Source organism: Rhincodon typus, chromosome 2 (assembly GCF_021869965.1).
Source record: "Rhincodon typus isolate 14 chromosome 2, sRhiTyp1.1, whole genome shotgun sequence".
NCBI lineage: Eukaryota > Metazoa > Chordata > Chondrichthyes > Orectolobiformes > Rhincodontidae > Rhincodon > Rhincodon typus.
In genome coordinates, this window is record NC_063333.1 from 90,216,297 (window position 1) to 90,288,385 (window position 72,089).

Sequence of the window (72,089 nt, forward strand, 5' to 3'; positions counted from 1 at the left end):
TGAGATGTTTGCTATCTGTATTTACAGAAATATAAATAAATATTAGGACAATAAGATATGACCCTCTGGTTATAGATAATTGCCAAATGGGTCATGTTTATAATCACGAAAGTTTTAAATTGTTTAGACAGAACCCATTTGGTACCTTTTTTTAATATTTTAAAATATACATTATACAATTTATGAATATCTTTCTTTTTGGTGGAATTACAACACCAGTATGTTTATCTCCTGTACACTGGAGGCTTACTTGCTCATCTTAAGGCCTCGTATTTGGAAACCAAAACCAGATTTACTGGAGCCACTCTGTTGACTCTTTTGATTATTGCCTGTAACAGCTGAAAATCAGCCAGGTTCTGAAATGATACACAAGTCAATCTCTGAAAGCTATTGTATGCCTGGAGCTATTTGGACTTTCTCTTAAAACAAAACCAGAAGAAATCAAGCAGAAAATGAAGTCAAATCTCAAGCATAGAGCAGAAATAGCTAGAATCTCTGGCTGCAGGAAACTCGTTTTAATTATTTTTAATATCTGAGCTTTAATGAAGAAATGGTGTATGGAACACAAGTGCTCTCATTTACAAACAGAAACTTCCTTTTGGAACCCACTTTCTATTTAATCACAATAGTTTTCAAGATTTTGTTTGCTTCGTAGATTTTTGCTGCTAACTTTGAGTATTTTGGTCAAATGTTGCAACAAACTATTTAGCAACATAATATTGGATTCTTTGAGCCCTAAGTTTAATTTTTTTCATCATTGAAGTAATCAACATTTCATTTCAGCATTGAACTCCAAATAAAAATCATCTAAGAAAGACCTGATTAGAACCATTGTCCTAACCAGACTTGTTTAAAGGAGGACCCTGGTACTAAATGAAAATGTTTATGGCCGAGTGTTACATTTCCTTTGAAAGTGCTTTTAATTGCAAAAAGGGATATAAAATTACATGTCTGGAAGCAAATGTTATCATCTTTCTTAATTTAGAGGTTTCCAATTGCCTTCAACTACATCTATCTAACTTGTATTTTGAAAATTCTTTCCAACTTTATCCATATTCCTTCTTCAACTAAAAACCAAAAAAAAATTTTTTCTCTCTCCCTATCTCCCAAATACTTTCTGTTACAGCAGAAGGAATGGCATATAAACTTAACATGGGTAACGATAATTGCATAAAAGGTGATTGGAACATTGTAACTGGGAACTGACTTAGAGAAACAGGGTTAAAAATCAGACTTCATTCACTGACATTAATTTTTGAGGGCCAAGCTATTTTAATCCTTGAGTGTCAAATAGATTTCAAAGAAATAATTGATCAACCGACAGCAGCTGCAGATCAGCTAACACTCCAGTAAGTTCCAGGTGGGGAGTTTCAGAATTTTTGTGTATAGTGAGGAGAACCTGGAAAATAACCCAGACTTTTTTTTTATGGAGTTACAGGAGTGTTCCAGAAAGATAAATTTAATGCCTGCTTTAAGACTCCTTGTTTTATTATGTACCAGTTTTACTGAGTACGGTAGCAGTAATAGATGATTCCCTCAATTGCAGACGATAGGAACAATACATTTTCCCAGACAAATTTAACTGCGTGGCTGTCGTGTTCTCTTTGGGTCAAATAGGTTAAAATCAAATCTGTGATTCTACCCCTGTACCATTTTGTTTCTCCACCTCTTTGCTTCTGGCAAGTGAATATCTCTATGCCACAAATTCTTCAGATTAGCTATATGTTTTGTGCTGTGTAATGACTTTTATTTCTCCCCTCCACTTTGCTGCCTCTTGGACAAATTTTCCTGTGATTTGCTAATTAACATTTGAAACTGCACTTTGTTCAAATAGTGATTTTTATATTCCCTCACCTTGTTTGCCCTCCCCAAGTGCATTACCTGACATTTCCTTGGACAGACTTCCATTTGCTGCTTCCTTGTTCACCTGACCTGCACTTTGATCTCTCTGCAGTCTGCAACTTTCTTCATTATCAACCATAATCAATTTTTGTATCATCTGCATGCTATACGACTGTCTGGTACATTTAACTTCAACTTATTGATACATACCATGAAAAGCAATTGGGTTAGTACTGAGCCCCAGTGAAACCACTATAAAGAAATTTATCATTTATTTCTGCCCATGCTTTCAGCAATGTGAGGTGCATTTCATACAGGTCTAGTGATTTATGTATTGTCAAAGATGCTAAAATCTCTTACACTCACTCTCACTATAATTATTCCACCTAATATTTCACACTGTCCTCCTCTGACAATGTATCAACACGTTTAATGTAGACTGATTCAAATTTTGATTAAGAATCATGTTCACAACTTCTATGTTACACACAAGTTCTCTTTCCAGTCTTTGACAAACCTTACTGTTTAGGAACATAGGAGTAGACATGTAGCCTGTTGAGCCTGCTGTGCCGTTTAATATGATCCTGGTTGATTGTACACTTCAATGCCTTTTAACCACACTGTCCCCATAACTCTTTACACCATTGATAATTTATATACCTCTACTTTAAATATACACAAAAACTAAGCTTCCTTAGCCTTGTGGTGTAAAGAATTTCAAAGATCCACCACCTGAGTAAAAACAGTTCACCTTATCTCTGTCCTTCATGACATTTCTATTATTTTTAAATTGTGCCGTCTTCCTAACCAGGGAAACATCTTACTTGCATCTACTCTGTCCATCTCTTAAGTATTTTGTAGATTTGAGTGAGGTTACCTTTTATTTTCTTAAACTCTAGAAAACACACTCAGATTGTCTAGTCTTTCCATGGGACAGTCCTGCCATCCAGGGGAAAAATCTGGTGAACCTTTGTTGTGCAGTCTATGGTAATTAATATCTTTTCTGAGATAAGGAGACCAAACTTGCACACAGTATTCCAGGTGTGATCTAATCAAACTCCTACACAATTGAAGCAAGACTTCACCACTTCTGTTTTAAAATCCTGTTGTGATGAAGTATTCCATTAGTCTTTCTGATAGTTCACCGCATCAGCATGTTAGCTTTCAATGAATTATTAACAAGGACTCCCAAGACCCTTTGTATTTATTTCAAATGTTTCACCATTTAAGAAATACTTTACATGTCTATTCTTCCTACTAAAGTGGGTAACACGCCATTTTTCCACATTATATTCCATCTACCATATTTTCATCCACTCACTAAGCTTATCAACATCCTCCTGAAAATGTTTTGCGCCTTCCTGACAGCATTCCTGCTAATGCTTTGCAAATCGGTAATATTGTGTTTGATCCTTGCCTCCAAATGATTGTTACAGATTGTGAGCTGCTGTGGCCCAAGTACTGATCTTTGCAGTATCCCACTAGCCAGCCTGCCAATGTGAGAATGACACATTTCATTTCTTCTGATTTCTGTCTGGTAGCCAATCTGTAATCTAATGAAACTTTGCCTATCAAAAGCACTGTGAAAATCCAAACCTTTCTACTCCCCATTATCAGTTTTGTTGATGAACTCTTCAAAACAAATTTGTCAAACATGATTTTCCATTCAAAAATCCATGCTGACTATGCCAATCAGGTAATTTTTATCCAAGTGCCTATATATAATCTCCTTTGATAGATTTTTAGATTTTTATCTTTTCCTCTACTACTGATATAAGGTTGATGGGACTGTAGTTCCCTATGGGTTTTTTTCCCCCTTGCTGCTTGAGTAGTGAGGTGATATTTGCAAGCTCCCAATGTGTGAGAATCATTCCAGAATCTCTGGAGTTTTGAATGATGATTACCAATGCATATACTATCTCTGTGGCCACTTCCTTCAACACTCTGGGATGTTGATTATCAAGTCCTGAGGCTCAATCAACCTTCAACCATATTAATTTCTCTAGTACAACCTTGATCACAAATACTAATTTCCTTCAGCTCCCCATTATAAATTATCCCGGCTCTGCTTTTAATGAGCCTCCCTTTATCTGAGCCGATTGTTTCCATTTTATGTACCTGCAGAAGCTTTCACAATCCACTTTTTGGTTTTCCTAAATTGCATTCATATTGTGTTCTTCCTCATCAGTTTTTTTTGTCCTCCTTTATTGTAAAAACTTGCCAATCTTCAGACACATTCCTGTTTCCGCCTACTTAGGTCTTTCTAAATCTTGTACCGTTCGTAACTTCCTTTGTCACACGGTTGACTTGTCTTGTTGAGTTTTTACACCTTGTTGGAATGAATAGTTGCTGTAAACCACATAATAATAGTTCTTTTAAAGACTGTCCAATGACATACGATGGTCATGCATCTTAATATATCTCCCAATCCGGCCCTCAGTCAATTTGTGCCATATGCTTTCGTAATTTCCCGTATTCAAATTTACTGTTTTTGTTCTAGATTAACCTGCATCACTTTCAAATATAAAATGCTATCATATTATGATCATATCTCTAAAGGTTCTTTTACAAGATTATTGTTTTTCCTTAGACGATATTAGATACAAAATAAAAACCAAAACAAAAATTCTGTAAATCAAGAACAAAAGCAGAAGTTGCTGGAAAAGCTCAGCAGGTCTGGTAGCATTTGTGAAGAGAAAATTGGTTTATATGCTGGTGAAGCAATAGTTCACCTGCACATCCCAGAATCTAGTCTACTGTATTCGCTGCTTACAATGTGGTCTCCTCTACATTGGGGTAACAAAGCACAGATTGGGTGACCACTTGCAGAACATCTACATTCTGCTTGCAAAAAAGACCCTGAGCTACCTGTTGTCTGCCACTTTAACACACCCCCCTGCTCCCTGGCCAACATCTGCGTCTCTGGTTTGTTGCAATGTTCCAGCAAAGATCCTCGCAAACTGGAAGAACACCACCTGATTTTCTGCTTGGGGACCCTGCAGCCCTCCAGACTCAATATCAAGTTCAATAATTTTAGGGCCTAAACTCTCCCAATGTCCTAGCCTCAACCCCACACACCTGGCTTTGTTATCACACAGCCTGCCATTACACACTACCTATTGTTTGTCATTAATAGTCCCCATTAACAACTATTCACCCTCCTAGCCAGATTGTTATCAACTCCTTTGTCTATCCAACTGCTCTTCTCTCTCTTTGGGCTGTATCCTATCGTTTACTCCCTATGCCATCCCCCTCTCTATTTTCTGCATATAAACCGACGTTTTCCCAGCTACCATCATTTCTGAGGAAGGGCCGTCGGACTTGAAACGTTAACTCTGTTTTTTCCTTCACAGATGCTACCAGACCTGCTGAGCTTTGCCAGCAACTTCTGCTTTTGTTCTTGATACAAAATAACCCTTCTTATTATGCTGCTGTAGAAGACATGGTGTAGAAACTTATCCTTAACAGCTTTAGTGTTCAATTGGTTTATCCAATGTATATTCACATTGATGTCACCTATGACTACTGTGCCGCACATGCTATGAATGTATTTCGACTCTTGGTTTATATAATAACCCACGCTGCCGTTATTATTTAGTGGCCTATAAACAACTCCAACCATTTCACAAGTTTCAAAATCTCCCCTCCCCCCACCGCATCCCAAAACCAGTCCAACTCGTCCCTGCCTCCCTAACCTGTTCTTCCTCCCACCTATCCCCTCCTCCCACCTCAAGCCGCACCTCCATCTCCTACCGACCAACCTCATCCCGCCCCCTTGACCTGTCCGTCCTCCCTGGACTGACCTATCCCCTTCCTAACTCCCTACCTGCACTCACCTTTCCTGGCCCCATCCCCGCCTCTTCGACCTGTTTGTTTCCTCTCCACCTATCCTCTCCTCTATCCCTCTTCTATCCGCCTCCCACTCTCTCCCTATTTATTTCAAAACCCCCTTCCCCTCCCCCTTTTCTGATGAAGGGTCTAGGCCCGAAACGTCAGCCTCTCTGCTCCTATGATGCTGCTTGGCCTGCTGTGTTCATCCAGCCCTGCACCTTGTTGTCTCCAACCAATGTCTGCTGCCCCTTGCACTGTCTTGTTTCCATGTAAACAGATTCCACACACTTCTTCTGATGTGAGATTGTCCCTTAAAATAAGATAAGATCAGTACATTATCACCAGAATTTCACTCCCTCTTTCTTTCTTGTCTGTCCTTCCTAAATGTCGAATATCTTTTGATTATTCAGTTCCCAGTCCTGGTTACCATGCAGCCAAGTTTCTGAAATGGCAATTATATAACCATTCACATCTATTTGTGCCTTTAGAACATCTAGCTGCCAATGCTGTGTGCATTCAGGTGGGGTGCTTAACTCTGTCTTTTTGCTATCATTCTCAATTTGAAGCATGTTCAATGCTCAGCTTTATTTCTCCTGTCTTCTAGTTTGCCTTGCAGTTTTTCTACTTCCTGCTACTTGCTTAACTCCCTTCTCTAATTTGGGTTACTCCTCCGGTTCTATCTCCTTTGTTCTTCTCATGCTTTTTATATGTTTCTTTTAATATACCTTTGCATTTTCCTTGATTTTAAACTTCTCCAGATTTTTCATGCTGCCTCTTTTTACATTCCTTGTTATCTTTTTAATATAATTTGCATTTTGTACAGTTCTACAGGTTTTTTGAAACAGTTCTTAGCATTTGACATAAGCTTCCTTTTTGTCGTACCCTGTATGTTTCTTGACATACTCTGTTTCTCTAGATTTAAGTTCAGCATCTTTTTGCTGTGATAATATTTATTCTGAACACTCTACCTCCTTGAATACCTCTCACTGCACTGTCTCTGACTTACCTTCAAGTGTCCACATTTACTAAATCCCATCGTTCTAGTGAGACTTTTTATATTTGTCCTTTTCCATAAATGCACCAAATCTAACAGAATTATGATCACTCCCCCCAAAGTACTCTTCCACTGATAAACCTTCCAGTGGTCCAGTTTCATTCCATAAAACAGCCCAGATAGCCACATTTTCCAGGATGTAGCAAATTAAATGAAAAATGTTCTCAATGCATTTTAAGCATTATAATTACTAACTTTTGCATTGATTCCAACTGTTAATGTTGGGCCAGTTAAAATCACCATTACTGTACAACTGTTTTTATATATTCGGTCTGTTTTCTGTTTGAGTCCATCATACACTTCTAGCAATGTGATTGCAGTTTTTTCCTTCAATTCATTTGATCTGGCTAGTATATTATGCCGCAAAGCTGCTGATTTGTTTCTCAACCAACATCATTACCCTATTTCCTATCTTTTTCTTCCATCCCTCTTTCTTGTCAGAAAATCCTGTAACCAGACATGACTTCATGGACAGAAATGTACATTGTTTCATTGATAGGTGGACACTAGTACATAGGTTTCATATATTTAGACTCCTGTTTTGAGATGTTTTTCATTACGTACTGCCAAATCTGGAAGTGTGGAAAATTGGAAGTATTAACTGTAATGGGTAATGGATATTAAATGAGATGCAATTTTGTACTGTGGATTTTACACTTGGAGCCGTCAAAGATGAGAGAAGCTATTTGTCCTACTGCTTACTCTGATCTGTCCAGCTGCTGAATTAAATTTTCAATGGTCTTGCTTTGCCTGGAACATTATTCCAACAATTTGTCACCTTTAAGTAACTGCCTTCAGAGCCTGTGTTTATACTACTTCTGTCTATCTCAGCTCCTAGCTAGAGTGATGACAATGTGGAACTCATTGTTCATAAGGGTGATGGAAGTGGACACATTTAATGACTTCAAAAGAAAATTGGATGGACCCAAGGTGGATATAAAGTTGGAAGTGTTTTGCGGATAGACCCAGGATATGGAATGAACTATGAAGAGCCAGTTCAATGGACTGAATGGAACTTTATGCCACTTTGAAATCTAGACATAGATTCAATATCTACTTTCTAGGGCTGAATCTTGCTGTTTTTCTTCTGGCTAAGTGCCAGTTATGTCTAGTATTTTGAAAAGTTTTTCAAAGCAAGGCCTGATTGGATTGCTTGGCAAATCATGTAAATCCACAGTACAAATTTGCATACCATGAGATCCTGTGGACATCCAGGTAGCTTCAGAGTGAGTGAGAGCTATGACAACAAGAAAATAGATCAGAGATGTAGCCTGGTTCAGTTCATGAACTGGATGCATATCTATAAGCATTGATGTCAATGTCTATGGCCGTTGTGTGTGACTGATGCTCATGTTGTGTGCCCTGAAATTGGTGCCCAACGTTAGAGGACCTGGTACAGTTCTGAATTCCTTAGAGAATTTCCATTATCTGGTTGTCCATGTGTTTGTTAACATAGGATGTTGAATATTCATGAAGTGAGTTGTGTTGATTAGGCACTTAACAAGTATAATCCCTTTCAATGGCAACTTCCTGCTACATAGCGAGGAGCTTGCCTGGCAACCCAGCAAATAAAGATGCAGTGAGTTGCTCCAAATATTGGGATAGGTCTCGATGGACTTCTCATGCTTCTCTTCTATCAGATTTGACCATACCCACATAATTCGGGCTTCTCCAGGATTCTGCCCAGGTCTTGGTTTCAACTGCCTCCCATCCCACTTAACAGTCTGTGTGCTATCTCTGTGTTTACTTTTCTCCCAACTGAATCTGCACTGAGTTGGTAGGGTATTCTGAATCTCCTTGCTGTAAAGATATTGGGTCTCAAATCTCCCTCTCTCTCAATGTGATGTTAGGTGTCCTTTCATGTAGCCTTGACAAAAGGGCAGAATTTAATGTTCTCACACCACCCCACTCTGCTCACCTCAAGGGGAGTCATTTAGGTGGGTATGGGTTAGAGATGCTGCTCACCTCCCTCCATGACATATTCCCCCCTCCCCCAATTGAGTTCCATGTAAGCAGGGTGTATGGCAATCCTCCCATTAGAGGGCCAGTTATGTGGTTACTTAACAGCCTTCTCTCTACTGCTAGCTGTCTCAAATGGCAGGCAGCTGCTTCAGACTACCAGAGTGCTCAGTGCTTAGTCAGGAAACTTTTTAAACAGCTGCCCCCCTCCCCCACCTTTGCCCTTCTGACACTCCCAATAACTGACACACACATGATGTCAATGCTGCCCACAATCACCTCTATGGTTCCACTGACAATTGCTCCTGTGGGCCCCCATGTAGTACCAACAACTACCAATGCTCCTGGTGGCACAACAGGGATTGTAGAGTCCATGGCATCTGGCTGACAGAATTTGGGGGTTAGATTCCCACCATCTGGACCTTTTTATTGAGGTAAGTGATCTGCACGATCCAAGTAAGTGATAACATGCTGTCAGGCCATTGGGAGAGAAGCCATCAGTCCTCCAAATTGTGAAATTCTGCCCAAGGTCATAGATCTGAATTATTAGTACTGTTTCTCACTCCACAACTGCTGCCACACCAGAATATTTCCAGCATTATCTGCTTTTATTTCCAGTATCCAGCATCCCAACATGCTGCTTCTGTAGAAAAATGCACTTTTCTTGGAGGGGTTACAACAGAAATTTACTAGCACTTCTGAAGAAGTTATTTTTGGACTCAACATTAACTCTGTTTCTCTTTCCACAGATTCTGTCAGACTTGCTAAGTTGCTTCAGTATTCTGTTTGTTTTAAAAGTTTGCTGGGTTGATTTCTAGAATTAGTATTACCAATGAGGAGAAATCAGGTAAAATGTGCTTACATTCATTCCCTCCAATTAAGAAGAATGAGAATGAAGGAACAGGTAGACCAATTAAGGTTAAAGTGTGGCATACTTTTGGAATATCCAACAGTAAAGAAGAGAATGTTGAGAAAATATTGGCAGAAGTGGAGATAATGGGTGGAGTGAAAATCAGTAGGCTGGATGTACTGAAAATCCTGACGTACTAGCATGAATTGGTCACCTAGTCGTAGTGCATGGCTCCCACATTGTTAGGGGAGGTAGGGACGTAGGTAGCAGAAGGCTTGTCAGAAGTCTCTAAATTTCCCTACATATGGAGGGTTGCCAAAGGTTTGGAAGATGGTAAATGTAATAACCCTGTTCAAAAAAAGTGAGGACAATCCTAGTAACTACAGACTAGTCAGTTTAATATCAGTAGTGGAAAAAAATAAGTAGGGTTAAGATTCAACAGGCACTTGAGTTTTGAATTAATTAAGATTGTTAAAAGTTCATTATATTTGATTTGCTTTTTTAATGAAATAACCAAAAGTCAATGAATAGATGGTTTATTTTGTCTGTATGTATAAAACATTGACAAAATATCATAAAATGCTGGTTAACTGAATAATGTTTCATGGAATAAGAGGGCCACTTAGTTTAGATGAAAAAAATATTGTTTAAGGTTACAGAATAGGCAGAGAAGTGGTAAATGGGATTTGATGTGGAGTGTTTGTGATGTGTTTTGGTAGAATGGATGGCATGAAGAATGTTTGTTTTTATTTTGTATTTTTAAATTGTGAACTGAAATGAGAAAAGAACTGTTTTAAAACCAGGAATTGCAAGGATTGTTGCATGGGTTTAAAGCAAATAACCTGATATTCATTGTGAACATTTTTGCACAGCTGTAAGCTACAGCCATGGTTGCAGAGGAACTGGACCCGAAGGATTGTGTACAAATAGAACTTTTGGATGGAACAAGTACTAGTCTGGTGGTCTAGTGACCAGTTACCAATGACAGGCAGCTGAACGGCTTGGGGTTGTGAATAAGGTACAAAGAAGCTATTCAGACCTCCAGGAACACACACTGTTCTCTGCAATAAAAGTCACTTTAAGCCTAACAAAAACTAGTGTCTTTCATTCAGTAATTGCTGCAAGTTGTGACTTTTAATCAATATATCAGAGATCTTTTTTCAGGGAACCAGCCACCCTGTATCTGTTGCAAACTAGTGGAAGTATCCAGAAAAAGGAAGAGTGAGAAGTAGCATTCCGATCCACACAGGAGCCATCTGAATAGATCCGGTGAATAACAGCCACTGAACTGCTTTCCTGGTTTTCCCTCTGTCCATGATGCCCACGTGTTTTTTTTTCTTCCCTTGTCCATGTCCACTTGTGTGTAAAGGAGAGTTTATAACTGGATCAGAGTTTTAATTAGTAGTTATATGATGATGGTTCATAACTTTATGTAGATAGTCAATTAACTTATAATAAATGGTAGTTTTTGTTAGGTACAGAAACGTTGTCCGAGCTTTCTGTCAACCTAGGTCTGGAAGACAGGTAAATTTGGGAATTTTATGACTTTTTAAACTCTTTAAATCTTTGAATCATTTTTGTGATGACTCCAGGAATAGTAGGGCTTGATTTCCTGCATGCCACCCCAGTGAGGCACGGTAAGAGAGAGCAGCAATAACAAAAAGTGCAAAGGCAGAGAGTTGTGAGAATTTGTGTTTGTGGATCTTTGAAAATTGCAAGACATACTGTAAGAGTACTTAGAAAAGTATGTGGGATTTTGGACTCAGAATAGAAGTATTGAGTACAAAAGCAGTAAATTTCTGTTGAAGCTTTTGAAGCTCTGATAAGGCCACAGCTTGTGCATTGAGTTCACTTGTGGACCTACACTTTACCAGAATGGTTCTAGAGATAAGGAATTTTTGACGAACAAGGTTAGGTTGTAGAATCTAGGTCTGTTCTCCTATGTGCAAATTAGATTGAAGGGAATTATGATAGAATTTCACAAGATTTTGACAAGTTCAGGTAGATAGAGAAAAGAGCAGCTCCCATTAAATGTGATGGCACATGGGCCAGGGCATCACAGATTTAAGGTTTTGGACAAAAGGTGCAGAGGTGGTAATGGCCCAGAACTCATTGCCAGCAAGGTTGGGAGTAGCAGAAATTGATTTCAGAAGGAAATTGGATGGGCCTTTCGAGGAAATAACTTGCAACACCATTGGGCTGGAGCAGAGGAATAGATTGTTCAACAGAGATGGTATGGGTAGAATGGTCTCCTGTGTCATTATGACTGTGACTCTTGCCTAAATTAAATGTATAAAATTCTTAGAACAATTGACAAGATTGGTTATACACCTGCCATAGTCTCAGAATAAGGCTTGGCCACTTATTATCAGGATGAGGATAAATCCCTTCACTCAGGGTTGTGAATGTTGGAAATTCTCTGTACCAAAGGGTTGTTGCTGTCCAGTCAATGAGTACCTTTACCTTTAAAGCCTGAGATCGACAGACTCTTTTTAACACTAAGAGCATTGAGCTATACAGAGATAGGGTGGGGAAGTAGATATTCAGCTGTGATGTTATTCAATGAAATAGCAGGCTTGATGGTCAATACAGAGATAGTAAGAACTGGAGATGGAGGAACACATCAGACCAGGCAGCATTAGAGGAGTAGGAAAGTTGACATTTTGCATCAGGACCCTTCTTCAGAAATGGTCAATACAACCTACTTGTGCTATTGATTCCAGGGTTCTTTTGATTTCTAGACCTCATTCTACATCATGAATGATGATGTTCTTGGATGAAACCTGCTACAAATAAATAAATTGTTCGTTCCATGTCTGCAATTGTCTGATCTAAAGACCCGGTGAAATCAATAACAATTGGATTTGGATAGTGATTTTCTGTTTTGAACTTTCTTTAGTAATTAAAAGAGGTGTATTTAAGTCTCCCCTTAGTCTCCTATTTTGTGGTACCAATACCTTGTTAAATATGCCTTAAAGATTGTGTTTCCTTACAAATTCTACACAGTTTACAAAACAAGAAAATGAAAACAAAGAGGACTGTTAAAATTGATATATGGTTAATGGTAATATACATGTCTTGTTATTTGTATATTGTGGTATACTGCTACAATATGTTGCAAACCCAGGGATAACGTATACCCTTTGCTAAGAGAGATGGCCTTCTGAAAGTTCACGAGTCAATTTATATGAATAATGGCAATAATAAGAAAGAGACATCTATGGATACCTGGAAAATGATTAGCGGGGGGAAATCTGTAGATGAAGGCAGAGTGTTGTTACTTAAAGGCCACTTGAATTTACAGGTAGTTGTTCTAATTCCTGAACAAAGTTTTGATTTTATGAAAGACCTATGAACTGTAGAAAGAGTGTTCTGATGAGATATAGCAATTATTGATAATGCAACTTGGCTGACACCAGCAATATCCCTGCAATGCAAGTAGCTGTGGAATGAAGTCGAGTATGCACTACATGGTGTATGTTTGAGAATGACTGACTCTCAAACAATCCAAAAATTAGCTAAGTTTTTTTTTCAAGTTATCTTCCCTTGTATGTTGCATCTCTTTTTAAAAAAAACTTCCAATGTTCTCTCACACTTTTTCTATTTTATTTCAACAAAACAAATTGAATATGATATATAGATGCAAGTAAAAACATTGATACTACCTCCTACAGCACAATTGTCCAAACTATACATGGATGAATGGCCACAGATGGATATTCATGGGCTAACACATAAATGGGAAGAGCCTGTGGAAATGGGGAATTGTAAAATTGGAGTGCTTGAATATGTAATGATTCCATTTTGAGCAGTTGTGTTTGAGTAAAAGCAAATTCAAGCAATTCAAGCAATGGATTCAATAATTTGAATATTTTTATCTCATACATTTGTTCAAGCTTTATGTGAAAGTGCAGAGGTCCAGTCAGCTGAAATTTAAGTAGAGAACATCCATATAGTTCACTTCCCTCTTAGTCGCACTCACTGGTCCAGCGAAACACATTTTGGGCAAATTATATCATTTTGAGGAAATTGGCGCTGAATGAGTGACAGCACAAGGATGTGGGAATTGAAGAGAAATCTACTGGTTTCAGAATGGAGACCCAGAAACAATCACCTTGACTGTGGAGTGTGTAAACAAGGATCTGGGGGTTTGGTTGAGGGTGGAGTTTCTAAAGAAGAGAAGAATGCACAGCCTCATGCAAAGGCTCCAAGTTTCAACTCTCAAGGTTCTGACTGGAAACAGTTTCAATCTTTGTGCTACCAACTTAGAGGAATTGTGGATACAATGTAGGTTGGAACCAGTGGTAAAACTGCAAGAATATCTGTATCTGCCTCCACCTCCCATCTTCGAAATCCGCATCCTCAGCTTGATTGTCTACATGAAACAAGAAGTACTCTGAAGTTTTTGATTTTAGGCTTGCATGAAGATAAAGTGGAGGGCAGCAGAAAGCAGAGTTAGCTAGGCTTGATTGGATGATAAATATTAGTGTGGTTTTGTAGGCAAGCTACACTGATGTGTAATTATCAATTAAGCCATTTCTGTCATCAAGGTATACAGAGAAACACACTCAAATTATTCAAAGAACATAAAATTAAAATTGCTATTTTTTTAAATGTGGGTATTGCTGACAATATTAATAGTCTACCTTTAATTGCACTTTATACAGAGATGTATTTTGACAACACTACTTGGTAAGAAAAGGATTGTGAGCCTGAGACAGTTAAGAAACATTGTGGATGATGTTCCCATACATCTGTCCTTTCCTGCTGCCTTGTGGGGAATGTGGGTTTCAGAAAAGGTAGGAGACTTAGTGAGTGTTGTCACACATTGTCTAGATAGTTTACATCGTCAATGGGGAAAGAATACAGCAATCATCAGTAAACAGCCCCACTCCTGGCCTTATGATGGAGGGAAAGTCAATAATGAAGTAGCTGACAATGGTTAGGCATAGGACATTATCCTGAGGAACTTCGACCATATCTTCTTCTGCCTCTTTTTATGACACCAGCCACTGGAAAACTCCCCTCCACGATCTCAATCTAAGTTCAATTTTGCAAGCGTCCCTTGCTGTCAAGAGCAGTCACTCTCACCTCACTTCAACCTTGTGTTCTTGTCTAATCCAAGGCTATAATAAACAACAAAGACAAGTGGTCCTGGCAGAACTTGAGCTGTGTAACTGGGAACTGGTTATTGCTGAGTAGGTAGGTAGGTAGGTAGGTGCTGCTTGACAACACTACTGACAATGACTTCTGTCACTTTGCTGATGACTATGATATGGAATATTTGGTTGGGTTGGACTTGTCCTCCAGAATAGATTGATTGGCACTTAGCCGAAAATGTTGCAAGTTGATCAATGTGCTTGCAGCTTTACTTGGAATGCAAATGGAAAATAGTCTAGTTCTTTCAAGGCTGAAATAAAATCCGAAAATGCTGGCAATACTCCACAGCGTGGGCAACATCTGGAAAGAGAAACAGAGTTAATGGTTCAGGTTGATGACCTTTTGTTAAATCATCAAAAAATCATTGACCTGAAGTCTTCACTTCTACTTGCATTTGCCAGCACGTTTTGCAAATCTCAAAATGAGCATTTCTTCCATAGACATTGCTAAATCTCACCTGTAGTAAATCTAAGCAAAACCCCAGAATTTATGCTCTATATGTAATTGAAGAAAAACTATCACCCTGGCTTACTTATTGTTTGCAATGCATTAAGTAAGAGGTAATTATTTAAATTTCTTTTAATAATATTCGATTATATTTTCAGATTTGGAATGGACTTACAATAAATTGTGGCTATATTCTACAGAAGTTTAATTATATTTAAGGATGGAATGGATTTAAAATAAATTATAGTTCTATTTTTCAGAAGCTTGACTTTTTTTAAACTATCAGCTTCCGTTACTAAAAACGTAGACTTCATTCGCAATTATTTCTGAATGAATTGGAATATACTGTTTTCAAAGAGTGCTAAATCCATTATGTACAAATTTAATCAAAAACTTGCAGCAACATTTTATGCATAATTTAAAACTAAACAAGTCAGTAACACTAGCAGGTCTTTCTACTTGTCCAAGACCTGCAATGTGATCCATGGCAGTTATTGTAGTCCAGCTGTGACCCATTTGCGATGGTAATTTGCCCATCACTCTAAAACAGCAAATTTTCAAAAACAAGTGTTTCTATGTAGGCATAAATGTAAAATATTAAGCATCATCGTGATACTGAAAGATTGAGGAATTCAGCAAGTATAGTCACACTAAATACTCAAATTTAGAAAATACACTCATGATATGTTTTCCTGTTTCAATGAAAAGTAACCTGACGTTAACATTTTTCTGACTGACCAGTTGTGTGTCTCCAGCATTGACCATTTTTATTGCACTTATGAGGTAGTTGCTTTTATCATTCTTCCCTGAACCACCTCTTATTTGTAAATATAGGGTTTTTTTTGCATTACAAAACCAAAAAAGGTAACTAATTAGTCCATATGAGTTAAGTTGGGCTACATAATGCATGTTTCTACAGTACAGCATCTTCTGAAGAGGGTGGCAGATGTATCTATCAACTCCAGGAGCATAAGAAATAGAAGTAGGTGTAAATTGTGCAGCACCTTGAATGTACTTTGGTATTTAATATGATCATGCCTAATCTTCAGTCAAAACTTCAGTTTGCATGACAGTGCAGTCCCCTTCCAAAAGTATTTAAAAGGATTAGGCAGGATTGTAAAAAGTTGGATTATATATGTAGGTGTTAGTCAAATTACTGATAATTCTGCTTAGTTCTAGGACAGTATAAATTTAATTAATCAGCAGAGACTGGTCTGGTTGCATTTCGGTCTTGTTATTGTTATGTCCTTTATCATTATTCACCTTCGAACATTGGAGGCTTGGGTGGGCTACTTCAACGGACCATGACAGAGAGCACCAAGACTCCCTACACCGTGACAAATTGAAAGTGAAGAGTATCCGAATACTCAACAGAAGCCCATATCAGTAGTGGATCTGAGGGAGCACTTCTTCTATTTCACCCTTGACGGTGAGCAATGTATGTAGGACCTTCACTTTCAAAAGGGCTGCTGCACCACAAAGCAGGACCTGGGCAGAACTGCATGCGGTTGTCTTGCTATCGCTGTCAATCTCTTTGTAGCTAGTTCCTAACAGCCTGCAACATGAGTAGCATTTCCAAATTCACAATGCACTGAGGTATCAGCAAGGTGACTAAAGCTCTAAACACCAAGAGAAATAGTCAATCTCCTTCCCATTATCAACGAGGCGTAGGAAAAATGAGCATGAGGTTTAGCTCACTTGACAGACCTCCCCATGCTGCAAGGTATCATTGACTCCATGCACAATACCTTCTGCACTCCAATAAGAACTCTGCAGTTTTTATAATTAGGAAAGGATTTCACGCTCCCTCAATTCTTCAAATAGTGTGTGACCATGGCCATTGCATCTTTGTTGACAGCAGTCACTGTCTACATTTTCTGCTGGTCCTCTGTGTGTTTCCAAGTTAAAGGTTATCTATTGGTTGATAAAGGTTAGTCCTGCTTTACATAGCTCTAGTTAGGGAATTATTTACACCTTTCCAGTAGGAATACAATGGCAGCCATGCTGTCACCAAATAAAGCAGATAACTGACATCCTCAAACAGTTTTTCCTTGCCTTTGGGAGGGGTCTTGTATGACACCACTGAGTGCATCAGTCTGCTACAAGCTGCACACCCTCGCCATCACGAGACCAGCCTGGCTACCCGCCTGCCACCTGACAAACTGGGAGAGATGGAGAGAGAAGCTGCAAAGCATGGAGTTTCCTGCCAGGACAAGGCTATAAGTGATCAACTCTCTGAAGAGAGTGCTCACTGACTGCACCTACACCTCTCCATTCACCACCCTCCTTTAGTTTTTCACTTTCAATACCATTCCATCTTTTTGACGATTATTTGTACTTCAACTGCAGTCAGAGAAACCAACACCAAAGCATTGTTTCTTTCTCCCCTTAGTAGTTGTCTTTCACATACATCTCCCTCGTCTGGTGCTTCTCCAAGATGTCTTCAGAGGAGAGATTTTAAAAAAAATTGCTAAACCAGCATTGAAAGGGATGACTATGGTAAATTTCCTCAGCAACCTGCCAAAGGTCTTGGCTTCATTCCAAAAGTGTGGCACCTATAATTGGCAGAGCACAGCAAGTGGGGATTAATGAGTATTTTAGAATGGTTTAATGATTTTCTTGCTTTTATGCTCTTTGTATCAGTCTTTTAAGTCAAGGATTTGCATGTGCCTTTTTCACAACCTTCGTAAAGACTTGGGTGCGGGCACCTAGAAATTTTTATTTTCGAACTCCCTTCAAAATTGTAACAATTAGTTTATCATTAATATGAAATGGTTGGAACAGAACTTAAAATGCTTAAGTAGCATCCAGAACTATGGTTTGTAGATTTCAGTGAGTTTAATGCAGAAAATCTTAATGTGTTAAGGTTTGCTTAACAATTGGGAACAAAAGTCTACACAGGTTTGACACTTCAGGGTTGATAACTGAAAACCAAAAGATATTGACCGCATTAGAAAACCAATAAAGAGGCAGATTGAGCCTCCATATTAATCAACTAGAATTCACATCATTTAGATGGAAGCCTACATAGATTACTCTGTGAGCAGATGCATTAGCTTTTTTTCACCCGTTTTATTCCAAGTGTTTCTACATAAGAATCACAGACAACACAGATATTAAAAGTGCACCCAAAGGATGATCTTTTCTTGTTTACAAATGACAGTGAGGTCTTTATCAGGATTAGAAGATAAAATTCCTCAGCACTGATGACTGTGCCTTATTAGTTTTGGCTGAGCTAGCTGAATTGAGTTTCATTTATACAACAGGGGAGTGGATCTAAGATCGTATTCCAAAATGGCAAAATCAACACTGTAGTTGCGAGAGTCTCTGTCATTGGTTTCTTTGTTGTAGAAGATGTCTCTCCACTGCTTGCTCCTTCAGCTGCCTCTTCAGGCTATCACTGAGGGTAGTGATGACAATTTGGAGTCTTGATAGTTCAATTGTAGCTTTTCTTTCTCGGTGATCACTGTTGAGATTACCCATCGATGTTCTAACATTCCAAGATGCAAAATTTAAAGTATCTTCCTTTGACCATGAAAATGATCGTTCCACAGGGTGTGGTTCTCTCGCCAAGAGAAAGTGGGTATCCTGAAGAGGACTGCTTAGTCACAGATTCTGGGCCCAAGGACCTCGCTCCTAACAGAATGCACCTTTGGCATTGCTTAAGGGACTGTCAAAGCATACCTCTTCACCATGCCATGGTGCCAATCCATGGAAAATCTAGAAGCGTAAGACCACTGAAATCACTAATAGATATATTACTACCTAAAAGTGTTGACTGACTGATATTACTGTAGATACTGTGGTATCATCAGATCATTTATCTACATTATGTTCATAGTTACATTACAAGCTTTCCACTGAGTTTCTCTTCTACATGTTGAGCCTGTCACAAAAAGTAGTTAGCATGTAGTGACCATGTTTCTTTATTTTTTAACTAAATCAAAGTCTCAATCATCTTCATATCGACACACAAAAAAGTCAATTCTTAGAAGCAAGAAATATTTTCTTGAAACCACTGTTGGGGGTTTCCTTGCTGCGAAGAAGTGACATTTAAGATAAACTAGAACACTCTGATACACCGAATGACAGCTTCAAGCATTGTCTTCAGAAGGCGTGTAGCTCCACAGTGAAAACAACTAGAAAAGGAAGATGTTTAAAATAACAGAAGGAACAGTATTAAATTGTTTAAGAAAAAAAAAGGGTGAATGGTCTAAGGAAGCAACTTTACAAATACATGTTGGTGAAAGTTTTACTTGCTGTTGCATGAATCTGAAATTTAACATTTTTTTTCTGTGATTTTCCAATTACTCATTTTAATAGGCAGAACATCATGGGCACTGCAACTGAATCTGTCCTCTGTTGGTGGATGTGACTCCACTAGGACATTTTTTTTTCATTCATGAGATGTGGGCATTACTGACCAGCCAGCATTTTTTTGCCCAACCCTAGTTACCCTTGAGAAAGTGGTGATGAACTTCCTTCTTGAACCATTGCAGTCCTTGTGCTGTAGGTTGACCCATAATGCCCTTAGGGGAGGAATTCCAGGATTTAGACTCACCAACAGTGAAAGAATGGCAATATATTTCCAGTTGAGGATGGTGAATGGCTTTAGAGGGGAACTTGCAGGTGATGTTCCCATGTATCTGCTGCCCTTGTCCTTCTAGATGGAAGTGGTCATGGGTTTGGAAGATGTTGGCTAAGGATATTTGGTGAATTTCTGCAGTGCATCTTGTAGATAGTACATACTGCTGCTACTGAGTGGTGGTGGTGGAGGGAGTGGATGCTTGTGAATGTGGCACTTATCAAGCAGGCTGCTATGTCCTAGATGGTTAAGCTGCTTGAGTGTTGTTGGAGCTGCACCAATCCTTAAAAATGGGGAGAATTCTGTCACACTCCTGACTTGTGCCTTGTAGATGGTTAACGGGCTTTAGGGAGTCAGGAGGTGAGTTATTCACTGCAATATTCTTTGCCTTTCACCTGTTCTTGCAGCAACTCTGTTTATGTGATGAGTCCAGTTGAGTTTCTAGTCAATAGTAACTCCCAGGATGTTAAAGGTGGGGGATTCGGTGATGGTAACAGCATTGAATGTCAAGGGGTGGTGGTTAGATGTTATTATTCACTTGTCTGATGTGGGCATCGCTGGCTAGTCAGCATTTATTGCCCAAGTCGAGTTGTCTCTGAACTGAATGGCTCGCTCAGCTATTTCAGAAGGCAGTTGAGAGTCTACCACTTTGCTGTTAGATTGTCTTTTACTGGAGATGCACTGCCTGGCATTTGTACAGTGTGAATGTTGCTTGCCACTTGTCAGCCCAAGTCTAGATATTGTCCAGATCTTGTTGCATTTGAATATGGACTGCTTCAGTGTCTGAGGAGTTGTGAATGGGGATGATTGCTGAGCAATCATTGGTGAACATCACTACTTCTGACCTTATGATGGAGGGAAGGTCATTGATGAAGCAGCCGAATATGTTTCGGCCTAGGACACTACCATGAGGAATTCCTACAGAGATGTCCTGGAGCCAAAATGACTGACCTCCAATAATGACCACCACCTTCCCTTGTGCCAGGTCTGACTCCAACCAGCGGAGAGTTTGCCCCCTGAAACCCATTGATTCAAATTTTGCTGGAGTACCTTGATGCCACTGTTGGTCAAATGCAGCCTTAATGTCAAGGGCTATCACTTTCATTTCAACTAAATTATTCTCTCTAAACACTCTTACATACAAAATGAAATAGGCATAAAAACGTACACTACTGCAACATATATACATATAAATGTAAGTACATACCACTATTAACACTTAAAGATTTTCCAGGGAAAAAGACAACCTCTGCTTGGGACCAAACAAATACCAGGTCCTGTGTCCCTTGTGCTGAAACAATGATCTCAGTATCAGTGTAAAGTATGCACAAAAATTCTCATGGACCAGTACACCACCTGTGGTGTTTGCTGTAAGCCAGATGACATTTTTCAATTACAATTTATACAATTACACCAGAACTACAACAACTTCTCTTGTTCAAGGATTTCTCTCATTTTGAGAGGATTTGCTTTAACAGTTTCTACTAATACTTGTCAATGAGGATCTCCCTTTAATATCTAATCCTAATATACTCTTCCCCAGAAGACCAACTATATTTGTGAGAATCCTATCTCCCCAACTAATCTTTTGATTAAAGGTTGATTATAAATATCAAAATGTTATGACACATGGCTGGGCAGGTGGGACTTGAATGTAGCCCATCTAGCCCAGAGGTATGGGCAGTACTGCTGCACTGCGAAACCCTATGACTAAGCTGCTTCTTTTGGATTTTCACCACCTTCTTTAGTAAACATTGAGCAGAGTTTTAAAAATAGATTGTGCACAGAAGTGTTATAAAAATGGGTTTGGAAATGCTATGAGTCATGTGTATGTTTTGGTCTGCTTTTTCAATTTTTCCTGTTACTTACTACAGAACATACTGTTTGAACATCTTGTGAATAGGTTATAGTCTGCCACCCAAAAGGAAAATGCCAAATAATAACATTCTATTTGAAAAAAAACAGTTAAAGTCAATCCACGGTAAATTGATCTTTCTCCATTTTTAAAGAAAGTGTGTTTAGGTCTTCTTATACCATTGTCAGCAGTAGTTTCCTTCCTCTTTCTTTACACTGGAAGTGTTAAATTATACTCATTTCTGTGCTTTTGATTATGGTGCATTCTTTCCTATAGTGTAACTAGCATCAGCAAAAGCATATTTGATTTCATCTGTTACTGCCGATATGAATCAGTACCACAGTGTATAGAACCCATTATTCCATTCAAGTATGTGTACAATTAGTGACAGACTTAATCTGTATGTGTTGAGAAAAACACAATTTTATTGTTTAAGAAAGATAAAAGGACTAAGATATCAATTTGTTGTATCATCATGGTAATAATTGATTAAAAACTAATTCATTATTAAATATAATAAAGCATCATGCCCCAATAGATCAACCCATTCACAAAGGACAAATATTACTAATAAGATCAATTAAATTGAACTATTTTGATTTTCTCTAAACATTGCATTTAAAAAAATCTCCTAACTAAAATAAAACATTTCAGTGTAGAATTGACTGATCATAAACAGCTGTAATTGATCATAATGATTCTGTGGACCTAGCTCCTTGCAAGCTGCTAAGGAGACAGGAAATGTCAATAATTGTCAGTGATTATGTGAAGCCGGATTAGTTGAACAAATTAAATTTAAGTTTTCATGTTAAAGAAGCAGAAACAGTGGAGACCAGAATGTCCATACCTTTTTGTTTTGGAAGCAGCTGTTCACATCTTTAAAAAGAAAGTGAAAGTTTTGATGGACAAAGAATAAGACAAGTGATTAATGTGATTCATTCAGACACTGCCATTATCACTGCTTGTGGGATTTTTACACAAAATTGCATTCTAGAGTAGTAATCACATCTCTGATACAGGCTACTGGATAAAATAACATGGATTGAGACTTCTACTGGCCTATTTCTAGGACAATTCCTTTACAGTTGATCACAGCTCAGTGCAAAAGATTGAGGAATTTTAAGAGCAAAGTACATTTGGCACAAATTGAACATCTGGAAATTTTCACTCCAATTGAAAAAAAATTATACTCACCACAAAACTGCTTTTGCCCCCAGACTGAATTAATCATCTCTATGAGCTTATGCTAATTGTACCCTTTTGTCAGTCCTTGACAAGGCTCTAAAAAATAGGTTTTTAAGCACTAGTAGACTAATAAGTGCCTTTAGAAAGCTTCCAATTACTAATTTCTTTTGCTGTACTACCAATAGAACCTACAAATGGCTTTAGTATGTTTGTTTTTAATGTCATCTTCAGTTATCTAAAATATGGTTATTTATTTGATGAAAAAGTTTATTTTTTGAAAAACTGATTTTTACTGATTGCATATCAGCACCACATTTAAATGTATGGATTTTAAAAATATATAATCTCTATCTTTTTGAAATACTTCCAATTGCACCAGTTTATGGAGGATTTCAAATTCAGTATCTTCAAATAAATTTGTACAAAAACATGAACAAAAACTATTTTTGCAAAACTAGATTTCCAATATCTTTTAAATATACAAATGTTTCCTGGCATCACTTCTAAATAGTCTAGCTCTAATTTTAAAGTTATGTCTCTCATTCTGAAATCTCCCCAGAGGAAATAATTCCTCTCTGTCTACACTATCAAGGCCTTCAATCATCTTTAAGGGATGGTTATATGGAAGTATTAAACTTCTATACTCAAGGATTATAAACACGTGCTGGAATTTTTCAATTTAATTAAACCGCACGGGCAGGTATCATTACTAGCAGAACAATACCTGCTGCTATCAAGAAAGCTCACTAGATCAAGCCCCTAGCCAAGGTGTACCAGTATAGTTACAACACTGGCATCTACTCAACAATGTGGAAAACTGCCACTTATGTCCAGACAAATTCAACTCAATTACTGCCTTATCAGTCTACTTTTGATCTTCAGCAACATGATGGAAGGGGTCTTCAACAGTGCTATGAAGTGGAGCACGCATTTAGGACCTGCTTGCTGATGCTCAGATTGTGTTCCACCACAGCCACTCAGCTCCTGACCTCATTATAGACTTGATCCAAACACGGACAAAAGAGTTGAATTTAAGAGGTGAGGTGAGAATGGCAGCCCTTGACATCAAGGGAGCATTCGACTGAACATGGCATTAGGAGACCTTACAAAGTTGTGTCACGCAGGCTAATCTAAATAGAGAGTCCACTGAGGTGAAGTCTCTGAGCTGGTAGAGGGTACAGGAGAAAGGTGTGTGAGTGCATTGTCTGAGGGTTCAAGGGGTTCTTCCTCAGCGATGGCAGTGGTGCTGAGAGTCCCTGTCAATGGCATTATTCCAGTGGGAGTTGGTTGAATGCTTGCATAAGAGAAGATAATTCATTGTGAAGGAGAGATAAAAGCTTATGCAAATTAAGAATGAGTCGGCATAATTGGAGAGCAGAACAGCAGTATGAAGCTTATTGTGTTTGTTGGCCATTGAGGTCCCTGGCTGTGTTCTTGTCAACCCTGCAGTTTTTTTTCTCCCCTGCTTGTCACACTGTTACCCACTGCAACCTGGCTCTGCCCTCACCGCCTCTACACCACTATCATCCCTACAGCTGTTTGCTCTGTTTTTCGCTGCTACCTAATGGCCTTTTAACCCCAAGATTAAAAATATGGCCCTTATTTTTCTTAACTTATTTATTATTTTCACATGTTAATGCAATCCAACTGGAAAATTTTGGGAGCTACAAATTATAATCTAACGAGCTGTGAGAGAAAGAGGAACCTTTCTAAAGACCAATTAGGGAGAAGAATTTGACTGGAAGTGTGTATTTCTCCTATTCGACTACTTGCACACCCCTGCCTCAGGCCTTTGAATAGGAGAAATACACACTTCCAGTTAAATTCTTCTCCCTAATTGGCCTTTAGCAAGGTTCCTTTCTCATTAGCATTAATATTGCCTTTAACCATTCCAATACTTTCAGCTGATGGCATGGATGATTGGAACAAAAACAGAAGTTGCTGGAAGCTCAGCAGGTCTGGCAGCATCTGTGAAGAAAAAATCAGAGTTAATGTTTCGGGTCCGGTGACCCTTCCTCAGAACCGGATGATTAGGTTCCGGGGTCACCACTGCTTGGCCTGCTGTGTTCATCCAGCCCTGCACCTTGTTGTCTCGGATTCTCCAGCATCTGCAGTTCCTACTATTCCTGAGAAACTTGATGTTTTCTCTTTCGTTGTCACAGTTCTAGTGAACCACAACAAGACCAGTACTGAATCTAAGATGTAGACTACACCCATAGGACTGAGCTAGTCATCTGGAACTGGCACTCCCTCACTCTCTCCTTAAAGTTATCGTTATCATTTGGGAACAACAAATGTAGAAACATTATGATTAGTCATAGAATCTTTGGTTAATATCTTCATTTTTGAAACAAGACTTGTGACATTGCTATTTATGAGTCATCAAGTCACTCCCATGCAAATATTTAACCAAGCACGTGGCTCACTTTTTTAACCGTCTATTTTTAACTTAATAAAATGCAGCACAATTTGGGTTTTATAATCATTTTTGCTGCTCCTGTGGGTAAAAGAAAATAGTTCCAGATTATGACATAGTGGCCTATTACTGGAAAAAGATGCAGGTACTGATATGTGAGAAAGACCTGCATAAAGTGCAAAGTCATTGTGATCAAATAGTTAAATAGTTACTTGGATGAGATGCTGCATCCATAGAACAATCTCTCAAAAAAATCAGTGAGCAATTTTACAAGAAAAGACTGTGGAAAAAGGAAAAGAAAAACAATTGCCACATCAGTTTTTTTTTAAAAGCACAGTGAACATTTTTACTTTGCTTTTATCATCTTATTAATGACAATTTGAAAACACATCACATTGATCTTTGGATATTGATTATGTCAATCTTTGAGTTGTAACATTGAGTTAGTTTTTAAAAAAAATTGCCGTTGGTATTGGTCTCCTGCCACACCTAGTCTCATATTCCACTTTCTGCCTGCAAAATAAATCAAGGATGGAAAGTAAATGCACAGGACAATCATCATTACTCTCACCATCCTGATGTCTTTCTTGATGCTGGCAAATTTATTCCATATGTTTATGATTGTCTTCTCAATTTTTGGATACAACATTGGCACACTATATCCTTTTTCTTATATGGGGATGTGGGCATCATTGGCAATGCCAGCATTTTTTGCTCATCCCTAGTTGAAAATCAACAATGTTATTGTGTGACCTATAGTCTCAAACAGGCCAGACAGGGTGATGACAGGTTTATTACATTGTCATCATTCGACTTGCTTTTAATTCCAACATTTTTTGTTATGTACATATTTCACCATCTGCTATGGTGGGTTTCAAACCCATGTCGCCAGAACATTAACCTAGATCTCTGGATAACTATGCCAGAGATTTTATCACAATGTCACTACCTGAACTTACTAACAGAAAAGACAAAACTTGTCAATTACTCATACAAATGCCTTGAATTCTGATGAAGGGTTTTTTTTATATAGAATCCCCACACTGTGGAAACAGGCCATTTGGCCCAACAAGTCCACACCAACCCTCCAAAGACCATCCCATCCAGACCCATCCCCCTACTCTATCCCTGTAACCCTGCATTTACCATGACTAACATACCTAACCTACACATCCCTGAACACTATGGGCAATTTAGCATGGCCAGTCCACCTAACCTGCAAATCTTTGAACTGTGGGAGGAAACCGGAGCACCCGGAGGAAACCCACGCAGACACGGGGAGAATGTGCAAACTCCACACAGACAGTCGCCCGAGGGTGAAATCGCACCCAGGCCCCTGGTTCTGTGAGGCAGTGGTGCTAACCACTGACCCACCATGCTGCCCGGTTATTGATCTGTAATGGGAACAGGATTTTGTGGGGCCTGCAAGTATGGGAAACATGCCTTGCAGCGTGACCCAATTACATTGGAGCCAAAATGTTGATTTCGTGACAGTGGATTGAAACTTAAAAGATTCAATCACTCAGACAGTGGTGTATTTGTGGTGTTTTCAGCCTCATGTTAGAATGTGGTGGGCTCCCATTTTTATTGCAATTTCATGCCTCCAGTATTCATTAGTGTAAAACCTTTAATAATGATATTCTACCTTCTACCTGATCGAGTCTACCTGAAGCACAAGAATCTTGTGGCACCCAGTTCACATCTGTTCATGCAACAGTCAGCTTGGTGTAATTATATCTAACGTCAGTAGCTTTCCTTGTTTAACCGTGTGGCATAAGGGAGGGGTGCAAGAGAAAGCCAAACAGCATGGAGGCAGAGGACTGTGAAGGATGAGTCTTTGGCAGAGAGGAGGGATATGGAGTCGGTTCAGAGCAAGGCGGGGTAGAAGAAGGATCCAGGGAAGAAAACGGCTGAGGTTTGGGGACATAGTGGAGTGAAGTGCGAAAGGCCTCAAGGTTTTTTTTAAATTCATTCACAGGATGAGTGCGTTGCTGGCCAGGCCAGCATTTATTGCCCTTCCCTAATTACCTAGTGGACATTGCTGTGGAGACACATATAGGCCAGACCAGGTAAGGATGGCAGTTTCCTTCTCTAAAGGACATTAGCGAAACAGATGGGTTTCTCTGACAATCGACACATGGTCATCATTAGACTAAATAAAAACCAAAATAACTGTGGATGCTGTAAATCCGGAACAAAAACAAAGTTGCTGGAAAAGCTCAGCAGGTCTGGCAGCATCTGTGAAGGAGAAAACAGAATTAATGTTTCAGGTCCAGTGACCCTTCCTCAGTAAAAAGGGAACTCAAATCCACATGATCATTTCTTTCACAATAAAGAAATGACCCTACCTCCCCCATAACCATCAAATTGTGCTAGTACATTGAGCTCACTGAGCCAGTCTCAACAAATAACAATGATACACACATGGATAAAGTGAACCCAATGTAACATGAAATATTTACAAGTGAAACTCAAGTTTGGAAGACATTACACACCAACTTTGTGCTCTCAATAAGTCCTTTGTTGCTGGGAATGGAGTTGGGCAGGAATGTTGTAAGTGTAATGCAGAGTTTCCCTGTTCTTCCAGGAGGATCTTCCCACCCTTATCTACTGCATTGTCAACAGATGGCAGATTTCATCACTGGAAACCTTCCCATGGTACACGGTTCCATGTGACTCCTGTGCATGCTGCTGGGAGTTTAAATTTTAATAGAATTGCATGGGAACTGGCAAAAAGCAAGAAAGCAGAAGTGGGAGATGATCACTTTTACTGTTCTGCCAGCAGTAATGCTGTGCCATTGTTAAAGTTTGTGCCAACAGTTCATAAGAAGCACATCATGAGCACAAAGGGGGTAGCCATGGGTACCCGCATGGGCCCAAGCTACGCCTGCCTCTTTGTAGGTTACGTGGAACAATCCCTCTTCCATACCTACACCTGCCCTAAACCCCACCTCTTCCTCCGTTACATTGATGACCGTATCGGCGCCGCCTCGTGCTCCCACGAGGAGCTCGAACAGTTCATCCACTTCACTAACACCTTCCACCCCAACCTTAAGTTTACCTGGACCATCTCTAACACCTCTCTCCCCTTCCTGGACCTCTCTGTCTCCATATCGGGCAACCACCTAGAAACCGATATTCATTTCAAGCCCACCGACTCCCACAGCTACCTAGAATACTCCTCCTCCCACCCACCTTCCTGCAAAAATGCTATCCCCTATTCCCAATTCTTTCGCCTCCGCCGCATCCGCTCCCAGGATGAGGCATTCCACTCCCGTACATCTCAGTTGTCCTCGTTTTTCAAGGACCGTAACTTCCCCCCCTTGGTGGTCGAGAACGCCCTCAACCGTGTCTCCCACATCTCCCGCACCTCATCCCTCACACCCCGTCCACGCAATAAGAACCAAAAAAGAATCCCCCTCGTCCTCACGTACCACCCCACCAACCTCCGGATCCAACGCGTCATCCTCCGACACTTCCGCCATCTGCAATCCGACCCCACCACCAAAGACATCTTTCCCTCCCCACCCTTATCTGCTTTCCGGAGGGACCACTCTCTCCGTGACTCCCTTGTCCGCTCCACACTCCCCTCCAGCTCCACCACACCCGGCACTTCTCCCTGCAACCGCAGGAAGTGCTACACCTGCCCCCATACCTCCTCCCTCATCCCCATCCCAGGCCCCAAGAAGACTTTCCACATCAAGCAGATGTTCACCTGCACATCTGCCAATGTGGTATACTGCATCCGCTGTACCCGGTGTGGCTTCCTCTACATCGGGGAAACCAAGCGGAGGCTCGGGGACCACTTTGCAGAACACCTACGCTCGGTTCGCAATAAACAACTGTACCTCCCAGTCGCGAACCATTTCAACTCCCCCTCCCATTCCTCAGACGACATGTCCATCCTGGGCCTCCTGCAGTGCCACAACGATGCCACCCGAAGGTTGCAGGAACAGCAACTCATATTCCGCTTGGGAACCCTGCAGCCTAATGGTATCAATGTGGATTTCACAAGTTTCAAAATCTCCCCTCCCCCTACCGCATCCCAAAACCAGTCCAGCTCGTCCCTGCCTCCCTAACCTGTTCTTCCACCTATCCCCTCCTCCCACCTCAAGCCACACCTCCATCTCCTACCGACCAACCTCATCCCGCCCCCTTGACCTGTCCGTCCTCCCTGGACTGACCTATCCCCTTCCTAACTCCCTACCTACACTCACCTTTACTGGCTCCATCCCCGCCTCTTCGACCTGTTTGTTTCCTCTCCACCTATCCTCTCCTCTATCCGCCTCCCACTCGCTCCCTATTTATTTCAGAACCCCCTTCCCCTCCCCCTTTTCTGATGAAGGGTCTAGGCCCGAAACGTCAGCCTCTCTGCTCCTGTGATGCTGCTTGGCCTGCTGTGTTCATCCAGCCCTGCACCTTGTTGTCTCGGATTCTCCAGCATCTGCAGTTCCTACTATCTCTCTCACATCATGAGCCCAGATAATATTTTATTATTTATTAATATAACCTCTTAGTCAAAGTTAGCTAGCTGCTACTGCAAATCATTTTTGTTGGCTTCATAGCAGCCTACAAATGACCCGTAACCATGTTCTGTACAACTTCCTTAAAGTAAATTGCATCAAATTAAATATTTTTGATACCCCACCCCCATCCATCCACCCATCCGCCCGCCCACACACACAAACTGTTTGATTTTTTTTTCAATTACATCAGAAAAAAGCTAAAGGCAATTGGGAATCTTTTGGATTCTTCTTTCTTCTAAATCCAATACTGCCCACTACAGGAACAATGGAATGGATTATACTATTTGCATGAGCATTACTGCTATTAGTTTAAAACCAAGTCATTTACAACTGTTCAGCCAAGCAATAAAAGTGTCATCTTATTGGCGTGTTGAGGGGAGATCAGCTGCTAGTGCAGAAGATAATGGCAGTCTAATGACATTAAATTGTCCTTTGTGACAACTTCATGGGATTTGAAATCCTACTAATTCCCACATGATAAAATTAGTAGCAGCTCAGTACAGTTGACTGATTTCAGCTGTGTGTTCTCTAAAATCCACACAATGTGCAAATCATGTGACCTTAGTGTTATACAAACATACTTAGCACTGACAGGCTGTACTGCTTTGTAACAATCAGCTTTTATAAATTATTTAACATTGAGAAACAGTTTTATGTTACTTTTTTCCTCCACATCATGGCATCTTTTCTTTTCATTATCTATCACACGGTAAGTTTTACAATTTGATGAAAGTTGAAAAACTGTTTATACTATGATGTTAAAGCTAAAACCTAAACAATGTTAATAGCTCATAAACTGAAATACTGTCAACAGAAGAAAAAAGTAATTAGAATTTACTGATCAAGTGGTTATTGTAAAACACAGTGTACCACTCGAAAAGATAATGAGGAAATGATTTGCATTTTATGACAACTTTTATAATGTCATCAAAGTACTTTGAATGAAGTACTTTGAAATATAAATCATAGCTCATAGAATCCGTATGGTGTGGAAGCAAGCCATTCAGCCCAACAAGTCCACACCGACCCTCTGAAGAACATCCCACCCACTCCCATCCTCTAGCCCATCCCTGTAACCCTGCATTTCTCATGGCTAATCCATCTAGCCAGCACATATCTGGACACAATGGGGCAGTTTAGCATGACCAATCCACCGAGCCTACACACCTTTGGACTGTGGGAGGAAACCCACGCAGACACGGGGTGAAATTGCAAACTCCACACAGATAGTTACCCGAGGGTGGAATCAAACCCCGATCTCTGATGCTGTGAGGCAGCAATGCTAACCACTGAGCAATCACTGTTGTTAAAAGAATATGCAGCGGCCAATCTGCACACAGGAACCTCTAACAAGCAGTAAAGGGATAATGACCATAAAATCATTTTTAAGTGGTTTTGGATGAGGTATAAATATTGGCCTGGACACTGGGATGATAGCCTTGTTTTCTTCAATATAATGCTGTGGCATATTTTACATTAAGCTAAGAGAATAGACATGGCCAGGTTCAGTATCTTCTCAGTAGTGTACTTGAGTACCAGTCTAGATTTCTGTGTTCGAGCCTCAGGTATTGGGTTTGACCCTTAAATGTTCTGGCCATTCCTCCAAACTGTGGAGACCATGCTGATACAGCTGGTGACATCAGGCTCAGCCTCCTCTGCCAGTCAGTTGAGAAAACGATGCCCATTCTCTGTACCACCATGATATTTAGGTCCCTTTGGAATGCCAGTGCCTGACTGAGCACACAACAGCCTTTTAAAGGTGGTGTGGGGCCAAGGATGTCAGTCTTTTGCCAGATACCCAATGAGTAGAGAATTGTTCTGGTACAGGGGATGGTAGGATCAAGTAAGAGGGACACCATAGGGGCAAGGTAGGTAGTTAATGAGGTGTGTTTGATAAGGTACAGTGAGGTATCTTGATGGGCCTCAAGGAGAGAAACCTTCTATGAAATTAGATGAAACTGATACTTAACCAAAAAAAAAGGATTCAGCCCAAGTGTATTCCCTATTTTTCTTCAAATAATTCTTTGCAATCATTTAATTCTATTTGAACAGGCAGAGTTTTAGATAAACTGATAACATTGCCAACCCTATCAATCCTGCATTGCCCAAAATCAAATGCTACCAATAGTTATCATGAATGTAGAATGATCTGCAGTGGTGAACTGGTTTACACTGAACTCAGATGGAGAACTGTTCAATTATTGAAATCAATGTAGTGTCCACTTAATTTACCATGCAAGTACACTTGTGATAGTTAAATTACTGCGTGTCTATAATGAAAATATGAGATCTAGTATTATTCTTTAATTATTCTTTAACTCTTCAGTCTAAAGTGAGCAATGGATTGTGTCTTACAGAATGGAAATCTTCAAGTACAGTTTGGAATATCTGATCTGACCTCAAACTTATTCTGTATGTTGAGCTTCTAAAATTCGTTTTTGTTAGTTAAGACAAGACCATTTGCACAATGTAAAGTATGCTTCTGGGCAGGGTCATGAAAGAGTGATTAAGCTTACAATTTGGAAGCTGAACTATATTGTTAACGAGTGGCTCTTTAAGATGTGTTCCATTAATGTAATTGTATCATTTGATAAAATTAGCCTCAAGTATTCACTGTTACTGGGGAAGGTCTATTTAAGGGTATATAACTTCATAGGTAATTGAACACAATTAATTAAAAGATTGTTAATTATTTTATAATATTCTAGTTAACACTTTTAAACTCTTACAAGGGTAGATAGTATTAGACACAAGTTCAGCTCTCTCACTTGGCTGAATTTCGAGTATAATGTATTAAATTATCATTTACAGCTCACATTTTACTTGACCTTCTCACTTGCTTCAAAAAGGTTCCGAGATTAGAAATATTTACCTTTTGAGATTTTGCATAGCTCTGCTTTATCCTTGGGTTTCAAATTCCAATCCCTCCGTTCCAGGATTCACTGATTAACAATGATACTCTTTCTAAATAGATATTTCAAGGATAAACTTATCCATTGTTCAATATTTTGAGGAATAATTACGTGTGGCTTTAATGAATTGTCATGGAGCAAATCAAAACTGGAGAAGACTTGCTTTTACTTCTAATCTTTAGATGTTAATAATTATCTAAACATTGCTCAAACTATAAAATTTTATGATGTATTTGCTGTCCTACTTTGGTAATACCCCAATTAAAAAATTCAAGCCTTTATTTTCTCCATCACCTTGCCCCTCTCTTTCTCGTAACCGTCTCTATCTGCACAATTCTCCAAAATGTCTACAATGATTTGATTTGATTTATTGTCATGTGTACCTAAGTACAGTGAAAAGCTTTGTTTACAAGCAGTAAAGGCAGATCATAGTAAGCAAGGACATACAGATCATAGGGTGAGAAAAAAAACTTGGACAGAGGCAAACAGGTTACAATGCACATGGTGAGTGCTAGGCAAGATCAACATTGTTTGAAATTAGAGAGTCCATTCATCAGTCTAACAATGGCAGGGAAGATGCTGTTCTTGACCCTGCTGGTGCGTATGTTTAAGCTTCTGTATCTCTGCCTGACAGAAGAGGTTGTAAGAGATCATTACTGGGGTAGGCTGGGTCTTTGATGATGTTGGCAGCTTTTCCACAGCAACAAGCTGTATAAATGGAGTCCATGGATGGAAGGTTGGCTTCTGTGATTGTCTGGGCTGTGCACATCACCGTCTGTAGTTTCTTATGGTCCTGGGCGGAGCAGTTGCCATACCAGGCCATTACGCACCCAGACTGTATGCTTTCAATGGTGCATCTCTAAAAGTTGGTGAGGGTCCTTGTGGACCTGCCGAAATTCCTGAGCTGTCTGAGGAAGAAGGGGCGTTGTTGTGCCTTCTTCACCGTCGCATCTACACAGGAAGTCCAGGATAGATTGTCAATTATCATCACTCCTAGGAACTTGATACTGTCAAACCTCTAAACCTCAGCTCCATTGATGTAGATGGGGGTGTGTTCTCCTTCATTCTTTATGAAGTCAATGATCAGTTCTTTAGTTTTACTGACGTTGAAAGAGATTGTTCTCATTGCACCACATCACCAAGCCCTCTATTACCCTTCTGTATTCTGCCTTGTCATTGTCTGAAATCTGTCCTACCACGTTGGTGTCATCCGTGAACTTGTAGATGGCACTCATTTGGAATTTGCCAGCACAGCTGTGGGCATACAGTGAGTATAGTTGGGAATTAAAAATCATCCTTGGGGGGCTCCAGGGTTGAATATTATCGTGGAGGATGTGCAGTTGTCCATGGGTTAGAAAACTGAGGATCCAGTCGCACAGGCCAGAGCCGAGACCAAGGTCGCGGAACTTTGAGATCAATCTGGAGGGGATAACGGTGTTGAAGGCCGAGCTGTAATCGATTAGCAGGAGTGTGACGTAGGTGTCCTTGATGTCCAGATGTTCCAGGGATGAGTGCAGGCTAGGGATATGGTATCCTCTGTTGACATGTTACATTGGTAGGCAAATTGTAGAGGTTCAAGACAGGCTGGGAGACTGGAGTTGATGTGGACCATGACCAGCCTTTCAAAGCAGTTCATGATCATGGAGGTCAGAGCCACTGGGTGGTAGTCACAAATGCACATTGCATGTGCTTTCTTGGGTACTGAGATGATGTTGGTCTTCTTGAAGCAGGTGGGGACTGCGGCTTGTAGGAGGGAGAGGCTGAAAATGTCAGTGAATGCCTCCGCCAGCTGGTCCACACAGGATCTAAGTGCTTCAGTTCAGGCCTTTTGCACAATCCTGCCCTTATTTGGTCCACTTTTGCCAGTCTTGTATTCAACTGCTAATGTCAGATACTCCAAAAGCCCACATTCTTAACCAGGTTTTAAGAAGTCTGTCCTACCTATGGAGACGGCTCAGTAACACACCTGTAAAATGCCTTTAAATTCTCTACTGAAGTGTTATTTAAATGGAAGTCCCTGCAGCGCAGAAAAAAGCCACTTAGCCGATCGAGTCTGCACTGACCCTCCAAAGAGTATCCCAACAAGACCCACCACACCCCCACCCTATCCCCATAACCCTGCATTTATCACAGCTGTGGTAAACCTTCTGTGAAACCTGATGAAACTAACACTTAACCAAAAGAACATGTTATTTATTTGTTTATTATCACATGTATTTTGTTACAAAATACAGTGAAAAGTGTTGTACAGTGTCGCCATTCTCCTGCTCCATCTTAAAAGATGGAAAAATAAGCAAACACATAGAACAGAAAGGCAAAAAAAAAAAAAAATAGTGTTCTACTCTACAGTCCTTCTTGTTAAGTGCTTGGCCATGGACTCAACCTAGGTGTATTCCCTCTTTTTCTTCAAATAATTCTTTGCAATCATTGAACAGTCAAATAGAGTTTTAGATAAACTGATAAGATTGCCAATCCTATCGACCCTGCGTTGTTCAAAATCAAATGCTGCCAATAGTTATCATGAATATTTAATGATCTGCAGTGGTGAACTGGTTGACTCTGAACTCATATTCAAAATCATTGTAGACCAGAAGATATAGGAAGAGAGTTGGAGTAGATATGGATAAATGTTTCCTCTTAGTAGAGGGATCAATAACTGGGGGACACAATTTTAATGTAAGGAGCAGGAGGTTTGGAGGGTATTTGAAGAAAACTTCTCATTCCAGAGGGTGGCAGACATCTGGAACTTGCTGCCTAAAAGAGTGGTGGAGGTAAGAACCCTCAAGACTTTGAGAAATATTTAGATATACATGTGAAATGCCATAGCACACAAGGCTACAGCCTGAGTGCTGGAAAATGGGATTAAAATAGATGGATGTTTGATGACCAGCATGGACTTTCTATGGTGTTAAATCTCTACAACATATGACTAGTGAGGCCATTCACCCTTTTGAATCTGATCCACCATTCAATGAGACCATGGCTAATCTGATAATCCTCAACTCAACCTTCTTCTCACTTCCCCCAACCCATGATCTCTTTCCCTCTCAGCTTTGAATATTCGTAAGGACCCAGCCTTGTCTGCCCTGTGTAGTAAAAGAATTCCACAGAATGTGGTTGTTGATCAAATCCATTGTAACGAACTTCTACACAATCTGACTAAAGGACAATGTTACTCATAATATTGTTTGCAGCCAGTCGACTTGAATCAGCCAGACAGATTATTAGCTCAGGAGACTATGCTTGAATAACACCTAGTGTGTGGGGGTTTCAGTGTATCGGGGAAAAGAGATGCTTTAAGTAAAGTTGGTGTGCTTTAAGTCAAATGTGTTAAGCATTTGCCAAATTTAGTAGTACCAGTAACTAGCTTTAACAACAATTGCAAGGCTTATTAGTATTGTTAAAGTTTTCTTTAGCGGTAACAAGGTTAACTAACAAATGAAGGAATGGAAGGGCTTATTTCTGGAAGGTATGCATATTTCTGTGTTGTGCAAGAACTCCAGGGCATTTCCTGTGACCTGGTTAATTATTTGTGCAGGAAATATTATCCGTTGCAACAACTTTAGTTCTGGGCTTCAGAGCTTCAGCAATAGCTGACATCATGGTGCCAATGAGACTGAGAGCTACTTGTCTAATTGAATGTGGCCACTCTGCAGTTTAAGACAATGCAGGGAAACAGTATATTGACAGCCGACAGGCAGTCAGACAGTCCATAAGTCCCCTGAATCTATTCAGCTCTCCAACTAGTATTCAGTTCCAAACAATATGAGAGAGATAGCTCATCTGAAGACTGCAGTAAGTACTTCTGCACAACAGATGGCTCAGCTACACAGAAGGGTTCAAGGAAGAAATTACAGAGAGAAGCAAAACCTGTAGGATATTTCTAATGGGAGTGCGGGCGCTTTACACTGGGGTAGTAGTAATGTAAAGGTCGGAGTCAGGCAAGAGAAGGATTTGCAAACAGTGAGGTGAGATCCCCTGTAGGATCACCAGCCAAAATCTTGTGGTGATGAGCTCTAATGCAGCAATTGCTGTTGTGGAGCTCTGACCAAGTGCTAACAGCAGCAAGGTCCCTTTAAGTCTTGCATTTTTTAAAAAAATAATAGCTTAACTTCTTATAGGCCTGAATCATGATTTTAAAAATTTAATGGGAAGTCTATTTAGAACCTTATGGATTAAACACCTCCCTCACTGTGCCCCCTTCAAACTGTGCCCCACTTCTCACAAACATTTCTCTCACTCCCAATTTCCAAAACCTTTTCCCTATTCATTTCACTGGTTTCCCCTTCACCCTATTCTCGAAGGTCTGGTGTCTTGAAAAACCTTCAAGCACCAAAATAGGATCATAACGGGGAAAAAAGTTTGGGAAGCACAAGTTCCCCTTGTCCTCACTCTTCAACCCCAACAGTGTCTGCATTCAAATGATCATCCTCTGCCATTTTTTGTAACCTATAACAGAATGTTGCACCAAGGTCAGATATGCTGATGATTGCACAATATTCAATATCATTCATAACTCTTCAGCTACTGAAGCAGTCCAAATGCAGCAAGACTTGGACAATGTCCAGGTTTGGACTGACAGGTGGCAAGTAACATTTCTGCCACACAAGTAAATATGACCATATACTGTGGCTGCAAGAGTAGGTCAGAGGCTAGGAATCCAGCAGCGAGCAAGGTACATAGTCGCAGGTAGATAGGGTGGTGAAGAATGCATTTGACATGTTTGCCTTCATTAGTCAGAACACTGAGTATAAGAATTGGAATGTCATGATACAGCTGCAGAGGACATTGGTGAGGCCGCTTATAGAATACTGCATACAATTCTGGTTACCCTTCTATAAGAAGGATGTTGTTAAAAACTTGAGGGGGTCCAGCAAAGATTTACAAGGATTGTGCTGGAACTGGAAGGTTTGACTGACAGGGAGAGGCTGAATGAGCTGGGACATTTTTCCCTGGAGTATTGGAGGCTGAAGAGTGACAATGTAGAGGTTTATTAAATCATGAGGAGCATCGACAGGGTGAATAGCCAAGGTCTTTTTCTAAGGTGAGAGAGTCCAAAATTAGAGGATATAGTTTTAAGGTAAGAGGGGAATGATTTAGAAAAAGACCTGATGGGTAACTTTTTCCACACAGAGGGTAGTGCGTATATGGAATGAGCTGCCAGAGAAAGTGGTGGAGGTGGGTAAAATTACAACATTTAAAAGGCACCTGGATGGGTATATGAATAGGAAGGGTTTAGCAGGTTATGGGCCAAATGCTGGCAACATCCAAGAGCTTGATTAGCACAACATCCACAAGCATCCACTCCCTCTACTACTGACGCTCAATAGCAGCAGTGAGTACTATCTACAAGATGCACTGCAAGTGGTGGTGTTCCCATACGTCTGCTGACATTCGCCAAAGATCCTTAGATGGTACCTTGCAAATCCACAATCATTTCCACCTGGAAGGACAAGGGCAGTGGGTATATGGGAACACCACCACTTTCAAGTTTCGGTTCAAGTCACTCACCATCCTGACATAAAAATATATCGCTGTTCTTTCACTGATGCTGGGTCAAAATCCCAGAATTCCCTCCCTCAGGGCATTGTGGGTCAACCTACAACACATGGATTGCAATAGTTCAAGAAGCTGGCCAGCCAATGGTGGCCACATCACATGTGTGGGGTGGGGGTGTGCAGGATGTTAATCAAGGCAGCTCAAATTGTTTGGTGTGATTTCTGGAGTAGGGATGTGAAATTCCATCCAAATGGATGAGCAACAGCTCAGATGGAAGCCCATCCACACACTTGAGTCATCTTCACACCACAAGGCTCTCAAGGCCAAGAGCTACTTTGTTAAGACTCTTGATGGTTTTGACTCTGAGCTGGAAGTTAATCAATGCCCATCTAGCAAAGTCCAACAGTGTCATTCAGCTCTATACTCCAAAACCCAGCAACCCTCCCTCCCTCAGCTGCTGAACATTGAACAGGTGGAGGTATGGATTGCTGAGCAGTGGCTCCCTAACCACAGCCCCTACCCCTAACGGTGGAAAGCTGCAGCATGTGATTTATAAAATCACGAGGGGCATGAATTGGATGAATAGCCAAGGTCTTTTTCCTAGGGTGGGGAAGTCCAAAACTAGAGGGCTTAAGATTTAAGGTGAGAGGGGAAGCATTTAAAAAGGATATAGTGTTGGAGGTGGGTACACTTATAATATTTAAAAGGCATCTGGATAGATGTATGAATAAGAAGGGTTTAGAGGGATGTGGTCCAAATGCTGGCAAATGAGATGTCTGGTTGGCGCAGACGAGTTGGACCGAAGGGTCTGTTTCTATGCTGTGTGAATCTCTCAATCTTAGAGGCAACCATGTCTCAAATTGCACTCAGGTCCTGGTGTAGGACAGGCAACTCCTGTAACAAGTTCTGAAAACCAGAGTGATCAATGACCAGGAGCTGCACATCATAATTGAGGCCTTGCACCTATTAGAATAGAACACATCACCATGATACACCATCTCAGAAAGTGCTCAATGGAAAGGTGATGCTGCCACGGTCCAGATCCCACCGGAATCCACTCCTCTCCCAGAGTGGACGGTGAGATAGAGCAAACAGCCTATCACAGGCTTCTGGATCCCCAAAATCTCCAGCTACAAATGCAGGGCCAAGAAGATAGACCCCCCACTCAACAATCCAACCCCTACCCCCACCCCTACCCCCACCCCCTACCCTCACCCTTCCCACTGCTGATCACCATCGGCTCTGGTTACAATCACTGCTGGCTTGTAGTTCGGGTAATTTTCTGTCACTATCCTCCTTTCTATGCTGAGTCTAATGGCCTATCTAGTTATCAGTGGTGGAGCATGAATCTTAACAAAAAGAAGCAATTGTCTGATAGTTTATTGTACAATAGAAAAAGGTACATTTAACATTAACTAGTTCAGCATAATTCCACTATCAGGAGTCAGAGATGTCATGTCTACCCATTGAGACGTTGTACTGGACTGCCTGGTTCTCTAACTAAAGACTGTGTTATGTGATCAGATTGGGTGCATTTAATGTTACTTCAACATTAATTCTTTCAGAAATGTTACTTTACACAACTGGATTTGCCAGGGGTGACCTCATAGAGGTTTTTAAAATCATGAGGGGTATGGATAAGGTGAATGACAAGAGTCTTTTCCCTATGGTGGGGGATTTCAAGACAAGGGGACAGATTTTTAAGCTGAGAGGAGAAAGATTTAAAAACCACGTAAGGGGCAACTTTTTACACAGAGAGTGGTCCATGTATGGAATAAATTTCCAAAGGAAATAGTGGATGTGGACACAGTTACAATGTTTAAAAGATATTTGTATAAGTATATGAATAGGAAGCGTTTGGAGGGATATGGGCCAAGCGCAGGCAGGTGGGACTAGTTTAGTTTGGCAACAGGCATGGACTGGTTGAACTGAAGGGTCAGGTTCCATGCTGTAGGACCCTATGACTCTCTAACTGAGGCATGCATCCCCTTGCAAGTTATCCTGCTACTCAGAGAGCGCTGGTGAATATGCACCAACCCTATCAAGAAGGATTTTGAATTAAAGGGACCGATTGTAGTGTTAGGCTGAAAAATGATATCTTCAGACCAGATCATTAGGGAGTAATCATTTAGGGTTAATTGGACGTAACAAGGAGCAATTGAAGGAAAGTGGAAATGTACATGAAATACAGGCCTAATGCAAAAGCAGTCTGTTTTGACTGGGGGGAATCTGCCTGACCTTGAGTGTCAGTGAGAACCATTTGCTTGTGCAATCCACATGGGGCCACCCAGATATGTTTTTTTTAACCTATTGTTGAGGGCTGGAAACATACTAAAGTTATTACAAAATGATCTTACAGCACATAACCAGATTAGTATTAATATCAAGGACTCCGTCTCACTCATGGGACCTTCCTGATTGGACTGGGTTTCATGAGGCCACAGCCATAGACCTTCCCCATTAGACCAGGTTTGTGAAAACGGGGCCAGAGGTTTTCCCCATCGGACTGGTTTCTTGAGGACCGGTGCTGTGGAAACTGAGATAGAACTCCAAGTGCCAGTCGTGATCCAGGAGTCCCTGACAGGCAGGCAGCACTGAGACATGCTTGTTGAAGATGTCGAAAGTAGTTTAAGCTACTCATTAGTTTGCATATATCTAAAGTAGATTAAGCTAATCAATTTGCTTTATATCAAAGCACGCGTCTTCTTGTATTCATTGCAATCAGACCTTAAAGAACCCATTAGACACTCAGCCTAACAATACACTTGGTACTGCAAACAGGGTCTGAGCAAAATCGTCAGGAAGAAAAATAGGACAAGAGGAAAACCAAAGGTCAATTCCCTAAAACCTTGTCTGGAGGGCAGGAAGCTGCCCCCACCACTTTAACAAGACCGAAACAATCCATGCCAACTGCCTGTTTGTCCTTTAGGATCAGTGAACTATCCACAATCATCACAGTTGTGTACTTTTTTATGTAACTAACTAATGTACCATTTAATTAGCTTTACGTTTGGGAAGCTGTGAGAAGTAACAGTCTTTAATTGAAGCTACCATGCAACTGGCACACTCGAATATACGACTTGTAGGTAGTTTAATGGAAAAAAGTTAGGATCATCGGCAGGAGGAGCTGTAGTGGAAATTGTAGAAACATGCAATGGTAATTATGAGTGTGTCCTTGATAGACCTTTGGAAGAGGTTATGGAAGGAACAACTGAGTTAGAAATTGTCCAGAATAAACTAGCCTCCGGGGTGCCCATTTGTGTGCTTTACAGTTGGATAAAGATAACAGAAAGTAAAACAGCCGCAGGGAATTGTTGTACCCAATGTGTGTAATATGAGGAAAAGACCGCAGGTAAACCTAACATTGTGACTGGACAAACTGGATTATGATGTTGAAACTGATGATGAAATGGAATTCTCCTCTGATATAGCAAGAATCAAAAGCAAGAATCAAAGCAAGAATCCAGACAGAAATCTGTGAAAAGACAGGAGCTGGGATAGTAATCTTGCAAGACAAGGCAGGTAACCTTGAGAATGTAGCTGACAGCCTTTCCCTAAATATTCTATCCCTATTTAGTTGTGTGTCCATATCCTTCCGCTTTACCCTGCGGAGCAGCACGTGGCTGAGCAGAGGCAGCTGGTGCTCCTCTTTCTTTTTGTCAGAAGTACAAGATAGAGCTGAAAAAGTCTGCTCCCATGCCAAAGTGAAGACTGGCCACAGGATCGTACAGCAGAAGGTGAAGGTGAAGGTGAAGTAACCATCAAGACGTTGGCAAATATTTCTCATGCACTGGACATTCAGAGAAGCAGTGGTGTGATGATGAGCCTTTCATCTGGCCATGGCTGGCAGTCTTCAGTTTCATTGATCAAAGGCTTTCTCATCTGTCTGTTTCACTATGGTAATATTCCACACAATGCAGATATATTGGTGGTCCTGACAAGTTCCATGCAGCTGAGGAAATACATTTGCTAGTTGTTAAGTGGAGAATCCTTGGTTGAAACTGAACTTAATTGCATATTATAGTTTTAGAAAAGATTCACATGGAAGCTGCATGGTCCTGGTTTGCCTTCAAACCTACCTGTGGGCAGGCTGATGTTGGAACCATAATCTGATGTCAATTTAAGGCAATTTAACTCCATGCATGAGCCTCCTTCCATTGCCTGGGATTTCTGCCCAGCACCCTCTGCCCCTAACCCTAATCCTGCCACATATTCTAGTCTTCACTCATTGGCACAATATTTATTTGTACCTTTGCTATTTGGTTATTTCTACTTTTTAAACATACTTAGTCCAGACAGTTTAACCCTAGACATTGTTGAAATGTCACTGCAAAATCCAGAATTGTTCTCTGTTAATGAATATTTAGAATCCTAGTTTTTCTTTGCAAAACCCAGAATTTCACAATTTTGCGCTAAGAACCCCTCAATAGTAAAATCAACCTGATGGAAAATATCTGTTACATAATAATTTAACAGTTTCATACAATGTACTTGTACAGAGTTTAATTTAGAATAGATGGTAAACTTGCATGCAGGAATGTAAAGAATATTGTCCTTACACTGTACATGGTTATTGGTCTCACATCGACAATTTAGTTTTGACAATTTCTAGAAACACACTCATTTTTGCATTCACTATCGAACCTTCTCAGTGTCTGACTCAAATAGAGTAATCCATGGTACTTCAATCTTCCTAAGTCTCTGAAAGCTCTATATCAGTACTGAAAACAACAATTTAAATTGTGCTGTTTTAGAACAATCACAATTGATCTAACTACAAATTGTTTAAATTTGACATTTGTATTACTGCTATTGGTTAAATCCTGTCAGTTGAATGATCAGCAGAAGAAGGTGTTGAAGAATACTTAATCCATGTTTCAATTTTCTGTGATTGATCTCTGAGGAATATTGTTCTGTACTACTTTTACTGCTGTCATAGATTTCAATAAAGTTATAGATACATGTATTTAAGGAAAAGCCTATATCAGACTCTTGATAACACCATTGTTTTGAGGTAACAACGATCTTGCCATTAAAAACATAAATCTTCAGTTTGAATAGAAAAAATAATAACACACAGAACTGTGACCAAACAAATCCTGTTATAGACAATAGTATCTGCTTATTAACCATCGTCTCGGTATTAGAACTAAATTAAATGCTTTTCTTATTTTCAGTACAAATGAACTGTGACTGAAATTTAATATTACATACAAATAGCTTTCAACCAATATTAAAATTAAGTGCTTGCAGGAAAAGAATAGAGGAAAAAGTGAATAGGTTCAGTTATCTAAGTGTTCAATCTATCAGATCTACTGCTGTTGTCACCTTTTAACTGAAATATTTATAACTAAACCCTCCTGAAAGGAAAGATTTATTGTATTTGCCTTTGAGTAGAATTTGATTCTGACCATGTTTAAACTTCCCTACATTTTGATTGATATATCAATATGAACCAAAGGATAAAACTGTCAAAATAAATATCAATGTATTTCTACAGCAGGATCTCTGGCTTGGCACTATATACCCATTTCCAAACAGTTGTGATGCCCTCTATCATTTCGGGAAACTAGGGACCGACTGTAAATTCCAGTTATTTCCTTATTACAACCAGGTTCTTGGCAAGTCCCATTGTCAGTCTGCCATGTGCATGTGGTGCCTGTGTCGTGGCGATGGGTGGTCTTTACCAGGCACCTAACCCACCTCCCACAGTTAAAATTGTCAGCACCAGAAATGAAGTGAGGAAATCCGTAAGCTGGTGAGTGCTAGTATTTTCAGGCTGTGACTGCCTCCACTCCTGACTTTGAGGGAAAATCCTCCCTCAAAACTTGTTACTATCTTCTTCTATTAATTTCACCTTTATTGTTTTAATCAACATTAGACTGTTGAATTAAATTAATTGTACTAAATTCATAGGAATCCATCATGGGTGAAGTATGGTTGAATTATCTCTTTAGACACACCATAACAATATATGAGCATGCATCAACTCAAAAAATTTTTTGTGTCTTTATAAAAGCAATCATGAGATATTTAATTCCATGTTCACTTTTCTTCCCCCAGCACTGAAGTGGATTATGGCAGCCCAAGTACTTGCCTCCCTCTCTATCAGCTTTAAGTTCAAATTGAGTATGGTACAGTGAACCAATGAGATAACTTGCAAAGACAAAAGACAATTTGATGTATTACATTTTCTGAATGAATTTAGATTGTACGACATGTAATTAAGTATTGGTAAAATCTTGCAAAATGTTATTCCAAAATTTACCGCTGTGAGCAGGTTTCTTATTTTATTTTCAGATCATGCCTTAAGTTATCCTCGTTCCTAATCTGTGACTGCTAGCAAGCTTCAATATATAACGATAAATTATGATGAATATTCTGTTTTAAAGAGAATACTAAGGCATCCAACCACAGCAGATGTATGTTTCAATATTTTAGACTAGGTGATCCAATCTTCAACCACTGAAGCTACGTGACTTATAGATGCAGCTTTTGCAGTCATTCAAGCACGTATCCTTGGTTCATTACACAAATCAGTGTATTTCACATTTGTCATTATTTGAAGTTAGATATAATACCCCAGATTTTCCAATGAGTAGGTGGTTGTTTCTACTGCATTGAGAACCTGCAGAATTCCCAACGTTTAAGACTCTGAGGAAATTGCGTTTGAAATCGAAGATTCTGATGGGCTATTCCCGTCCATTTGGAACCCTCCAAAAGTATACATTTAAATTGGAAAATAAGGCATGTTCTGCTGAAATTAAGTTAATAATACTCAGGAGAAGTTAGACAATTAAATGCCTAGCCTAATGCCTGAGTGACTCAAACTGAGCCCCCAACCTACCATACACAGCTCTATCCACACCTCCCCTAGACTCATTATACACCGGAGATGCTGATTTCACATGATCCCCTCCCCTCAGGACCCAACATCCCCTCCACCTGTTGCAAACCCAACACCCTGCCATCCCTCACTGGCAGACCTGACAGATCCTTCCACCTCCAGAACTCGAGACCACTGCTTGCCCTGACACTATCACTGCCGTTGGGACCTGACACACACCTCCCTGAAGGGACCTGACACTTGCCACCTCCTTGCCCAGCAGAACACTCCTTCTCCATGTCGAACCACAGACAAAGGAGAAAGATTAGACCCCGTACTTATAGGTCTTGCTGTAAATTTGTTTAACTGCCTGAATGTCATGTTCTGGAGCAGGATTCAGGTCTCGAAAGGACTGGGTGGCTTCCCTTCCCAGTGTCCATCACCATAATAAGTGCCCTGAATTTCTCACATGTTTGAAATTTATTTCCACTGCACTTCATATTGTTTCACTTATGTGGCTGACAATTTGTTCATCAACTCCTCACTTGTATCCCACCAACTTGTCTCAAGGATTAACAAAAGACCTGCGTGACGTTGTCCAATTCTTGATCAATAAATAGATCTGTAATAAATTTTAATGATGCCATTTTCTCCACAGCACAGCTTTTCATATCCCTCCCACATGTTGAGATGAGTTAAGCAGTTTAGGCAGTGGGATTCTCCACCTTTGCTTGACTTTCTCCAGTTGCAGGGCACTACTGAATGCACCCCATGTTTCTTTGAGCATGCCTTATCACCAACTTGCTGAGTTTGTCAACAGAAAAGGCTTCCACTCCATCAAAGCTTAAACTATATTTGAACATTGATGCCAAATTCTGGAGGCTTGCACTGGATATCCCGGGAGCTGTCACAGCTCCTATATACATCAAATCAGTGTGTTCTTTATAACCAAAGAGCCATATAATAACAATGATATGTCTTGAAATGCACTTAAAAATACACACACTTAGATTCTGCTTTGAAAAAAAATCTGTTGCTCTTATAGCCCTGTAAAAATGTCAATCAGAGAAAGCTATTGTAGTATCAATAATGGAAACTTTTCTATGTTTCATACTACTTAATCTTGTCCAAAAAACAGCATACAGGCATTGAAAAATGTTCAAAGAAAGAATAGTTTAAAATGACCTCATAAAAATTTCAATCAATTAATGCCAAATACTCCATTTCCAGCTATGAAAACAGACTCCTGTTAAGCTAATCTATTAGTGAATCTTGGATCTCAGCCAAGAATTCATTATAAATGGGGGAAAAAAACACTGGCAGATGGAGAGTAATGTGAGGTTATACATTTTGTGACAAAAATATAAGAATAGCAAAAAGATATGTTATTTAAGTAGAGAGATACTATAGCAAGCTGCAGGATTTGGGTGCCCTTATACTTGAAACACAAGAAGTTATCACACTGATAGAATAAATAATGCAGAAGGCAAGTGCAATATTGGCCACTATTGCAAAGGGGATAAAGTGTAAAATTGAAAGTCCTGCTACAACTGTACAGGATGTTAGTGACACCACAGTTACAGTACTGTTCACAAACTTGGTGGTTTTATCTAAGGGGGGGATTCCACTTGCATTGGAAGCAATTAAGAGAAGGTTCAATAGGTTGATTCTTAGATTAAGAGGTTTTCTTATGATGAATGATTAAGCAGGTTAGGCAGGTCGGATTATAAAGAAATTAAAGGTGATCTTATTAACATGATTAGAACAAGGAAGGTTTTATAGGGTAGGTGCTGAAAAAGGAATTACAACTGGGGCAAAATCTCAGAATAAAAGGTTATCTATTTAAGATATAGATGAGAAATAATGTCTTCTCTTAAATACTCACAAATCTTTGCAATTCTTTATCCTAGAGAGCTTGAAACATTGACTATATGCAAGTCTGAGGTAGACAGGTTTTTTTGAGCTATTGGGTATCTAAGTGTTATGTAGAAAAGGCAAGAAAGTGGGGATGTATTTTATAGCCCCTCTGTTGGGCATGTTTTCATGAGGGGCACATAAATTGGATGGGTGGCTAGCCCACCAACTTCCCACCCACCCTGACCTGGCCCCTCCAGATCGCTGGAGGGCTCCAAAATCAGCAACCCATCCACTATTTTGAATATAATCATTAATGACAATTGAGCTTGTTAACAAAGCAATTGACCCAAATATGCCACTTTAATGCACCACCCTGCTCCCTAGCCAACATCTCTGTCTCTGGCTTGCTGCAGTATTCCAGCGAATCTCAGAGCAAGCTGGAAGAACAACACCTCATTTTCCACTTGGGGACCCTACAGCCCCCCGGACTCAACATTGAGTTCAATAATTTTAGGGCCTAAACTCTCCCATGTCCCAGCCCCCTATCCCACACACCAGGCCTTGTTACCACATAGCCTGCCTTTACACACCCCTTGTTGTTAGTCACCAACAGTCCCCATTAACAACTATTCACCCTCCCAGCCTGATCGTTAGCAACTCCTTTGTGTGTACAACTGTCTTTCTCTTTCTTGGGGCTCTATCCTATCGTTTAGTCCCTACCCCACCCACCTCCCTATTTTCTGCATATAAACTGACGTTTTCCCAGCCACTATCAGTTCTGAGGAAGGGTCACCGGACCCGAAATGTTAACTCTTTTTCTTCCTTCACAGATGCTGCCAGACCTGCTGAGCTTTTCCAGCAACGTTGTTTTTGACCCAAATATTATGCTGCCCAAGCCATTATGTGGATGGGAAAAGCTGATTTTTAAATAATCTTGTTGAAAAAGCAAGAATGAAGAAAAGTGGGGGAAGATTATTTAGGGTGCCTCTTTGCACATCAAGGACATTGCTCCAAGGTGTTCCCTGTGCCTGGCCTGCAAAGCTCAGACCCCCTTGTCCCACCCTAGGTTCCCTAATGCTTTTCCATCCAAAACACCAAGCATACATCTCTCCAATGTCCTCCTCATCCTAGGTACTCCATGCATTCCCAGCAGTGCCCACTAGTGAGTTCTGGCACTGCCAGTTCCTCTTGAGAGTGGGACTTCCTCCACTGAGGGGCAGAGATCCCATTCACTGCTTGCTGATGTTGGCAGAAGCACATTGAATGAAGAATGAATTTGAAGCCCCTTTGGCCTGCTCTGACATTCAATTGGACCATGGCCGATCTGATGACTCCACATTCCCACATATCGCCAATGCTTTTCACCTCATTGCTTATCCAGAATCTATCGACCTTTACTTTAAAAATAATCAAAGGCTCTGCTTCTACCACCTTTTGAGGAAGAGAGTTACAAAGACTCACAACCTTCTGTGAAAAACAAGTTTCATTTCAGTCTTAAATGGATGATCCCTTATTTTTTAACACTGATCCCCAATTATAGATTCTCCTACAAGAGAAAGCATTCTTTCCATATCCACCCTCAGAATCATTTATATTTCAATCAGGTTGCCTCTTACTCTTCTAAACTCCAATGGATACAAACCTAACATATTCAACCTATCTTCATATGAGGACATGTTCATTCCAGGTATTCATTCAGTATAACTTCTCTGAATACATTTACATCTTACCTTAAATAAGGAGATCATATTGTAAACAGTCCTCCAGATATGCTGCACGATAGCCTTTATAATAAGGTGCAGTGGTCAACAATACACTCCCCTTCCCCAGTGAAATTCAGTCCATGGCGTGGAGGCCATGATCTTACTGAATGATTTGAACAAGTCTAATCCTGCTCCCATTTCTTATGGTATTATAGATATAATTTATGTTTTCACACTGTCATTTAATCATCATTTACAAAAATTTGTTTAAAATAAGGTTTTGTTTGGGCAATGACCAAACTAGAGACAATTTTAAAGCTTTTCTTAAATTGAACGGAGAAACATAGAGTTAGCTGCCAATGATTTTGAACAGTCTTTATCACCAACACTGGTTCCAATTTCTTCGTAGGGTAGGGAAGGATCTGCTTCTTGTTTCCAAAATTCATAAAATATATAAAAGCATATTATGAAAGATTATAAATTGAAACTGACATAAAGTGCAATCAAAGTCAACTTTTTTCCACATACAATATTTTCCACACTGAAGTGCTTCAAAGCAATTGTATTATCTAGTTATTCACAATTTACTTTCCACGGCTGTCATAAAGCCAGAGGGGCCATACGCAGATTTCAATCTCTCAATGTACCATAGTTGAAAGGCCTGAAATAATTTGTTTTTCCCATTGAGACTTTGCAACACTGCCCCAAGCTTTAGTGCATCCCTCAGCATGTAGTCCTATACCAGGGTATGTATCTGTCAGCAACACTCAGTCAAGGACAATACTTTGCACTGGAAGACCAGCAAGATTCAGGCAGAGCAGAGCATGTTTCATTGATGCTTATCTTGGTTTTATTCATTCATTGCCAATCCCTCGCAGGCAAGGATGATTTTCTTCCACGCTCAGGGTGAGTCTGTAGGTGGCTATACAAATCAATGTGGCTACTGCAGGCGTTGTTACATTTGGGGCAGAAGGTAGTCATGGGAAGGAGTGGTTGAGGCATTGGTGCAACAGCGCGCTCCTTTTGCTGTTTTCGCCGGGCTTCCACTTTTTCCTGATGGCAAGTCTTGACATGCTCGATGCCTTCCCGGATGCTCCTCCTCCACTTTGGATGAACTTGGACCAGTGATTCCCAGGTGTCTGTGGAAATGCCGCACTTTGCCAGTGAGGCCTTGACAGTGTCACAGAAGTGCTTCCCTCTGTCCACCTGGGGCTTACCTTCCGTTTCAAAACTGAAACGTTTTTGAATGTTACAGTTCAACTGAGTAGAGCACCTGCTCGGGGAGTCTTGTGTCTGTCATGCAAAGGATGTGCCCAGTCCATCGTAGCGGATCAAGGGTGGTCAATGCCTCATGCTGAGGATGTTGGCCTGGTCGAAGACGCTGGTGTTGGTGCAACTTTCCTCCCAGCGGATTTGCAGGATCTTGTGCAGACAGCATTGGTGGTATCGCCTCAGTGTCCTGAGCTGCCTGCTGTAGACAGTCCACGTCTCAGAGCCATATAGGAAGGTAGGAAACACCGGAGCTCTGTAAACCATGATCCTGGTGTCAGATTTGATGTTGTTGCCCTCAAACACCCTTTTCCTCAGGCGGCTGAAGGCTGGGCTGGAGGCAGTACCTGGTCTCTTCACCAATAGCTGTTTTGGCGACATGACAATCCCTAAGTATTGAAAGTGGTTAACATTCTCTAAGGCCTCCCTGTGGACCGAGATGATCAGGGGGTTGCTCCACAATGCCAGTCCAGGTTGGTGGAGGATCTTCACCTTGCGGATGTTCAGGGTGAGACCCACGCTCTCATATGCCTCTGTAAAGGTGCTGACAATGGTCTGGTGTACATCCTCCGAGATTGCACATATACAAGCATCATCTTCCTACTGCAGTTTGATGACACTGATTGGGGTGACTTGATTTTGGCTTGAATACACAGCTGGTTGAATAATTTTCTGCAGTTTCTGTAGGTTAGCTCCACTCTAGCAAGGAGCTTGTTGGCAGTGGGGTGAAGCATTGCAGCGAGCTAGATCAAGAACAGTGTTAGGATGATGACTCAGCCCTGTTTGACACCAGTCCGAACAGGGAATGGGTTGGTGATGGGGGCCACTTGTCATTACCATGCCTTCCATGTTGTCGTGAAACTGGCAAAGGATGGTGACAAACTTCACGGTGCAACCAAAGCAGAGAAGGACACTCCATAATTCTTCCTGATTGACGGTGTCAAAGGCTCTTGTAAGGTCAAAGATGGCCATGTACAGGGGTAGGTTCTTTTCTCTGCATTTCCCCTGCAGCTGCCGTGTGGTGAAAGTCATCTCCATTGTGCCCCTCCATGGCCGAAAGCCAGACTGCAATTCTGGGAGGAGTTTCTCAGCCACAGGGAGGAGATGGTTGAGGAGGACCTTGGCGATTACTTTTCCAACAATCGACAGCCTGGAAATTCCCCAGTAATTACCACTGTCGGACCTGTTCCCTATATTGAAAGTGCTCATGACTGTGGCATCTAAAGCTTCCCAGGATGCTCTCCTCCTTTCAGACAAGGCAGACAAGGGTGTGTCGCTGCAGCAGAGCTCTTTGCCTCTGCACTTCAATGCCTTAGCAGGGACATCGTCTGCTCCAGCAGTCTTAATGCTCTTAAGCTGGCAGATGGCCTCCTCTACTTCATGCAAGGCAGGGGTGTTGCTGAGCTCATGGTGTGTAGCATACTGTGGGATGCGTTCAAGGACATTTGGATTGACGACAGACCCCTGTTTAAAGAGATCTCTGAAGAATGCCCCCACCTGACCCCCCACCCCCGCCCCAGCATTGTTTGATGGCTTCTTCATCTTTGATAACAGTCACTCCGTCCCTGGCTAGCAGTGGAGTGTTTGATCCGTATGTGTCGTGAAAGCACAGAAGAAACCATGCATTTCATGGTTATTGGCCATCCGTTGTCCAGTACTGTCTCCACCCACCACCTGTTCATGTCGCAGGTTTGTTGTTGGACCTCAGCCATCAGTCGCCTGTAGGCCTGCCTTTTCTCTTCCGAGTGTGGTTATTGTTTCACACTCAGAAATGCCTTGAGCTTCTGTTTTAACAGTTCTTGGAGTTCCTGATCATTCTCATCAAACCAATCTTGGTTGAGTGGCTGACCGAGTTTTTGCAGGCATTGATGATGGCAGTCTTAAGGGCAGACCCGAGGCTGAGGATCCCGCGACTCCGTGTCCCCTGGTTTGTGGACAGGAATTGGTTTTATGAAGCTGTTTTCTCCAGATTTTTGAGTCACTCAATGTTAAAACTTTTTGCTGCTCTGCTTCTGTTGTCCTGGCTACGGTGGGGGTATATTTATGTTGATCCTGGCTCAGATCAGGTGAAGGTCTGTCCAGCAGTCGTTGGCTCCTGTCATGGCATGGGTGATTTTAACATCTTTTTGATCCTTCACTCTGACGATGACGTAGTCAAGGAGGTGCCAGGGTTTGGGTGCTGCCACGTCGTCTTGTATTTGTCCCTTTGGCGGAACAGCGTGTTGGTGATGAGGAGGTTGTGTTTGTGGCATTCAGTCAGGAGAAGGATGCCGTTGGAGTTTTGCTTCCCAACTCCCTCTTTCTCGATTACTTTGCCCAAAAGGTCTGCACTTTTGCCAACTCTGACATTGAAGTCATCGAGGGAGACTACTTTTTCCACTGTAGGGACCAGTGACAGAGACTGCTCAAGGCTGGAGCAGAATTGCTCCTCGTCCTCAGCTGCTGCATCGAGTATTCGTGCACATGCACGGAATACTGTAACATAATGGTTCGAAGCAATGGTGAATTGGAGTGTCATGAGGTGCTCACTTATACTGCAGCGTTGGTCCACCAGTTCATTTTGATGGCGAAGTCGACTCCATGAATGTGGCACTCTTCTTTGGCCTTGTCTTTCCAGAAAAAGGTATAGCCGCCACCTCTCTGAGCTCTCCTTCCCCGTCAGGTGGGTTTCGCTCAGTCCAGCAACGTCAATATCATAGCACCATGAGTTCCCGAGCAATGATTGCGGTGTGGCATTCTGGTCTGTCACTGGTGGGACTGTCCACAAGGGTCCTGATGTTCCAGGTCCCAAACTTCATCCTGAGGTTGTAGAAGGTGCCTGTGCAAGATTCTTTTAACGTGGGGAAACCATTGCACTCCAGCCACCACGCAGGCTTAGCAGTGCAAAATCTTAGTCCAGTGGCGAGTGGCCAAGACAACTGGAGACCAGGCACTGCTGTTTGGCCTTAAGATTGCCTAAGGTGCAGTGCAGACAAACAGTTTGGTGCTGGGCAGCACCTCCCGTGGGGTTAGTGGGAGGTCTGAGGTGAGGAGAGTGGGTGGAAGGGGAGAGGACAAGGACTGTGTGGTTGCTGGCATTGTACTGGTCATTCTCAGTCTGCTCGTATAACCCCCTAATCCAGTGTTTTTTATAACCTCCAATAATTTTATAACACCCTCCAGCCCAGTAAGTCTTATAACTCCCCCACTGCCCAGTGTCTATATAACCCCCAGTTATTCTATAAGAATCCCTCCAGCCCAGTGTTTTTATAACCCTCCCAGTAATTTTACAACACCCTCCTAGCCCAATGATGTCTTGTCAATGATAGGTCAGTCCAGGGAGGACGGACAGGTCAAGGGGGCGGGATGAGGTTAGTAGGTAGGAGATGGGGATGCGGCTTGAGGTGGGAGGAGGGGATAGGTGGGAGGAAGAACAGGTTAGGGAGGCGGGGACGAGCTGGGCTGGTTTTGGGATGCGGTAGGGGGAGGGGAGATTTTGAAGCTTGTGAAATCCACATTGATACCATTGGGCTGCAGGGTTCCCAAGCAGAATATGAGTTGCTGTTCCTGCAGCCTTCGGATGGCATCGTTGTGGCACTGCAGGAGGCCCAGGATGGACATGTCATCTGAGGAATGGGAGGGGGAGTTGAAATGGTTCGCGACTGGGAGATGCAGTTGTTTATTGCGAACCGAGCATAGGAGATGAAGGGTCTAGGCCCGAAACGTCAGCATTCCTGCTCCTATGATGTTGCTTGGCCTGCTGTGTTCATCCAGCTCTACACCTTGTTATCTCAGTAATTTCACAATCTTGGTTTACATCCTTGGCAACAGACCTTACAGCACAGATTAAAGTGTCATTGAGCTACTGGAGATGGATGTTGACAAAAACACTTCATCTTTCTCCAGACCTTCTTTGCAAACACACATTCCAGCAGGAGATGGATACTGCTCTCTTTTTCACCACAGCTATTTTGGTGGTAGTTCCTTTCTGAATCTCCGGATAGGGCACGTGTAGACCAGGAAATCCCAAGTGTAGCAAACCTGACTCCTCTATTCAGGGCAAATACATTTTATGGATCAGTTTTTAAATTGACATTAAGCACCTGATAGAATACTCAAGAGCCAAGTGCCTGTTTTTACTGGCCACACAACCTATGACATCTCCAAAATGTTTCTAACATCGTCTAGACATGCAAGGTGGGCTCCTAAATTGGAACTGTGTCCCTGTTTTTAACGGGAAAACAGACAAACGGGATCCAATTTCATGCCATTGTTATAAAGTGGTGTTAGCAAAAGGGAGAGCACGTGGATTTGGAGGTAGCTTCATGATGATCATTGGCTGAAAGGTAGATGCCAGACAGGAGGGATAAAGGGCTCATCATCTGCTTGGGAAATGTGGCAACTGGTGCCCTCAGATTCTCAGTATTGTGTTAATAACAGTTGGAAAAATAGAGACTTTTATAGTGAACTTTGGGGTTAACACTAAATTAGGAGACATGTTAAATTGTGTGGATTGGGGAAGGAGCCACAAAGGGACACAAATTATGTGACTGGGCAAGGCTGTGTCAAATGGAGTTCAGTGTGGTAGAACCCACATAAATCTGAGAAAGACAATTTTGAATTTTTTTAAAATGTTAGGAGATTAAGAATAGTGGAGATGAAAAGTGACTTGTACTCAAATCAGAAAGCAGCTAATAGTCATAAATAGAAAATAACCTAAAAGGATGATGGAGTGCTGGCCTTTATTACAAGTAGACTGGAATTCAAGGTGAAGAAATTATATTTCAGTTGGATAGAGCCTTGGTCAGACATCAAATGGTGCATTCTATTTTGGGCAATACAAATCAAGAAGGATAAATTGGCCTTAAAGGGGTGTGCGATCCAGAGTCACCAGAATTATACCAGAACTTAAAAATTTTAATATGAAGACGGTTTGATTTTTGTTAAAAAAAATTCCTTAGATAAATATGTTAAGAAATAAATTCAAAGGGAGGTAAACTGAGCGGAGCGACAGAGCAACCATAATCTCGTTGAAAGGACAGAAAAGGCTTGAGGGGCTGAATATCCTACTTATTCCCACATTAATTCTCACCGGGTGAAGAACATAATAACTCATCTGGTGTTTATTTCAGTTAAATGTTAAGTTGGCTCCATTTCATTGGTCTTTTGGCCTTGAGAAACTGGCCTAATGTTTAGAGTAACAGTAGCTTCTGTGAGAAACAGTCACCACAGTTGATTATTGCTTTAAGAATTCAGTTCACAAGCCATGAGCAACAAACAAAATATTACAGTACTAAAGGCACTTCACTGTTCACCTAACATTATAAATATAACCATTTAAAATATAATGTCTTTTTTTAATGTGTTTTGCTTGTCCTATCTTGCCTTTTCCTATATTTTTGTTTCTTCTCATATGCATTTACTTTTATGATTTTAAACTATTTTGGTAACCTGATTCTCTGTTCTAAGCCGTTCTTCTTTAAAAATTGACTTTAAAAATATTTGCTTGTTTTTCTTTCCTCCTGAAAGACTATTTTATCAGACAAATGAAGTGGCAAAATGAAGATTGAAACATTTTTACACTTCAAGGGAAACTTGCCTCAGAACAATAAACTTGTCAGTGCCTTCAGAGTTTAATTCAGTTTAAAAAATGATATCTCATCAATGGCACAGTAGGGGTTAATGCTTGCTGAACATCATAAATGTGCTCTGGGATACAGAAACTAGATTCAGTATTTCCTCTGTTAAACCATGAAGCTCAGAGGGTGGTTACATAATTCAGATTCAAATAACTTGTGGTTTTCAAAAGCTTTTATTACATTTTCTTAAGCAATGCATGGCCACGGCTGTAGGCAAATCCAGGTCCTCTAAGCCAGCTTTTTTTTTCTAAAATGGTTTTCAAATCTCTTGCTGCAATTTGAAGCAAACCTTAAGATATAAAGTTATTTGAATATTTAAAGACTCTGCCATTCTAATATTAACCCTGTAATACATTATTTAAAGTAAATCAACAGTAGGCTGTAAATTTGATTGTCTTTTTCCCTTTCTCTTCCCTTGTGACCTGTGAGTTGTGAGCTAAACATTATTTTGACCTGTTTTTGAGCGCAGAATGATCAACATCCTGACGCGGGGCACAAGATGACTAAGACCTAACTGAATTTGGAATCTGGGACACAGCTACACATTTTAAGAGAGTTGTGGACGCCAATTGATTATCTGTAAGTGACTGTCCAATTTGAAGTGAATCAGTTTAGTTCAGCTTCACTACTGCCAGCAGTCCACAGGTAAGAACTTTTAGATAAATTTAGGTAAGCGCAGAATCAGTCATTGGGAAAGAGATCTCGAATTCTGAATGGCAAATTGTGGGGCCAAGGGACCAGAAATGGAAGCAATTTGAATAAAGTCCATATTTTCTTTTCTCATTGTCCATTTCACGGTGCAGCCGTATTTCATTTCAAGCCAAGAACCGAAGAACACTACAGCACAGTACAGGCCCTTCAGCCCACAATGTTGTGCCGACTTATTATTCTACTCTAAGATCAAATTAACCTGCATACCCTTCATTTAACTATCATCCATGTGCCTATCCAAGAGTCGCTTAAATGTCCCTAATATATCTGACTCTATTACGACCGCTGGCAGTGCATTCTACACACCCACCACTCTCTGTGTAAAGAACCTACTTCTGACATCTCCCCTATACCTTCCTCCAATCACTTGTAAAATTATGCCCCCTCATTTCCACCCTGGGTAAAAGTCTCTGGCTAAGTCTTAGGAGAATGTGAGAGGTGATCAGGGCGGATAGTGGTGGTAATGGTGCAGTTTGGAAGAAGTCCATGTTCAAGCTCTGGAGCTTGGAGGAACAGATAGGCTTCATCTAGAGGTAGTTTCAAAGGAAATATTTTCCTGTCACGTGGCTGTCCAACAGTTCCTTTCCGGCTCAGTAAGCTCTGGGAGAACCTAAAAAGCCTTAGCAAATCTGGCTGAGCACATACTTTGCTCAGTCCAAAAGAATTTACAGATATTCCTTAAGTAGGTATTAGACAACTTCTTAATCTGTGCAATGATCTGATACTTGTTTCACATGACATTTAAAGATGCCTGATTCATGCCCAATTTAGATAAGTGCAGAATCTGTCATTGGGAAAGAGATATAAAATTCTGAATGGCAAATGGTGGGGCCAAGGGACTAGAAACAGAAGCAATTTGAATAAAGTCCATATCTTCTTTTTTCATTGTCCATTTCATGGTGCAGCCATATTCATTTCAAGCCAAGAACCGAAGAGCACTTTCCTGCACTACCATGAGTTTCTGGATGGCAGACATGAGGCTTTCCTTTGTCCTGAACAGACTGAGCATGCACGCCCTTGGTGAGGGCCAGTAAGCACATGGTTTATCTGCTATCACTTATGGTCCACAAAGCTGGCCATATCTTTTCCATGGAAATAGACATCAGCGTAAAGGCCTGAGACACCATCAGCCCGATTTTGCAAAATTGGAGAAAATGGAGGTGGGAAGACCAAAACAGATGGTTTGGGTAGAAATCCCCCCTCATTTTCACCAGTAGCCATTTTGCTAGGCATAGTGAAGGGCACAGGATAGGAATCCCCCTGTCAGAGAGGAGGTCAGATCTTGCAGGATTATCATTGGAGCAGACAGATTTCGAAGGACACCAGTATCCAGCTGAGCGAGAAGAGATGGGAATGGTCATAGAGGTGAGGCAGAAGGTCAGGAAGGTTCTCAGAAAGTAAGTCAGAGACATATTTAGGAGACTCATTACTGCACTTCACCTTGCTTCACTCCACTTGGCATTCCTTTAAAATTCTTTTTCCATCTGTTTGCACTCTGTTAATTGCTGCACTGGCCAATTCTTCATTATTGGTGAACTCAATGTTCATCCGAATTACTCTTACCCTCTCTAAATCTCTCCCATCAACTCTTCTATCAATATTCAACCAGCCCAATATCTTGGCCATCTCCAACATTCTCAATTCACTTGCTCTCAAGCACAGAAAATGTCATCTTCAAACATTTCCTTGCATCAATCTCCTCACATCTGCTATCTACATACACCCCATTTTCTTCTTGTCCTTCCCCGAAAAGAAAATCACTCCTAGCGACTTCTAGAAACAAGGGGCTATTGGGTCTCAGTTTCCTCTGCCAAAATTACCCACTGCTCCACAAGCAAGCATAACACCAGCTTTCATTTTTCCATGACCACACGTCTCCTTAAACCTTTCTTCTTTCCCCCTCCACTATTGCCTCTAACAACAACTGTGAGAAATTCATGGAAATCCTCCATTACTAGTTCTAAAACGATCCACTCAACCCTCCCTCTGCTACTCCTTCACCTTTCCCAGCAGGCCATAGCATTTCTCTTAACTCAAAAACTGTGTCTTTCCCCATGTGCCCTCTCCGGCTCAGTTTCAGATTGGGCATCTGTTTTCTTGATACCATTCCTACCGAACAGGTGGCCAACTGACTTCATTTCCTGACCTCCATACTATCTTACAACCAGTTGAAGAGGGGTCAAATGGCTCCTTTCTTCACACTCTCCTTGTCTGACCACAACAGATATTTTGTTCGAAAGGAAATTTCCCAACTGTGAGTACTTAACAGTTTGCATGCTGCAATTATTTAAAAAAAGACAAATTTTCTTGAGCTTAACAAAGAAAGTGGTTAACACTTGAAGTCCACACTTACACAAATACGGATTACAACGTAGTGAATAATCAATTGGCCAAATTAAAGTCCATAGTCAATGCATATGCTTAAAAGACACAAAGGTGTTGGTTTGTCATGTGACCATTTTCTCCAACTGTCAGTAATTCATACATGATCATATATTCCAATTGGAATTTGATAAGTTCATTGGTTAGGTCATGTCTGGAGACCTATCTTAAAACAGGGTCGCATTGTTGCAGAAATTAGCCTTTAATGGTTCATCTTCAGCAATTCGATACCTCAGGTGATTGCTATAGATGCCTTGTGGGGAAAATGGAGGGTTCTTGTGGTGCAATGGTAGCATCTCTGTTAAAGTTACTGTATAAATGCAAGATGGTCTTGAGAGAACTTAAGCAAATGATAATGCAATTTGAACGTGTCACTTTGCACGTTGGTTGAAGCGTGAAATGTACTTCACATAACGCTTGATTCTTTGATGAGCAACAATCCATTTCGTTCTCTGTATGAGGTCCTCAGCACGTGTTTTAACAAAGCTGATTGCTATTTAGACTTTCTGCATTGCTTCGCTAGTATTGTTCCACCATTAAACTTTACTGCCATTCAAATGTTTCCCTCAATTACAAAAGCAATCTTATCAAATTGCCACAGTACAAATGTATGAGATAGGACAATGACAGATTGTGTCACACTAGAGAATAATGATGTATGAAGCCAAACAGTGCAGATTTATGTGAGTAGAAAGTGTAAGTGCAAGAGGTGAAACAGTACAAGTCTGTGAGATTTGACAATGTAATGTGAGATTAGAAAGCGTAGTTGTGTGAGGTTGATGCAGATGTATGACTCTTTAATTAATGTACGTATTTCCAAGTGAATACAAAATCTCTTCTATAATAGACTCCTAGAAACTTATTCGCTACTGATATTAGACTGTGTGCTCTTTAGTTACTGGAATAACATTGCTCTCCATTTTTAAACAAATATTGCATTTGTTACAACTTGACTGGGAAGGTTGTGCTGCTAATCATGCCACATACATTTCCACAAGCTGTCTGAAAGTGTGCAACATTCTAATTTGACCACCAAAATGACCAATTTGCCTGATTTACCTCCTATTCAGGAGAAAGGAAACACACCAGTTTTCATCATTAACAGAGAATTACTCTATTTATTGTAGCATACTTACCTTTAACAAAAGACAGAGAGAAAAGAGGATTTCCAATCTGCTACTATGTGACTTAAAATAAACCTCTTCAAAAACCCCCCAACACATGCATGCACACACCTGTGGTTAAGACAGACTAAAAGACAAAAGGATAGACACAAATATTTTGGTAGAACAGCCATGTAGCCAGTGCAAACAAAATGCCAAAGATCACAAGTTCAGATTTCAACAGTTTTTAAAATTGTCTCACACAGTCTGCTTTCATTTTTAACACTGTCGATATGCTGTTCTCTGCATGGTGATGGTCATTCTTCAATTTGATAGCTAATCAGGTGGACTTTTCTTTTTAGAATTCTTTTCTTGGATTTCTGTCTTTTTCTCACACCAAGACAGACAGAGAGAGAATTAAATACGTTCCATCTGCAGGCTCTGAATGATTCTCTCTGTGCGACCCTGACACAAACCCGCTGCTAACCAAACAAAGGGCTTGCCAGGCAGGTTTTCCTTAACACCAAAGTCTCTAGGTGCCACTCAGTCTCAAACTCTCTCCTTCACTGCTTCAAAAAGCAACACTACATTTGTTAATACAGTCTCATCCTGCCTCCAGGTGAAAATATAAAGACTGACTAGATATATCAGGAACAAAAATAGAAATTGCTGGAGAAACTCAGCAGGTCTGAGTAACATCTGCAAGGACAAAACATTAGATTTATCTGGTGCTGATGGGGAAGAAAGTTGACCACAAACACATGTTCTGAATGTGTTTTTGCATAGATTCTATCTCACCGTCACTCTCCAGATGAAGACATACTGACTGAATATTTGTGTAGACTCTGTCTCACCCTGACCCTGCATGAGAATACATTGAGTTGATACAGTATTTGTATAGACTGTCACACACTGACTGTAGAGGAGGATATATTCACTGGATACGGTATTTATATAGACAAACAGGAGGCTGGAAGAACTTAGCAAGCCAGGCAGCATCTGGAGAAACGGACAAGTCAATGTTTCGGGTGTTACCCTTCTTCAGGACTGGATGTGGGGGTGGGGGAGCTGCAGGTAAGGAGGGGGGAGGGGGGTAGTGGAATGGTGGTGATAGGTGGACACCGATAGTAGGTACGACCTGGTTGGTCGATAGGAGAGATGAGTCCGGTTGGTAGTTGGAAGTGAGGGTCAGTAGGTGGAATGAAAGGGAGGAGGTGGGGCTGGAAAGGTTACTTGAAATTAGAGAACTCAATGTTGAGGCCTCCAGGTTGTGGGGTAGTCAAACGGAAGATAAGGTGTTGTTCCTCAAATCTGCATTCTGAATCGTTGCAACACTGGTGGAGGCCGAGAATGGACATGTTGGAGGGGGACTGGGGGGGAGGGGCATTGAAATGGGCAATGACTGGGAGGTTAAGCTAGTCGTTATGGTTTTAGGCGAAGATGCAACGGTACTTATATAGACTGTCTCAATCTGACTCTAGGCGAGGGTATATCCACTGGGTAAGGTATTTATATACATTGTTTCAACCTGAATCTAGATGTGGAAATATTCATTGGATACTGTATTTGTATAGACTGTTTCACACTGATTCTAGATGAGAATATATTGACTGGGTTCAGTACTAATATAGAGTATCTCACCCTGACTTTACATGAGGATACATTGACTAGGATACAGGGTTTGTATTGAATATTTCACCCTGACCGTGGCTGAGAATACATTGACTAGGATACAGGATTTGTATTGAATACTTCACCCTGACCTTAGCTGAGGACACATTGACTGGGGTACAGGATTTGTATTGAATATTTCACCCTGACTTTACATGGGGATACATTGACTGGGGTACAGGATTTGGATTGAATATTTCATCCTGTCCTTACCTGAAGACACATTGACTGTGATCCATCTCTGACACAATCGCCTCTGCGCCCTCTGCAGGCTGTAGGTGCTACCGGAAGTGACGCACGCGGCCTGTTAAAGCGGCCCGGAGCCTGATTTCTTTCTCTTCCGGCCGCCGCCATCAGCAGGTGTGAGTGACTCTGGGCTGAGGGGGGGATCGCTTCCATCTGCCGCCATCCTGAGACCAGCTCACCCATCTGTCCAGTCTGGTGCTGCGGGCATGATCCGCGTTGCACTGCGGCAGTGGCCGTTCTTATATTGGTTTCTAAAGTACTTCAGGAACGGGGCAGCGACCCGGCTCTGGCCAGAGGCGGCAGTTTGGAGGGAGAGCAGCCTCCGCCAGGCCGGGCCATGCTGGACTCTTGCAGGGGCCGGGATCTGGTCACTGCTGATAGTTAACGGATCTCTCCCTCTCTCTTTCCCCAGCCCCAGACTGACCGAGGATGGGAGCCTATAAGTACATGCAGGAATTATGGAGGAAGAAGCAGTCGGACGTGATGCGATTCTTACTGCGGGTCCGCTGTTGGCAGTACCGCCAGCTCTCGGCTTTGCACCGGGCTCCACGGCCGACCAGGCCTGACAAGGCCCGCAGACTGGGTTACAAGGCCAAGCAGGGTAAGGCCAGGCGGGGAGGTTGCTGAAGTATCTGGTTTCTAGTCGAGGCTGTCATTGAGGTCTGCAAACCCCGTGAAAGTGCGTGTCCAACAGGCAAGGCTGGAATAGAAACATCACGTCTTGATTATTTCCTCTACGCTGTCAGAGTCAGTGAATGCATTCAAAATGTAATTGGCTTCTGTCATAGTGTTAAGATATGTCGAGATGAGTCTGGTTGCAGAAGTTCTGTATCTTCAGAGGCCAATGAGTTGCTTGTAACATAGTGCTTCTTTAAACTGAAATAAATGTATAGTTTATTGAATTGTAAATATTTCGTGGAAGTTACTGATTTAGTTTTGCATATTATCATTTGAATTTGGAAAACTGATGATTGTACATTACTGACTTTAGTGGCATGTGGATAATGTCTGGACCATGTTGCTGTACTAAGTTGATGTGAATTGCATGCAAGTTTTAGAAATGATCAACTACTTATACTGAGATAGCAAGGTGTAGAGCTGGATGAACACAGCAGGCCAAGCAGCATCAGAGGAGCAGGAAGGCTGACGTTTCGGGCCTAGATCCTTCTTCAGAAATTGCTCGTCTGATGCTGCTTGGCCTGCTGTGTTCATCCAGATCTACACATTGCTCCTCTGCTGCTTGGCCTGCTGTGTCCATCCAGCTCTACACCTTGCTACCTCAGATTCTCTAGCATCTGCAGTTCCTACTATCTCTGAAACTACTTATACTAGCTGCATTTAGTTCAGGGGCAGTTTGTATTAAACTCACTTGAATTGAGGTTTTGAAGAGGTCATGGTTAGTGAGGATAATGCAGTTGTTTAAAAGGCATTGATGATAAGCTATATTACAGGCTTGTTGGCAAAGTCACATTACAAGAGTTAGAAAATAATAACCTTCAACTGGAATATTGTCTGATTGCTATTTATTTATGAAGATATCAGCACATTGAAAAGATCCTGAAAATGATTTGGAGGTATGGATTGTTTTGAGAAGCTGTGGTTGCTTTTGGTATTTGACATGGTAGAGAAGATATTTAAGTGTTCAATAATCTTGGGAAGCCTGAATAGTAGGTGGGGAGGGTACAAAAGGTATGCGTAATTCATATGGGTCAAAGCACTGCGTCAGCCATTCATGATGCTGGTAGGAGAAAATCGACCCAGTATCTAAATGTTAGAGGTCACAGACATGAGGTGATCACGCAAACAACCAAAACAACATGAGAAAGAAGGCTTTGTATGTGATGATAGATGGGCATTTAATTATGGCTTTCAAAATAGTGAGTTAAAATCTGAAAGAGAAAATTTGTAGGTTGAGAGATTTGGAACTGGTGGCAGAGGGTTGACATGGATTCAGGCTGAATGGCCTCCCGTGGTATACCCTTGACTGTCTGTCTGGTATTGTTTACCCAATTGAGCAACTTATAAGTCAAAATGTTGACATCTGAAAAGAGAAGGTGTACTTAAACGTATCTTCTTACAGAAATGGGGAGTGACTTTGCATTACGATTGGTTCATCTGAGGGTTCTTCACAGGCACTGGTTAATTTGTTAATCTTAACAGGTTATGTTATCTATCGGGTGCGGGTTCGTCGTGGCGGCCGCAAACGTCCTGTTCCCAAGGGTGCGACCTACGGTAAACCAGTGCACCATGGTGTCAATCAGTTGAAGTTTGCACGAAGCCTTCAATCTGTTGCTGAGGTATGGTGTTTAATCTGTCTGCAACACATTAATTTTGCAGCTTTAGCTTTGAACTGAACAACCGATTGCTATCCTGTACCATCAGTGTTGAAAGATACCTCTTGTGATGTTGCTCAGTCAGTTGATGTCTAATGGAGACGAAAGTGCCTTGGGATTTTGACTGCTTTTTCAAGGACAATATGTGAAATGTTGTGATAAACCCAGTTCCAACCGGATTAACTAAAGTTAAAGTTGCCATAGTCAGGACCGGGGGCTACTCGACTAGAGAGATGGCTAATGGTGAGTTTAACCGGAGGGTCACCTGGCTTTGGGTGAGAATCAAGGTCAAGGTGGGACCTTCACGGTGACCTCCGCTGGGGAAATTAACTTTTTTTAAGAAAGGCAGCATTTCTTATTCTTTTCACTATTGTTGATTTGACTAGTTAGAAAGCAAAGCAATACTTTTCACTGCATCTTGGTGCATGTGACAATGATAAATCAAGTACTCTGTGGGACTGATTGTATTGAGAAATTTACCAATACAGACAACTCCCATGCAAGCTGCATTTATACGAATGATCAGTGCTACTGAACTGACTGAGGAAAAACTAGCAGTCTAACATGTACTTTCTAGGATGTGTTTAATTTGTTTGAGGGTCCTATGAACATTGGATTCTAGTACCTAATTCCTGAATGTTTCCAGTGCAGAAATCAGAATAAAGGGGTGCTGAATTAAGACAAATGAGGATTTTCTTGTGGGGGTTAAGTGTCTTCAAAATTCCTTACCACAGAGGGGTGAGGGCAGAGTTCTTTATGTATACTTAAGGTGGGGGTAGATTCTTGATCAGTAGGCGAGAGGAGGATTGTGGGGAAAAGACAATAAAATGGACATGAGCAATGTCAGATCATTCTATTGAATGGTGGAGCAGGTTTGAACAACCTACTCCTGTCCATATTTCTTATGGTCTTAAATGGTCATTGATTCTTCTGTAAGATCTGAGAAACTACAGCAACAATTATGGGTCTGTAAATTTCTTTGGTTAGAAATTCCATGGGTTCAATAAATGCAAGGTTGCTTAATTGTCAGACAGCATCACACCCTCTGTATAGAGGCGAGATTACTTTACAGTCATCGGAAACAGACTTGCAAAGACATTTACAGACTGACTCTAATAGATGCATTTCCTAGATTTAAAACTTAATGACAAAATTATTGCAGTTTGATTACTTGAATATTGGCATAACTGACGGACTTTTTGTTACATTCAGGTGTAGTTCTGTTGTCTTTTGCATGCGCAAACTTCTACACGCCATCTAGTTGTGATGTTGCTCATAAATCGCCATTTCTAAAATCATGTCAGCTGTTTCAAAGGAAAAGATTGTCTAAACTTTTTAGGAAAAGTGCCAGTGACTTGCCAGGTAGTCAACACTTTTTTTTATTTTTAAAAAAAAAAACTGAGTTCATGATACAAAATTGCCTGCATGAGTAATTTTCCCCAGCTTCGCATAGAGAAGGTTCATCTGCAGTTTCAAATGTATAGATTTGAATATAGGTGTTTCAGCTTTCTGTAGCAAGGGGGCAGATACCCTATTCAACTAGGGGGTACAAAAAAAAATGGTTTGTGCCGATGCTAAAATTTAAATTGTCCTCTAGTCACTATTTAAGTGTTTGACAAGTTGTAAGAGCCGAAGCTGATCATTCAGCCCGTTGTATCAAATCTATTATTCAATGAGATCGTAGCTGACCCAATAATCCTCTACTCCTGCCTTTTCCCCATAACCCTTGAATCCCTTACTGATTAAAAAGTCTATCTCTTTCAGTCTTCAATATTCTTAATGACCTAAGTTTCACTTTAGCTTAAAAAAATTGATACTGTTACTTGAAAGTTATAGGTTTCAAACTTCAAATGTACCATAGGTTTTGAATTTCCATTAGGTGTGCTCTTAAGTAGAGCAGTGCTATATAATGTACTCTGTGTTACAGATGGAAAATCGTAGAAATTTGTCTTGGCCTTGTGCGGAGTCTAACTTTGTTGTCTTATAACTGAGTAGCAGCTGCATTTTAAAGAGATCCACTCCATGGACACATTCCACAAAATTAATAGGAGTTTCTCCTTTGGCAGATAGTTTGGGATGTTATGTTTAGAAATTACTTTGTAAATTTATATGTAAAGGAGAACAGTACAAGATTAAACTTGGCGTAAACAAAGTTTTCTGGAGCTGGTGTCCATCATAAGTTATTGCTCAAAGGGTGCAACTTTTTGAGAAATTCATGCAACCAGATGTTGTGTGCCTACATTTGCCTGAATAGTTCAGTTGGTCTAAAGTTTAGACCTTGTCTTTGAATATTTGGATATAATGTTGTGTTTGCAAATTCAATGTTTGAATGTGTTGCATTGACTGTTCTTCTGTTTCATTGTTTTAGGAGCGAGCTGGTCGACACTGTGGAGGGCTGAGAGTGCTCGCCTCGTACTGGGTAGGTGAAGATGCCACATACAAGTTCTTTGAGGTTGTTCTCATTGATCCATTCCACAAAGCGATCCGTCGCAACCCTGATACTCAATGGATCACAAAGCCTGTACACAAGCACAGAGAGATGCGTGGCCTAACATCTGCTGGCAAGAAGAGTCGCGGTTTGGGCAAAGGTCACAAATACCATCTTACTATTGGAGGCTCTCGTCGTGCTGCATGGAGAAGACGCAATACACTGCAGCTCCGTCGCTACCGTTAATGTGTAGTATCTGTATATTTTACATAAATAAATTGGGAGTTTTCCTGTACACTTGGCAAGTGTCTCATTTTGCTGTTGATGGCATGCTATAGAGAGAATGGCTTGGTTGGTTAGAATTGAGTGCTGCATTTTAATTTACATTGACTGATCTAAATGTGGACATTTTATGAGAAGATGTTAATGAATGCAAAGTATTGCAAATGTTGGAAATCTGAAACAAAGACTGGATCGTTTTATTCTCCCTGTTCACATTCATTTGCATCCATTTTACTTCTCTACCACTACTAAGCTAGCATAAGCGTCACCTTTGTCTCCTGCTGTGGAAATCCTTGCAATCTGTTTCACTTGCTCCTCCTTCCCTCTCCATTAAAACCACCATTTCCAGTCCCTTTCAGTTTCAAATAATCCTGTCAAGCTTGATGTTATCTCTGAGTTAAACCTACCTAGACAACAGAAGATGTAGCCAATTGCATGATTTTTTTTTTTAAATCAAGATTTGAAACCTAGCAGATTTGGTTTGTAAAAGAAATAAAGGTCTATTGCTATTGAGCTTAAAGAGAGCACAGGAGGGATTTGAAAATGTTAATATCCGGACCAAGAACCGAAGTATAAAGGCATGCTTATCATGAATGAACATGGTATGGAGTGAGTTCAGATGTGGCAATGAAGCTTTGCAGTGGAAGGCTGAATGATCAAATATACAAGAAAAGTCATGAATGAGGGTCTTGGCACATGTTGAGGGACACTTGACAGGTACAGTAGTAGACAGCTAGTGATGGAATGATTGAATCTTATCTAAATAAATAAAATAGTCAAGGTTGCAAATGGTGTTTTGGGTTGCCAGAGAGAAGGCTGACTGCAGTGGGTTGTACAACAGTTTACGGTGGGAATTGAAGGCATTGCTGTGAGTACCAATAACTAGATAGAGGGAAACTTTGTCTTGCCCAACATTTAGTAAATGATGAGCAGTGAAGAGATTGGAAGTGGTCGTAGAATTGAGTAATCAGAATATGGAATATGGTATATTTTAAGTGCTGTTGTCAAGACGTTCAAGGATAGTAATTGGGAGCAGAAAGATGGATCTTAATAGTGATTGGCTTTGAACTTTTCCTGGGTGGTGATCATGGATGATTAACCCAAAATGGATAACAGCTGTACTTACTTTTGTAAGGTATTGCAGCTGCAAACAGTCCACAGTCCTTTTTTTTTAGATCCTGCAATTGTTTAAAAAGATAATGGGCTGCTACTAGTGTACCCCACATAAAGAATAAATGGTTATTCTGCAGGATAGTTATAAATTCGAGAAGTTCTTTCCTAGTATCACTGTGGGTGTACCTAGTCCAATGGACTGCAACGGTTCCAAGTACGCACTTCATGGCTACTGCTTGGTACAGTTGGTCTAGCTAGCAATGTCTGTATTCTGTGAACAAACTTGCTTTTTGGCAACATAACTGGCTATGTCTGTGGCTTTCTAAGACTTTGGCCCCAAAATTCTTAAATCTCAGATGAAGTGTTATGATCCTGACTGCTGTCATTTAAGAACAAGTTGATTGCAGACTCCAGTCTCGTTTGTTAAATAATGTTTTAACAAGGTGGTCTCTCTGAGACAACAATGCAATGTTCTGCATTATTTTAACATAAAACAAGTTCATTAAGCAAAAATAGACTAAAATAGAATACTCTGATCTATCTACTTAATGCATTCAAAAGTTTTAAACCCTAACTCCAAAACATTATTTTACAAGTTTCAAAAATGACAATTTTTATACAATACACAACTGAAGCAGCCATGTTCAAATGTGATAAGATCTGGATAATTTTTAAAAAACAACTGCAGTTGCTGGAAATCAGAAATCAACAAGTTGCTGGGAAAACTCAAAAAGTTTAGCAGCATCTGTGGAGAGAAAGCAGAGTTAATGTTTTGGATCCAGTGACACTTCAGCACCCAAGTGAACCTGGAATGTGAGCTCTGCTATCTCCGACAATCTGGATAACATCCAGGCCTGGGCGGATAAGTGGCAAGTAACATTTGCAGCACACAAATGCCTGGCAATGACCATCTCCAACCATGAACATTTACACAATATCCATTGACATTGAATTCCCCATTAACAACATTTGGGGGTTATCATTGAAAAGAAACTGAAATGGATTTACTGCAAAAATGGGTGGTGATCATGGATGCTTAACCCAAAATAGATAACAGCTGTACTTACTTTTGTAAGGTATTGCAGCTGCAAACAGGCCACCATCTTTTTTTTAGATCCTGCAATTGTTTAAAAAGATAATGGGCTGCTACTAGTGTACCCCACGTAAAGACTAAATGGTTATTCTGCAGGATAGTTATAAATTTGAGAAGTTCTTTCCTAGTATCACTGTGGGTGTATCTAGTCCAATGGACTGCAACGGTTCCAAGTACGCACTTCATGGCCGGAGTGTAGGAATACTGCAGCGAGTAACTGGCCTCCTGATTTCCCCAAAGCCTGCCGAAGACACAAATGGGCAATAATGGAATACTCCCCACTTGCCTGGATGTGTGCAGCTCCAACTACACTCAAGAAGCTTGACACTATCCAGGACAAGTTGATTGATTGGCACATCATCCACGAGCATCCTTTCCCTCCACCAATGATGCTCAAAAGCAGCATTGTGTACCATCTACAATTTGCACTGCAGAAATTCACCAAAGGTTCTTATCATCTTCCAAACCCTCGATGGCTACTACCTAGACAGACAAGGCAGCACATCCATAAGAAAACCACCACTTGCAAGTTCCCCTCTTAAGCTGCACACGATCCTGAGTTGGAAACACATTGGCATTCCTTCACTCGGTCAAAAGCCTGGAATTCATTCCCCAAGGATATTGTGGGTCTATCTACAGCATATGGACTGCAGCAATTCAAAAATGCAGCAACCCCCCCCTCCACCACCTCAACCTCAAGAGCAACTAGGGATGGGCAATAAATGCTGGCCAGCCAGCATCCCATAATTGAATTTTTTAAAAATAGCAACCTTTGCACAGAACTCATACCAGAAACTAACAGTGCTGATTTGTTGGCCAGTCGACGCAAGTGCACTGTCATGAAGAATACACCAGGGAATTATTGTCTATGTGCTTTTAATTCTCTCTGCTTACAAAGGACATGGCCCTACATACAAATGTATGTAGCTTTTAGCAAGTGCAAGTGAGCAACTTTCCAAACCCAACTGATAATTGCTTTATAACACAGAGCACGTGAATTGACATGGATGCACATATTATAAATGTAACATGCTTGCATTATATTAGAAGTCTACACCTCTATATTCCAGATTCATGTGGCTATAATGCATTTCTAAGGTACAAGTGAAACTCCTTTGAAATTAATTGCTTTAATTTAAATGTAGGATTCTCGTCCTTTATAATTCACAACTCCTCAAGGTTAGTGTGGCAAACTAAATGTCTCTGCATCCAAAAATTCCCTCCACAGAGTTATTATGTGCTGTGATTCATGTCGGTTCCACTCAACTCTTCTCACCCAATTGTCTCAATGTAGAATGTTTCTGCTCAATCTGTTGTAGCATTGCAATAGCTAAAGGGGATTTTCTGGTTGTTGAATTTTTATTAACTTCAATTGGGTGTTTGTACTGGACTGTAAATGAACAGACTCTCCAAGCTCACAATAATCAATTCCTTAAGCCCTTGATTCTGCACTGTGTAAGAAGTACTCATGGCCTAATAGCCCTTTGAAGTATTTTCAATTAGCATTACAGTTTCTTTGGCAGCAAATGCATCTTAATTACTGGACCCTGGGGCCTGCCACTTCCACAGAGTTAGTAACCTGGAAGAATTGGGTCTGAATGTTGGGTTGCTTATTTCAATTATTATTAAGTTTAATCTTTCACAAGTTAATGCTCAATGCTTTCAAACATAAATAGTAGTGATGCTTTTAACATACAGAAACATCCCAAAATTGTATACAGAAGTGTGAGGGAAAAGGATACTGAATCAAAGGAAGAGAGGTTGGGAGGGATGACTAAGCTTGAGACGAAGTTAATAGTGTTGAGAGATGTGACGAAAAGAATGGGATTTAGGCAGCTAATAATTGGTTACTGGGACTGCCCAAGTTGGTGTGGTGTGGCATTAATCTTTACTTTGTGACTTCCCTTGATGGCTCATTGGGTAAAAGCACCACACATGAAGTTGTAAGGAGCCACTAGTCTCGTGTGATTTCAAAGCAAATTTAGATTTTAATCATTAATGCCATGAGATTTTTCAATAACGTAAGTTGAGTCCTTTCCTTTCTCTGGAAGGAACCCACTGATGTGCCCTTTCTATAAAAGACTTTCTTTTCATTTCTCACTGTTTTTCCAAATGTCAGAGAAACGTAAAGATTATATGTTACTCACCAGTCTCCTTTCTTACCCACTTATTGCTCAATTTCTTGTACTGAAGATTTGATTTGTCCCATACATCTGCTGTTTACCTTAACCAGAAAATTTAATTCACTTCTTGCAGATCTCTGACGACTTACAAATGATAAATGACTGCAGGGTAGGGGATGGTCTAGTGGTATTATTGCAAAACTATTAGTACAGAGACTCAGGTAACATTCTGGGGACCTGGATTTCAATCCTACTACAGCAGATTGTGGAATTTGAATTCAATTTTTTTTTATCAAACCACAATCTTTATTGTATATAGAACAAATTAAACAAAGTAACTACAAGTGTGTTAAAACTATGTATGTCATGCACCCATGTTTACTTACTTTCCTTAAGAATTCTCTTCCAAGACACATCAATCTTTTCAGCTATTTATTTCTGTAGAGACCACCCATAATGATGCCACAGTCATCTGGAAACTATCTTTCATTCTCCTCAGCTCCAGCTATTTTTATAGATGTATTTTTCAATCACCATCTCTTGACTGTGTCCTTTAATCTGTATCTTGTTCTGGTTACTTTTTCCAATATTTCCAAGCTAGTCTGTTTGTTGCTTTTTTTGGCGCGAGGCTCAGGAAGAACCTTGGTAAATTTGTTCACTAGTTTCAAACTAGGCAATCTTCCAACTCTGCTCTGTCACTAAACTTGAACTGAGATTAACTACATTCCACATGGTTCAAGATGCAGTTAGTTTTTTTACAACTCTGCTTGCAGTGCAGGTCTGTCCAATTGTAATTTACAGTAGCTATCTGCTCTTTGTAGGTAGTAACCTTAAATTTTCTAGGTCAGCAGCAATGTGAAACACATGTAAAACCTGCCTTATTAATAGGTCAACCAGTTGAATGACCATTTTAAATATTTTCTGAATGACTTTTAAATTAAAGTGATCTAATTTAGCAGGATGTGCACTGAGCTAAACAAAGTGCAGCTGGTCACAGAATTGAGCTGTGTAAATATCATAGGGTTGACTGGATGACACAAAAGCTGCAAGTAATAGCTAACACGAACAGCCTGAACAGGGCCAAGGCTTGTTAAAACCAAGAGATAATCCTCCTTCCAGAGAAAACAAACATATGTCATAATTGGTGTAAAGTCAACTGACCGTGGTAGATATGACACACTTGTCATGTTTGTCAGTGGTCAACTGATCA

The 72,089-nt window shown here is 40.7% G+C and overlaps 1 protein-coding gene and 1 long non-coding RNA gene across 2 annotated transcripts; both read left to right on the top strand.

Moving 5' to 3' along the window:
- Positions 1 to 30,242: 30,242 nt before the first annotated feature.
- On the top strand, positions 30,243 to 56,029 carry LOC125485037. Its single transcript, XR_007263810.1, has 3 exons — positions 30,243 to 30,419; positions 32,068 to 32,122; positions 55,864 to 56,029. It is a non-coding gene; the product is annotated as an uncharacterized LOC125485037 (long non-coding RNA).
- Positions 56,030 to 61,936: 5,907 nt separating this feature from the next.
- rpl15 (ribosomal protein L15) lies at positions 61,937 to 66,563 on the top strand. Its single transcript, XM_020518175.2, has 3 exons — positions 61,937 to 62,108; positions 63,668 to 63,804; positions 66,209 to 66,563. The coding sequence occupies exons 1-3, from the start codon at positions 61,937 to 61,939 to the stop codon at positions 66,512 to 66,514; spliced, it is 615 nt and encodes a 204-aa protein (XP_020373764.1). The 3' UTR covers positions 66,515 to 66,563.
- Positions 66,564 to 72,089: the final 5,526 nt, after the last annotated feature.

Bases quoted from the DNA above. Each gene is read 5' to 3' on its own strand.
- rpl15 (XM_020518175.2), top strand. From the start codon at position 61,937: ATGGGAGCCTATAAGTACATGCAGGAATTATGGAGGAAGAAGCAGTCG. The intron at 62,109-63,667 runs GTAAGGCCAGGC...TAATCTTAACAG, and splicing joins GGGTTACAAGGCCAAGCAGG to GTTATGTTATCTATCGGGTG. The intron at 63,805-66,208 runs GTATGGTGTTTA...TCATTGTTTTAG, and splicing joins GCCTTCAATCTGTTGCTGAG to GAGCGAGCTGGTCGACACTG.